This window comes from Hibiscus syriacus, unplaced genomic scaffold, assembly GCF_006381635.1.
Source record: "Hibiscus syriacus cultivar Baekdansim isolate YM2019G1 unplaced genomic scaffold, ASM638163v2 tig00110223_pilon, whole genome shotgun sequence".
In the NCBI taxonomy this organism is placed as follows: Eukaryota; Viridiplantae; Streptophyta; class Magnoliopsida; order Malvales; family Malvaceae; genus Hibiscus; species Hibiscus syriacus.
In genome coordinates this window covers 2,099,830-2,171,918 of record NW_024062636.1, presented here as the reverse complement: position 1 = coordinate 2,171,918, position 72,089 = coordinate 2,099,830, and the positions used below count along the sequence as shown (strand labels likewise).

General features: G+C 33.2%; 2 protein-coding genes and 2 pseudogenes across 2 annotated transcripts; all 4 read left to right on the top strand.

Annotated features, from left to right (window-relative positions):
• The first annotated feature begins 18,248 nt into the window (after positions 1 to 18,248).
• LOC120114449 lies at positions 18,249 to 22,282 on the top strand. The gene is made up of 5 exons (XM_039135366.1): positions 18,249 to 19,444; positions 19,565 to 20,591; positions 20,692 to 21,820; positions 21,927 to 22,070; positions 22,191 to 22,282. The coding sequence occupies exons 1-5, from the start codon at positions 18,249 to 18,251 to the stop codon at positions 22,280 to 22,282; spliced, it is 3,588 nt and encodes a 1,195-aa protein (XP_038991297.1).
• A 15,941-nt stretch (positions 22,283 to 38,223) lies between these two features.
• Positions 38,224 to 42,871, top strand: LOC120114404 (annotated as a pseudogene).
• Positions 42,872 to 44,185: 1,314 nt separating this feature from the next.
• LOC120114339 lies at positions 44,186 to 47,638 on the top strand (annotated as a pseudogene).
• A 2,106-nt stretch (positions 47,639 to 49,744) lies between these two features.
• Positions 49,745 to 52,054, top strand: LOC120114386 (eukaryotic translation initiation factor 2 subunit alpha homolog). Its single transcript, XM_039135324.1, has 7 exons — positions 49,745 to 50,214; positions 50,609 to 50,665; positions 50,740 to 50,826; positions 50,892 to 51,038; positions 51,108 to 51,212; positions 51,505 to 51,603; positions 51,705 to 52,054. The coding sequence occupies exons 1-7, from the start codon at positions 49,843 to 49,845 to the stop codon at positions 51,858 to 51,860; spliced, it is 1,023 nt and encodes a 340-aa protein (XP_038991255.1). The 5' UTR covers positions 49,745 to 49,842; the 3' UTR covers positions 51,861 to 52,054.
• Positions 52,055 to 72,089: the final 20,035 nt, after the last annotated feature.

The window sequence follows — 72,089 nt, the reverse complement described above, 5'->3', positions numbered from 1 at the left end:
ATAATTAAACTACATGACTTAACATGATCAAACTTGACAACAAGAATTACATTTACAGCTTACATGTAATATATATAAGAATTTAACTTCACATATTTAAAATATACTCTTTAGATCAAGTCTGAAATTTCAAATTTCGATAAGGATAAAGAAAATAAATGATCCTCTAACTATAGGATGTTGCTTTGTTGAGTCCCTTGACTATTAAAACTTACAATACAATCCCCTGGTCATAGGGCACTGCTATGTTGAGTCCATCGACTATTTAAAGTTATAAAACGATCACTTTACTATTCATATATTCTAAACTTGTCCTTTTTCGTTAAAAAATTGACAGTCGTCTGAGCCGAACATTAACATGCTGACTAGGATATGATAGTCATTTGAGATTCTGGGATCATATTTTGTTATATCTCAATCAACATATTAATATTCAACTCATACTACATTATTTTTAACAAAAAATGACAAATTGGAAACAGATGAATACTTGAGTGATCATTTTGTAACTTTTAATAACCTGGGGACTCAACAAAGCAATGCTTTATAGTAGGGGGATCATTTATAACTTTTAATAGTAGGGAGATCATTTTATAACTTTTAATAGTCAAGAGACATAACAAAACATCACCCTATAGTCGATGGACCATTTGTGTACTTTACCAAATTAAAAATGACTAGTGCATAGAAATTAAATCTACAATTTACACGTGGTACATGAACTAAAAGAAAATCTTGACCTTATTAAAATATAATTTTGATAAATAGTAAAGTTTTATTAAGTTGTTGAACTTAATTTTGATATGTATTTTTGTATAAATATATTTATATGTATGGTGTTGAGGTATACTTGCACTATATATGATATACAGGAAAATATTTTAGAAATAAAGGATAGATTTGAAATGATTTATTAAAATATAATTGTATCAATATGACCTTTACTAAAGAAAAGGAACGCATCCTTCGATATGGTATTAACCACAGATTATCAATTTGTTTGTCTATGCGTTACAATGATTATTCTGGTTGTGGTTATACAGATGTATTGATTGTAATTCACTTTTATACTTTGTTTTGATTAACTGTGAGTATAATCTCATTACGGAAAATTCATGACCCTATGTGTTGGGGTTTTTTCTGTGTCTTCTGCCGTTTTGGACATTATCTTTGAGATTTCTCAGTTTTTTAGTGTTGGCTTCGCTAGTTTCACCGGATTAGGAGTGTTCTGTGTGTGAGAAGTGGGAATGGGGGAGATAGAGAGGGATTTGGAAAATTTGCAATTGGGGGAAAAGGAAGAGGAGACTTTCTCGCTAGAAAATCCTAGTATTCTTTCCCAAATCTCTTTTGAATTTTGCTATGTGAGGTGGTTACTAACAACAGGGATGGTCAATTTCCAGGCGATGAGGGTCACGTTGGCTAATGTTTGGCATCCAATGAAGGGAATTGCAGTCACCGATTTGGGAGAGAGGCGCTTAATATTTAGGCTTTTCAACGAAATTGATGCGAACAGGTTAGTCTCTGAAGGTCCATGGTATTTTAATACTCATCTGCTGATTTTGCATAGACTGAAGAAAGGGGAGGATCCAATGACTGTTGATCTGGAGATGGTTGATTTTTGGGTTCTGGTTAATGATTTGCCAGTGGGATTTGTCTCGGAACAGGTAACAAAGTAGTTTAGTAATTTTCTAGGTGTTTTGTGGAATATGATGCGAGTGCAACGACGTTGGGATATAGAGGGTCAATTAGATTATGGGCTAGAATTGATACGCGAAAGCCGTTGAAGCGTAAGAAAAAGTTGGCATTGCCGAATGGTGCAGTTACATATGCAAGTTTCCAATATGAAAAATTGCACATTTTCTATTTCCTCTGTGCCAGACTTGGGCACGGTGAAAAGTTTTGCCCTCAGAGTATTGCAGGAGAATAGAAAATTGTTGCCCCAATGGGAAGTGTCAATGTGGGCGCCCTCAAGGCGAAAAAGGTTTCGTGTCATGTCCGTGGTTAATGGAAGAAGTTTCGGTAGTAGGGAAGAAGGATGACGATGGGGAGGTTAGAAAAAAGGCTGCAATGGTTTCAACAACCGGAAGCTAGATACCAAACAGTGGGTTGAATGCACTTTTGGTAATAGGGCACGATGGAAAAGGGGGGATGCAGATATGGTCATGGCAGGAACAAAGGAAGAGACTTTTTTGGATAAGGTAGAATCAGTGAAGCTCTTGAGGAGTGGTCCACTAGCTCCTTCAGATCGGATATGTACGAAAAGTGAAATTCAGAGATATCGGCAGGCCTGAGATCCCAGGCCAGTCAGACACAATGAAACTCCTAAGCTGGAATGACCGGGGCTTGGGGAAGCTTCGGACAGTTCTTCGTCTCCAGCATCTGTTGAGAGACGCTAACCCCTCTTTGGTTTTCTTCATGGAAATGAAACTGCAGAGTTCGCGAATGGCTAAGGTGCGTAGAGCTTATGGTTTTTTGAATGGTATAAAGGTAGATCCTCGTAGAACCTGTGTGGGTCTATGTTTAGCTTGGAAATAGGGTTTTGAGATTGACTTAAGGTCTTATTCAGGGTCTTATATTGATGTAGTTATATCCAAGGATATGGATGGATTTCATTGGCGCTGTACGGGTTTTTATGGTGCTCTGGAGGAAAGCAGACGTCATGAGCCTTGGGATTTGCTCCGCAGTCTGAATGATGATCCTTCTATTCCATGGTTGGTCATTGGGGATTTCAACGAGATTATGTACTCGTTTGAGAAGAGTGGAGGTTTAACTAGACCAACGAGAAAGATGTCAGCATTTTGTGGAGTGATTGAGGACTGTGGTCTCTCGGACATTGGGTACTCCGGGTCGTGGTATACCTGAGAGAGGGGAAAACATGCTGAAAATAATATTTGTGAGAGGTTTGATAGAGGTTTGGTGTGGGGATTGTCTCAGGAAAGGTGGGTTAATATACGGTTAATATACGGTAGTACCGGATATATTAAAATGTATTTAATAAATTCGGTTTAGCGGTACCTATTATGTTGAGAACTAATAATGTTTTAGATAGAAAATATGAAAAACTATTAAAAAATTTGGTAACCGGTAAACTTTGGTTATCGGTAAGTATCTATCATTTTTATAAAAGTGTCCATACTTTTAACATATCAAGTAAATTTTATCGGTTTTGTCATAATGAATCTGGTTTTGTCATATTTTTACCTGTTATATTGTAAAGTATCTATCCTTTTTATAAAAGTGTCCATACTTATTTCACTGTGTAAATATATTTATTATTATCTTTGGTTAATATTGTTAAATTTAAATTCTAAATAATATTTTATAAAATATCAAAATAATCAAATAATTTTGTGTGTAAATGAAATTATTAAATTAATATTGTAGGTGGAAAACATGAAACACTATTAAAAAAAATTAAAACATAAATTACATAACTTTAAAAAAAGTATATATCATTTTTATAAAAGTGTCTATACTTATTTCACTGTGGAAAACATATTTATTATTATATTTGGTTAATATTGTTAAATTTAAATTCTAAATAATATTTTATAAAATATCAAATAATCAAATAATTTTTTGTGTAAATGAAATTATTAAATTAATATTGTAGGTGGAAAACATGAAACACTATTAAAAAAATTAAAACATAAATTACATAACTTAAAAAAAAGTATATATCATTTTTATAAAAGTGTCCATCCGTATAAAAGTAGGTCTAAGTCATGAAGAAATATTAAAAAATTATGCTACCGGTTCGTGTCGATCCAAATAAAAAATGTGTCGATCCAAAACGATATAACAGGTAAAACTATGACAAAACCGGTATAGAAATGATAAAACCGGTAAAACGCTACCGGATACATTTAAAGTGTCGGTACTTTAATATAAGGATCGACACTTCGTGAATTTAAAAGAGAAGCAGTTTTAAATCCTATAAAGTGTCGATACTTTTAAAAAATGTATCGATCCAAAACGATATACCAGGTAAAAATATGATAAAACTGGTTACAAAAAGATAAAACCGGTAAAACGTTACCGGATATATTGAAAGTGTCGATACTTTATATAAGGATCGACACTTTGTGAATTTAAAAGAGAAGCAGTTTTAGCGCCTATAATGTGTCGATACTTTAAAAAAATATATCGATCCACAACGATATAACAGGTAAAAATATGATAAACCCGGTATCAAAATGATAAAACCGGTAAAATGATACCGGATATATTGAAAGTGTCGATACTTTCATAAGTACGTGTAATAAATTATCGACACTTTCAAAGAAATAGGTAATTATCCTTTCGATAGTATCGACACCTGACATAAAAGTATCGACACTTTTGTATTTGTATCGATTAAATATAAATAACATATCCGATCAAAATATAAGCTAAATTTCCTCTGAAAATAGATAGAACGGACGAGTTTTTGAAATCGAAGCGTAATTGTTGCTGCATTTCAGAAGGCGTTTCTAAAGCGAAGTTTGTTTGTTTGTTGCTGCAGTCGAATCGAAAAGTATGTTGTCGAAACTCTAATTTTTTATTATTACAGTAATCGTGATAGGGTTTTTATGTGTTGTTTGGGGTTTTGGAGTAAAGAAGCATTTGGGAACGATTGCAGGTAGAAAGTGATATTCAAGGAAAAATATAAATGTCGATACTTTTATTAAATATTATAGGTAGAAAATGATATTATAGGTTGTATAAATGTGCCGACACATTTTGGTGTGGCCATTCAAATTCTTTTGAAGAAAACCGTTTTACCACAAGAGTAGTTATCTATATTTGTATATTGAATAAAGTGTATGTAACAAAATAATTTGATTTGCGTAAACTGATATATGAAGGAAAAATGGAGTCAATGGGTTGGAAAATTGTTGGTGGAGCAGATGACTTTGAAATTGAGGCCGAGACTCGAAAGCAACCCAAGGGTGGATATATGTACTTCTAGTAAGTATCAATGTCTTTTTGTTATTATTGTTGAAATGGTAATTGGATTAAAGTATCGATAAACTTTAAATTGATTACAAATTTTAAATGTTGACAGTATGGCCGAATGCAAAAGGATGAAGGAAGATGGCACACAGAGCGGTTCGGTATGTAAAATGAAATTGACATTGAGTAGTATTTAGTGTTAATGTATTGATTAAGAAACGTTTATGTTTTATATTAGGTGACAAAAGATGTGAGGTCCAAATGGAATTCAATGAGTGATGCTGAAAAGGAACCTTACATCACACAGTCAAGGAATGATAGTAAAGAATACAAAGAACGGAGGAAAGCACATGAAAATAAGGTATTCATTAAACTTGTAAATACGTTGATACAAAATATATAAGAACTATAACATTATATATTGTTAAAAAATGTAGGAAGTGTCGACAAGATGCAGCATTAAAAGGGTGAATTTATTAATTAAACACCTTAAGGAGAAGGGTCAGTTGAATGTGCTGGGAGAAATAGGTTTTGGATCGTTGGTAGGAGTAAGGGATCGACCTATTCGGAGGGAATTGTGTCGATCCTTGATGGCGCAATTTGATGTCAGGCAATGTATTGCTAAATATGGTGATTTTTCATTTCCTCTCGGGATCCCATGTGCTGCAGCCGTATTGGGGGTAGAAAATGAAGGCAAAAGTGTTGTAGAAGTCTGTAAGAGTAAGGACTGGAAAGCACTTGCCTCCAAATATGGTTTGAAGCATAAGATGACATATGCTGAAATTGAAGAGGAAATAAAAAGTGGATCTTACGTTGGGGATGAGCTGAAGGCCAGAGTTCTATTATACCTTGTCGGTATCTTTCTTTGTCCAACGGGTAATACGTCAACGAACAAAGAACATATGAAGCTCATTTGTGATGAAGGCTTGAAGGGTGAATTCAATTGGGCTGAATATATCCATTCGAGATTGATTGAATCAATAATCACCTTTAAAAAGGGCAGCCAGAGATACCTCAAAGGGTGCATAGCAATCTTAGAGGTAAATGAGTTGAAGAACTTTTTTGTGTTTTTATATAAAAATATAAAGTTTATTATAAATGCAGGTTGCACTTTTCGATTTTTGGTCGGGCTGTGAGGCAGTGCCGGCTTATGAAAGAACCGGAGTGGCACGCATCCGTGCATGGGGGAAGGAAGAGGTGGTTAGAGTGATGGTGAAGTTGAAGTTGGATAGAGCGAAGAAGCAAAAAAGGGTAATAAATGTAATTAAATAATATTAAGAATATAATCAATGTCTTAATATTGTAATTTAATTTTGAAGGTTATTGGCAAGGATGTAGAGGAGGCAGTGGAGGCAGAGGAGAAGAAAGGAGGGATGGTTGTATTGGGGGATGACGGTGAGTGGGACGATGGTGAGGGAAAACGTAGTAACTTTGACATTTTGATGTCTGAATTGGCTGATATCAAAAAAATCCAATTTGAAATCATGCAAAGACAATCAAGAGTCGAAGAGAAACTTGAGAGAGTCGAAGATACACTTGAGAGGCATAAGGGGGTAGTGGAAGGAAAAATAGATGGAGTGGTGAAAGAAGTAGAGGTGTTGAGGGGTGAAGTGGTGAAAGAAGTTGGGGTGTTAAGGGGTGATATTAAGATGGTGACGGGTGAAAAATTTGAGGGAGTGGTGAAGGAGGTTGTGGAATTGAGGAGTGAACTTACGGGGGTGAAGGGGGTGGTTGATAAATACTTGGATGAAGGAGATCAATTGAAGGGTGAAATAAAAGAGATGAAGAGCTATGTAGAAAAAAAATACGATGAACTGAAAAAATATGAAGAAGAAAAGAGGGAGGAGGAAGAAGAAGAGATGGAAGAAATGAGGAGGAAGGAAGTCAATGTCATTTATACACCGGAGAGTGTTATAGCAGCAGATTTGGATTCGGAATGTCCTGCACCCCATAAGAAGAAGCAGAAGGTAAGTTGAATAAAAGAAAACTTAATTTGATTTTTATTATGTTGTTGTGACAAAAATTTGTATGCAAAATTGTAGGTTGAAAAAGCGGATATTCCAAGCGGAATTGATGACATCGAAGCTGCAATTTGTGATTATTTATGGAATAGCGAGTTAGAATCGGAGTAAGTGAAATATATTGTTTTGTGAGTGATATTTAAATATTTCATGACAACATATTAATCCTAATGATTCATACAGATATTCTGTAATCTCAATGGGAAATCAATTCGCTACTGTATACGACGTTGCAACGTTGAAGCCTATGGAATGGGTTGGCGGTGTGGTAAGTAGAAAGTAGGAAATGTTAAAACTTATTGAATATGTTCTGATTGTGTAATTAATTTTGTTAGGTTATCGATTTGCTCGCCTGGACAATATGCTACGATTCTCAAAAGTCACTCCGGAGGATTGGCTACCTTCTATACCTCTTAGCGGTGAGTTAAATTAATAAATGTTGAAAAGTAGTGTTATAGACGGTAAATTAATAATGTTTGTTGCGTAATTACAGCAACAGGCGTTGGATGCCAACAACAAAGAAAGTGTTGAGAGTATTTCTACCTTCTGGGGTCTCATATTGGATAACTATGTGAAATTCACCGACTGTGAGAAGGTAAGACACCATACCAATTGCAAATGATGTTTTCGGATATAGAATGTTGAATTTTGTCAAATTGGGTGTGAAATTTGTTGCAGATCATGATCACAATAAACTACCATAATTCACATTGGTATCTGTTGGTGTTGGATATGGTAGATCGTGTTGCAACAATATATGATAGTATGTTTACAACTGAAGCAGCTAAACAGAGAGTGAAGGATGCTAAGAGATTGGTATGTATGTATGTATGAAAGGACATTATGTAAATTATAATGCATAATTTTTTTGGTGCATAACTTCTTCTATTTTAATGCAGATTAAAATATTAGATTCTTATAATAAGAAACACATTTGGGTTGAATCCTGTGGATCTCTAGGAAAGTATCCCTTGAAAAATTTCAAATTTGTGGAGCATAAGAAGAATAAGCAATTGAATGGGTATGAGATGTTATCACAAATAGAAAGCTTAATTTATGCAGTATTCATCATAATTAACATATGTGGTTTTCAAATTTTGTAACAGACATGATTGCGGCATGTATGTGATGATGTGGATGGAATCGATCGGTTCTACAGGGGCAACTGGTGATTTTGTAAGTGGATAGAAAAATTCGTTTGTGGTAAAATTGTTAAAAGTCGTAGATTGAATGCTGTAGTTGACAATACTTAACGTTCTGACAATTTGAATATAGGTTGTTGGAGACTGGGATCGATCGCGAATATTAAACGATCTCGTAAGCCACAATCAAAATGAACGAAGACAGGAGATAACAAAAGCTGCCATATTACATAAGAATAACAAAAGGATGCAATGATGTAAATGTAGGGTTAATTTTGTATAAGATTTATAATTTTGTATACGATTTATATTTTTGTATGTGAATATAATTATGAATGAGATGAGAAAAGTTAGCAGTATGTTGTTGTACATGTTTCTTATACACATTAAGGGTCATGCTGATACTTTGAAGTAAAAGGCAAATTTACAATATGGCCAACAGGGTGCAACCATAAAGTGTCGATCCATATATAAAAAGTGTCGATCCCAAAAACATCGAAAACCAAAAGTATAATGTAATATGTAATTTTTCAATCTAACCGGTACAAGTATATCGGTTTTATGAGAGAATATGTCTAAATAATGTGTCGACACTATTTTAGTTTGTGTCGATATTTTTGTTCCAGAATGAATGGAAAACAGGGTGCAACCATAAAGTGTCGATTCATATATAAAAAGTGTCGATCCCAAAAACATCGAACCCAAAAGTATAATGTAATATGTAATTTTTCAATCTAACCGGTACAAGTATACCGGTTTTATGAGAGAATATGTCTAAATAATGTGTCGACACTATTTAGTTTGTGTCGATATTTTTGGTCCAGAATGAATGGAAAACAGGGTGCAACCATAAAGTGTCGATCCATATATAAAAAGTGTCGATCCCAAAAACATCGAACCCAAAAGTATAATGTAATATGTAATTTTTCAATCTAACCGGTACAAGTATACCGGTTTTATGAGAGAATATGTCTAAATAATGTGTCGACACTTTTTAGTTGGTGTCGATATTTTTGGTCCAGAATGAATGGAAAACAGGGTGCAACCATAAAGTGTCGATTCATATATAAAAAGTGTCGATCCCAAAAACATCGAACCCAAAAGTATAATGTAATATGTAATTTTTCAATCTAACCGGTACAAGTATACCGGTTTTATGAGAGAATATGTCTAAATATTGTTTTCGATGATATCCACAACAAAGTGTCGATTTAAAAAAGTGTCGACTGAAAAATTTAATAGACAATTTTGTAATATAACCGGTATAAATATACCGGTTTACTTATAAAATAGGTAAATATAAGCGCTACCTATTACATAATTTACATATTATTAAATTAAAAACAATAAACATATATATTACATATTTATTATTATCTTTGATTAATGTTGTTAAATTTAAATTCTAAATATTATTTTATAAAATATCAAAACAATCAAATAAGTTTTTGTGTAAATGAAATTATTAAATTAATATTGTAGGTGGAAAACATGAAACACTATTAAAAAAATTGAAACATAAATTACATAACTTTTAAAAAAAGTATCGATCCTTTTTATAAAAAGTATGGACACTTTCAATATAATAGGTAAAAATATGATGTAATAGGTAGCGCTTATATAATGTAATAGGTATCGTTTATATAATGTAATAGGTAGTGGTTATATTGTAAAGTATCTATCCTTTTTATAAAAGTGTCTATACTTTTTTCACTGTGAAAAAAATTAATTTAAGGTTATCTTTTGAGTGAGTTTTAAGATATTAATTTAGTAATTATAGGCGTCTAACGATTTATTTTTTACGTTACGATATATATTATTATTAAATTAAAAATTCTAAATATTATTTTATAAAATTTTAAAACAATCAAATAATTTTTTGTGCAAATGAAATTATTAAATTAATATTGTAGGTGGAAAACATGAAACATACTTAAAAAAAATTGAAACATAAATTACATATCTTTAAAAAAAGTATCGATCATTTTTATAAAAACTATGGACACTTTCAATATAATAGGTAAAAATATGATGTAATAGGTAGCGCTTATATAATGTAATAAGTATCGTTTATATAATGTAATAGGTTGTGGTTATATTGTAAAGTATCTATCCTTTTTATAAAAGTATCTATACTTTTTTCACTGTGGAAAACATTAATTTAAGGTTATCTTTTGAGTGAGTTTTAAGATATTAATTTAGTAATTATAGGCGTCTAATGATTTATTTTTTACGTTACGATATATATTATTATTAAATTAAAAATTCTTAATATTATTTTATAAAATATCAAAACAATCAAATAATTTTTTGTGCAAATGAAATTATTAAATTAATATTGTAGGTGGAAAACATGAAACATACTTAAAAAAATTGAAACATAAATTACATATCTTTAAAAAAAAGTATCGATCCTTTTTATAAAAAGTATGGACACTTTCAACATATTATAATAAAATAGGTAAATTTGCAATGCTATCGGTATAAATATACTGGTTTTATGCGCGAATAGGTCTACAACCTATATCGACACTTTTTAATATTGTGTCGGTACTTTATGTCCAGATTGGAAGAAAAATGTGTCGATACATTGTCCAAAAGTGTCGACATTTACACATCGGAACCCATAATTATAATGTAATAGATAATTTTGTAATATAACCGGTATAAATATACCGGTTTTATGAGCGAATAGGTCTACAACCTATATCGACACTTTCTAATATTGTGTCGGTACTTTATGTCCAGATTGGAAGAAAAATGTGTCGATACCATTTAAAAAAGTGTCGGTAATTTTAAGTAACGCGGTTTTTCTTCCTTCATTCAAAATATTTATATGTACATACAATAGGAGTCATGTTGATACTTACGATATATTATATGGAGATCGTTGTAATTCCATTCCGTCTTCGAAAAAATCAGTTGATGTAGGCTGTGTGCTTGTACTCAAACTGAGCTTGACTTGAGGACATGTTAGTTTGTTATGTCCCTCACCGTTGCAGTACCCACATCGCCTAATTTTCTTCTCGACCTTGTTCTTCGACACTTCTTTTCGCTTGCGTTGTTTTCGTTGAGGGTCACGAACATTGTTTACTACAATGCTCTGGTTGACTGAATGATTCAAATCAAACAAGTTTTCTAATTCTTCTATTAGTTTTTTCATCTCATCTCTTGCGGTTTTGAAAGACTCGTCTGTCTTTGATGCAATGTAGCATAACCTACTTGACGTTGAACGTAGAGCAGCGAACCTTGCCATTTGCATCACTTCTGGAGACACATTCAAATCAACATAGCTGGGTGCAAAAGCCTTCGCATCATTAGTCCACCTACTTTGAATCAAAGTCCTGGGCAAATATGTGTAGTCCAATTGCTTCAAAATGTGAAGTTGATGGCGATACGGAAGTCCAACGGTCTCGAATTTTTTGCAGGAGCAAATTAGAGTTTTCGTACGAGAATCAAAACTAATTTCAAATTTCCTATTTTTTTCTGCGTACTTTGACAAAATATAATGTTGACATTCATCTGATAAGGACTTAATCTCTGCCTCAATCCGGTACAATGTCTCCCGTATAAGTTCATCTTGGAACACACGAAAAGATTCGCGGGTAAAAATCGCAGCGGCATGGCTTTCAAGGTCGACCAGTTTTGTGATCTGGAAGGGCTTCGTATGGGAACTTAAGTAATCCGCTTTCAACTCGTTCATACGCATTCTACTAATTCCATCTTCAATTGCACGAAAAACATCTAAATATGTCTTCTTGTGTTTCAGTGCAATAGCTAGTGAAGCATTCATAGACTCGCACCTTTGTGTTGAGCGAATATTGGCAAAGAAATGACCGGTTAGATATGCTTGTTCCCATAAGTGTCGTGTATTTCCCTTCTCAATCACCCATGGATGCTTTTGGACGTTGAATTCTGAAACAACCGAACGCCATTGAATATCAAATTCCTTGGTTGTCCACCAGGAAGCCATGCATTTTGAGAATGCTGCTGTAAACTTTGGGTCACCAATGTTAGCTTGTGCATTGCGAGAAAGATGCCAAGAACATAATCTGTGCTTAGCATAAGGAATAACAGATTTGATAGCCCTCTGCATTGCCCTATCCCCATCGGTTACAACGGAAATAGGTGATTTATTCATCATGGCTTCTAAAAAATTCTGTAGCACCCACTCGAAAGATTGAGACGTCTCGTCAGCGATTATGGCAGTGGCAAACACAATTGTGTTATGGTGATGATTGACACCAACAATAGGCATAATTGGTCGACCATACAAATTATCTTTGTACGTTGTGTCGAACGCAATTACATCACCGAAGCATGTGTAATCCGATCTCGATGTAGAATCCGACCAAATAAGATTATACAATGCCCCCGATTCGTCTACCGAGTATGTCATAAAAACCCGGGATCATCATGTTTCTTATAATCAAAGTAGGCAATAAGCGCATTCACATCCCCATCGACGATTTCCTTTGCTTTACCTCTTTGAAGTGCATTGTAGAGGTCTTTATGTGTAAATCCAACATTATGATAGCCCCCTGCCTGCTGCGTTAAATAGTTCATTACTTGTGACGTGCCAACACCGACCTCTTTCAATGTTGTTGCCTCATCGATATCAGCCTTACTTACAGCTCTATTAGAACGCATAAATGGTGTCATAGCAGGTGTGCACAATGCATGATTATGTTTCTGATCAGACTTACTTATAACCCACTGATCGTTTGTATTTGTTGCTGTAACTACGACTCTAGCCTTACATCCTGTTCTTGTGACTGGCGTATGAGCACGTTGACGATCAACAGTATTGACTTTTGATACTCGAAACCCTTCTTTGGAACAACAAAATTCTTGTGTCTTCACATTCCCTTCCACGTCAAGCCGTGTTGTTCCCTTACGTGCACTAAACCCATGTTCCCGTGCGAATCCCTTGTAAAAGTGCCAAGCTTGATCATGTGAACAGAAGAGCTGACCAACCAATCTGTCAGATTCATCAACATTATGTACTTCATGGCATTCCTCGGTTGGCTTAACATTGTCTACATCAGTATTATCCATGGCAAAAATTTTGTTGTGCAAGTTCAGTGCTCCAGGAGTTGATGGAGATGTAAGCAAAGGTTCATTTTGAACATGTTTCAGTCGTGCTGCTTTCAATAGGATGTGGCATTGGTAGTGGTAGTTAAAGGGTGGGTACAACATTAAATTCGCAGTACATATTTAGGTATGTACAATAACTACAAGTATATATTATCATTAAATTTAGGTATGTACAATAACTACATATTTAGGTATGTTTGTTAACTACATATTTAGGTATATACATCTTTTGAGTGAGTTTTAAGATATTAATTTAGTAATTATAGGCGTCTAATGATTTATTTTTTACGTTACGGTATATATTATTATTAAATTAAAAACAATAAACATATATATTACATATTTATTATTATCTTTGGTTAATGTTGTTAAATTTAAATTCTAAATATTATTTTATAAAATATCAAAACAATCAAATAATTTTTTGTGTAAATGAAATTATTAAATTAATTTTGTAGGTGGAAAACATGAAACACTGTTAAAAAAATTGAAACATAAATTACATAACTTTTAAAAGAAGTATCGATCCTTTTTATAAAAAGTATGGACACTTTCAATATAATAGGTAAAAATATGATGTAATAGGTAGCGCTTATATAATGTAATAGGTATCGTTTATATAATGTAATAGGTAGTGGTTATATTGTAAAGTATCTATCCTTTTTATAAAAGTGTCCATACTTTTTTCACTGTGGAAAACATTAATTTAAGGTTATCTTTTGAGTGAGTTTTAAGATATTAATTTAGTAATTATAGGCGTCTAATGATTTATTTTTTACGTTACGATATATATTATTATTAAATTAAAAATTCTAAATAATATTTTATAAAATATCCAAACAATCAAATAATTTTTTGTGCAAATGAAATTATTAAATCAAATAATTCAAATTGAAAATTAAACAACAAATCAATTAAATATTGTTGTGGGTACATTATTTGAACATTGTTATGGGTACATTATTTGGAAAAATAATGTTCCGGACTTTGTTAGAAATAACTCTTTTTCATTGGATTAATTTCGTTTTTGTGGGTACATTATTTGAACATTGTTATATATAAATTTGTTGTGTATGTATGTTTTGGTTTGATTATATTGTATGTATATTTTCATTCAGTTGAGATGGGTTATGTATAACAAAAAAATTTATCTCTTCCATGTGATTACTTTATTCCAACCATGTGACAAGTGTGACAACTCTATCAACTCACAACTCAGCTTTGAACTCAATCAATATTGTCTTTTAGCTTGATGGTTCATAAAGCATGTTACTTGAACAGTATGAATCAATTATGCAATTTTCATGTTCAATTTAACACTGCATTTCAAATTCATTTCATATGTAATTGGAGTTTGAATTTAAATTTCAATTTGAGTTTGAATTTCAATATATATTTCGGCTCCACTATAAATATTAGCCCAAGCCAATATGCATGTTATCATTGATTATTCCTAATTTCCATTGTTTTTTTTCCAACGTTTAAACGCGAGGGAAATCCCGACCATTGTATTTTTTGGTCAACTTTAAAGCGTCAGAAACGTTTCAGGCGTATGATCTGGGTGGTATACAAGAAATGTAACAAATAGCAACTAAAATCATAAGTCCGAAATGCTTCTGAGTACCACCCAAATCATAAGTCTGAAATACTTCCGATGCTCATCAAAATCCAAAGCTCATATGGTGCCAAGCAAAAGGAAATCAAAATCCAAATCTCATATGATGCCAAGCAAAAGGAAATCAAAATCTACAACTTGAGTTTGAACATTGATATGATATGTTCAGTTGTTATCATGTTGGGATTTTCTCGTTTTTGATTGCTTGGATAGTTGTTCTCTTGCTTCTTCAAGTGTCCTTAGCTTGTAATTTATAGCTTGGAATGTGTTTGATGTTGTATATATTATTATTAAATTAAAAACAATAAACATATATATTACATATTTATTATTATCTTTGGTTAATGTTGTTAAATTTAAATTCTAAATATTATTTTATAAAATATCAAAACAATCAAATAATTTTTTGTGCAAATGAAATTATTAAATTAATATTATAGGTGGAAAACATGAAACACTGTTAAAAAAATTGAAACATAAATTACATAACTTTAAAAGAAGTATCGATCCTTTTTATAAAAAGTATGGACACTTTCAATATAATAGGTAAAAATATGATGTAATAGGTAGCGCTTATATAATGTAATAGGTATCATTTATATAATGTAATAGGTAGTGGTTATATTGTAAAGTATCTATCATTTTTATAAAAGTGTCCATATTTTTTTCACTGTGGAAAACATTAATTTAAGGTTATCCTTTGAGTGGGTTTTAAGATATTAATTTAGTAATTATAGGCGTCTAATGATTTATTTTTTACGTTACGATATATATTATTATTAAATTAAAAATTCTAAATAATATTTTATAAAATATCAAAACAATCAAATAATTTTTTGTACAAATGAAATTATTAAATTAATATTGTAGGTGGAAATCATGAAACACTATTAAAAAAAATTGAAACATAAATTACATAACTTTAAAAGAAGTATCGATCCTTTTTATAAAAAGTATGGACACTTTCAATATAATAGGTAAAAATATGATGTAATAGGTAGCGCTTATATAATGTAATAGGTATCGTTTATATAATGTAATAGGTAGTGGTTATATTGTAAAGTATCTATCATTTTTATAAATGTGTCTATACTTTTTTCACTGTGAAAAACATTAATTTAAGGTTATCTTTTGAGTGAGTTTTAAGATATTAATTTAGTAATTATAGGCGTCTAATGATTTATTTTTTACGTTACGATATATATTATTATTAAATTAAAAATTCTAAATAATATTTTATAAAATATCAAAACAATCAAATAATTTTTTGTGCAAATGAAATTATTAAATTAATATTGTAGGTGGAAAACATGAAACACTATTAAAAAAAATTGAAACATAAATTACATAACTTTAAAAGAAGTATCGATCTTTTTTATAAAAAGTATGAACACTTTCAATATAATAGGTAAAAATATGATGTAATAGGTAGCGCTTATATAATGTAATAGGTATCGTTTATATAATGTAATAGGTAGTGGTTATATTGTAAAGTATCTATCCTTTTTATAAAAGTGTCCATACTTTTTTCACTGTGGAAAACATTAATTTAAGGTTATCTTTTGAGTGAGTTTTAAGATATTAATTTAGTAATTATAGGCGTCTAATGATTTATTTTTTACGTTACGATATATATTATTATTAAATTAAAAATTCTAAATAATATTTTATAAAATATCCAAACAATCAAATAATTTTTTGTGCAAATAAAATTATTAAATTAATATTATAGGTGGAAAACATGAAATACTATTAAAAAAAATTGAAACATAAATTACATAACTTTAAAAGAAGTATCGATCCTTTTTATAAAAAGTATGGACACTTTCAATATAATATAATGTAATAGGTAAATTTGCAATGCTATCGGTATAAATATACCGGTTTACTTATAAAATAGGTAAATATAAACGCTACCTATTACATTATATAAGCGCTACCTAGTATGTTATTGTACTTTATAATATTTCCGGTTAAATAATATAACATAACCGATGTAAATTTTAACCGGTCACTTGTTTAACCGATCACGCCGTATATTAACCGTTTTTTAGACGCCGCACAGAACTACCCGTTTGGCGTGTGCTAGTTGGATGCACTTATTTCCAAAGTTTAACTTACGCCATTTATTGCACTCGTTTTCAGATCACTGTTCGTTGTTACTGAACACGATGACAAAGAAAGTACAGATTCAAAGATGGCATTTCAGATTTGAAGCTTCTTGGCTTCTTGAAAGTTCGTGTGAAGGAGAAGTGTCCCGGTTATAGGGTGAGGTAAGACGTTCGATTCCGTACAAGATTGGGTAGGTTTTGAGGGGGCAAGATGATTGGTTCAAACGCATTTGCCATGAAAAAAAGATATCTTCTTTTGATTTACAAAAACTATTAGTAGAGTTGATGAAAGCAACCCCGACGAACGATGTTTTGGGTAAAATAATTGAAACTAGATTGGCTCTTAATCTAGATGCGGACAAGAAAGAACTTTACTGGGAGCAACGAGCTCGGGCAAATTGGCTCAAGAATGGTGATAAAAATACAAGTTTTTTCGACAGGTTTACTACTCAAAGGAAATAGCTTAACAATATTTTGGCCCTGGAGGCAGAGGATGGAAGTCAGGTTGGAAAGTCTGGCTAGGGACTATTTCCAACAGTTGTTTTCATCCAGTTCTTCGCAGATAGAACAAGAGATTTTGGCTGGAATAATGACCTGTGTGGATGAGGAGACAAATCGAAATCTCTTGAAAGAATTTTCATTTGAGGAGGTAACAAGGGTTGTGAAATTTACGAGTCCTTTGAAACCAGCAAGGGAGGATAGGTTAGGTGCAATATTTTATCAGCGTTTCTGGCATCTATTTGGTCTCGAGATTTCTGATTTTTGTATTGGTGTTTTGAAAGGCAGATTTGATGAGAGACCAATAAATCATACGCACATTGTACTAATACCGAAAGTGGAAGGACCTACTCGTTTGATTCATTTCTGACTTTCACTTTCTCGTTTGACTCATTTCTTACCGATTAGTCTATGCAACGTCATTTTCAGAATTATTTCAAAAATGGTTGTTCATCGCATACATATTCACCTCCATCTTTGCATCGATAAATCACAAAGTGCGTTTGTCCCTGGTAGAATGATTACGGATAATATCATAGCAACATAAGAAATGCTTCATTCGTTTCAACAGAAACAGGTAGGAAAAAGGGGTATTCTGCGCTTAAACTAAATATGAGCAAAAAAATAAGCCCTAAATATACTAAATAACTACTAAAAGGAATTTTCTCTCGCGGCGCACGATAGCAATTTCTCTCTGGGTGCACGTTAGCAGGCCTAACGGACCTCGAGATCTCATCGTGTCTCCGGTGTCTCTTCTTCGCACGTTCTGGGTTACTTAGTAAAGGAGGTCTTCATCTTCTGTTGTCCTTTATCTGGCTCTAATCGATCGATGGACTGGAGAAAATTATTTGGGAGTTCCACAAGCAACAACCTCAATTTTTTCCCTTCGAAAATCAACGATGGAATTCCGATGATCATTCCACCAGCCGAGATACTGGAAGCTGGTAGCGCAGAGTGGAAGCTTTCCCTAGTAGGGCAATTCTTGGGTCCAACACCAAATTTCACAACAATGCAGCGTATTGTTAATAGTCTTTGGACAAAGGCGCTTCAAGGTTCTCGGGTCCAGGTCAGTCTTGCAGGCCCTAATCTCTATATTTTCTCTTTTGATTCTGAAGCTGCTAGAGAATGGGTCTTAGAAAATCTGTGGCACATACTTAATAAGACGTTGATCTTAAGGAAATGGGAACCTAGTTTAAAACGACTAGACTTTGATCTTTCAAAAATCTCAATATGGATTCATATTTATAATGTTCCACTCGAGTTATTCAACCAAGTAGGATTAAGCTACATAGCAAGCGGAATAGGGATTCTTATCTCAATGGATTATGTCACTGCTCTTAGAACAAGACTGCAATTTGCAAAAGTGTGTGTTGAGATTGATGTGAATGATGAAATCCCCAAACAAGTTGAAGTTGTTCTTCAAAATGGACAATCAACCTCTGTTTTTATTGAAATTCCTTGGCTTCCTCCTAGATGTAGGAAATGCAAGGTCTTTGGTCACAATGATAAAAATTGTTTGGTTAAACACAGTGTAATTCCAGCCTCTAATCAAGTCTGGAAAATCAAAGAATCATCAAATGCCAACTCCTCTCATGGAGAAGTTGTTCTTCCTTTAATTCCGTCCACTTCTGATACATCTCCTAAGGATTTTCCACCAAGTGTTTCTATTTCAGCTGAATCATCAAATCCTGAACAACCTGTTGTGCCTGTTCTATCAGATTTACCTTCCACTGATCCTTTCGACATGAATCTTGAGTCTGTTTCTGCCACCCATATCTGTCAAAATAAATATGATCTTCAAGCTAACCCAACTATTGAAATCCAACACAGTTCTGATCATTCTTCGTATCCTGAAAATAGCTCTGCAGTTCCTAAACGTGATAGGGAAAGACCCTCTAAGGAAAAGGTTGATTGTGCTGGTTCAAGTAATAGATTTAAGTTACTAAGTTCTATTGAAGAAGTCCCCCTAGTCAAGATGTCCCTCAAAGGAAAATTAGAATTGCTTCAAAAGGAGTGGCTGAACTTGTTAAAGATATTAAAAAGAAGAAGAAAGAAAAATTGAATAAGATTAAAAGTTCTACAGTTGGGGAGGGAAAAACCCCACTGAAAACCCTTTCTCAATGAATTAAGTTTCTGGAATATCAGAGGATTCAACCATCCTCTAAAGCAAGACAAAGTCCTTCTTAGGGCTTCTCAGAACAATGTTGATATTCTATGTTTACTAGAAACAAGAGTTAAGGTTGACAAATCTAAGGACATCTTTCACTCTAAATTAATCAACTGGAATGTTAGCTCCAATTATGATTTTGCTAACAATAGGAGAATTTGGATTCTTTGGAAAAAGAATATTGATCTCTCTACAATTCAAGTCTCTGACCAGATCATTTCTGTTAAAGGTCAGTTTCTAGGTCAATCTTTTGTTTTATCAGCTGTATACGGTAGCAATGATAATATAACCAGAAGACAGCTATGGCAGCATATTCAAGACCTGGAAAGAACTATTGGTCACCTCCCTTGGATCCTTGGAGGTGATTTTAACATCATTTTGCAGCCTAATGAAAGCTCTAACCATGAGCTCCTTTGTCCCTTTTCCACTACTGAAATGAAAGATTTTCAAGACCTATCTCAAGATCTTGACCTCCATGACCATCCTTTCATTGGACCTTTATTAACTTGGAGCAACAAGCAAACTGAAAACTACCTTGATAAAAAGCTTGACAGAGTTCTCATAAACTCTAACTGGGTCAACAACTTTCAAAATCCTTTTGTTGAATTTCTTCCCCCGGGTGTCTCAGATCATTGTATGGCATCGGTCCGGTTTTCTAAAGATAACCCCATAAATAAACCTAAGCCTTTCAAATTTTTTTATTTCTGGACTTCTCACCCGAATTATCTGACTGAGATTGAGAATTCCTGGCAGACTCTTTTTCAAGGTAACCCTATGCAGATTTTGTTCCATAAGCTAAAACACCTCAAATCCAGCCTCAAGAATCTTAATTCTTCCTGTTTTAGTGATATTTCTTCTCGGATTAAACTCAAAAGACTTGAGCTGGAAAATCAGCAATTGCTCTCTCTAAAGGGTGAAAATTTAATCGAAAAAGAATTGCAGATTCAGCATGAACTGCGAAACTTAGAAGAAGCTGAACTAACATTCTTGAAACAAAAAGCAAAGGTGAAATGGATTAAAGAAGGGGATCAATGCTCAATTTTTTCATTCGGCTGTGGCTGCTAAGAAAAAGAAGGAAACTATCAGGCTGCTTATTAATGACCAGGGAAATCGATTAGAATCCTTTGATACAATGTCTTCTGAAGTTCTTTATTTCTTTACCAAACTCCTTGAGGCTGCTGATCTCAAAGTTAATGTCCCTGGCCCTCAGTTTTTTACTGATTTTCTGAAATGCACTCTTCCCTCTACTATTTCTTCTTGTCTGACCAAAGATATCACCTCTCAAGAAATCAAAGAAGCCTTCTTTGGACAGGGTAATGATAAGGCCCCTGGCCCTGATGGTTATACTCCTCTGTTCTTCAAATCTGCTTGGCATATTATTGGTGAGGATATAGTGGCAGCTATCAAATACTTTTTCCATCATACTTTTTTGCTCCCTGCTTTTAATGCAACCACTTTGGCATTGATTCCTAAAATCCCCAATCCTTGCAAAGTCAAGGACTTCAGGTCAATTGCTTGTTGTACTGTTATTTATAAGGCTATCACAAAGATCTTAGTCCAGAGACTTTCTTGCTTCATTCCTGACTTAATTTCTCTTAATCAAACTGTTTTCATAAAAGGAATGAGTATTGTGGATAATACCCTTTTTGCTCAAGAACTGGTCAGAGGATATGGTAGGAAAGCTATCTCACCTAGATGCTCAATGAAGATTGATCTTCAAAAAGCTTTTGATACCCTCCATTGGGGATTCCTCTCGTATGTGCTAAGAGCTTTAAATATTCCCATAAAGTTCATTAACTGGGTTGAAGCTTGTTTTACTGAGGCTAGATTTTCAATTTCTTTCAATGGTACTTTGATTGGTTATTTCAAGGGAGCTAGAGGCATAAGACAAGGAGATCCCCTCTCTCCAATTCTCTATGTTATTTCTATGAATGTTCTTTCAAGAATTCTCAATCTTGCTGCTGAAAAAGGATTGTTTAGCTTTCACCCTAAATGCAAAATAATAGGTCTCACTCATTTATCATTTGCTGATGACCTATTAATCTTCTGCAAAGGCAATGTGGATTCTGTTATAGGAGTCATTTCTGTGTTGGATCAATTCTATGGAGTCTATGGTCTTAATCTTAATGCTTCGAAATGCTCTTTCTTCTGTGCTGGTATATCTCCTAATAATATTGATCACATTAAGAAAGCTATTGGTTTTCAACATGGATTACTGTCTGTTAAATATTTGGGTATTCCTCTTGTTACAAGAAAGCTCACTGAAAAATTGTGAACCCCTCATTCTCAGCATCAAATCCAAACTCAATCTCTGGTCTGGAAAGAATCTGAGTTACGCAGGAAGGCTGGAACTTATTAGAGCAGTGCTGTTCAGCATTGCTAATTATTGGTGCAGACAGCTGATGCTTCCTTACTCAATAATTAGCAAAATTGAACAGCTTTGCTCACGTTTTTTCTGGAAAGGTTCTGATAAATCAGCATCAGGTGCGAGAGTCAATTGGCAAAACATTTGCAAGATGAAATCTGAGGGAGGACTAGGGCTGAAAAATCTGAAAGAATGGAACAGAGCTTGTATGATTAACCTTATTGAAAATATTCTTGCAGGTGAAGGATCATTATGGGTTGCATGGATACACACTTATGTTCTAAAAGAATCTAATTTTAGGCTTATGGATGATTATGCAAACATAAGCTAGAGTCTTAGGAAAATTTTCAAACTCAGAACTGAAGCTCTTCCGTTATTATTGAATGGAACCCACTCTATTAGACAAATTTGGCAAGAGATTAGAAACAAGGAGGACAAAAAGACTTGGCACACCTTGATATGGTTCCCACATCATATTCCCAAGCATAGTCTAATTGGTTGGATGGCTATCTTAGATAGGTTTCCCACTAGAGACCGATTACAATGTATGGGAATCATTTTTTCTGGGACATGTGTTCTCTGTAACGGCATGCAGGAAAATCGAAATTACTTGTTCTTTGACTGCCATTTTGCTGTTCATTTAAGAGAGAATACTCTCCACCTTTGTGATTTGAAAAAGACAATTTGATCTTGGGAAGAAATGGTTGCTTGGGCAAGTAACTTGTGGAAAGGCAAGTCTCTCTTAACCACTATTCTAAAAATCGCTTGGAACGCCAACGTATATGCTCTGTGGGAGGAAAGAAATCGTAGAATCTTCAAAGGTTGCTCTCGAAATCCAGCTGACATCTTCAAAAACATTAAAGACCTAGTAGGTATTAAGTTGAGGGGGAAAACATCAATAGACTTGATCATGTCAATTCCAAACTTTGTATATCTTGGGGTATAGCTTAAATCGATTGATTTTGTATTTTTTTTAGAATGTAATTATCCCAGGTGATCGGATTTTGTTCTTGTAGCATTTTTGCTTCTTTAGGTAATAAAATTTAAATTATCCAAAAAAAAAATATGAGCAAAACATATGATAGGGTAAAGTGGCATTTTCTTTGGGGATTAATGGAAAAGATGGGATTTGCCAAGGAATGGATTGAAGTTATTAAAACCTTTGTGTGTTCGGTAACTTACTCGGTTATTATCAATGGAATATCAGTTGAGAGTTTTGTTCCTAGCTGTGGTTTGCGACATGGAGATCTTTTGAGCCCCTATTTGTTCTTCATATGCAGTGAAGGTTTATCTGCATTATTCAATCAATCCAATAGTTCTGGTGATCTTCCAGGTGTTAGAACTAATAGACATGTTCCTGCTATTTCCCATTTATTATTTGTTGATGACAGTTTAGTATTTGGAGAGGCAACAGTGACGACAACAATCAAGGTCAAGAACCTTTTGGCCAGGTATGGAAGTAGTTCGAGTCAGTTAATTAATTTTGATAAATCGAGAATTTTTCAGCTCCAATGTAATTGATAAAAATAGCGGGGATGTTAGACGTATTTTGGGCATTGACAATGAGACATGTCCGGAGAAATATCTTGGTCTTCCGGTGATTGTAGGTCAGAATAAGCGTGGGGCGTTCGCTTACATGGCAGATAAATTTAGACAGAGAATCAAAAGTTGGGCGATGCGGGTTCTTTCTCAAGGAGGTGAAGAGATATTCATTGTCTATTTTTGCAAGCTCTTCCTTTGTTCGCAATGAGCTATTTTCTGTTACCTATGGGGTTATGTCGAGAATTTGAGAGGACTATGGCTAGGTTTTGGTGGCGAAAGGCGGAGGATAAACAGGGAATCCATTGGTGTTGTTGGGATAAATTGTGCCAATTGAAGAAAAATGAGGGTATGGGTTTCAGAGACATGGCAAAATTTAATGTTGCTTTGCTGGCTAAACAAGGGTGGCGTTTGTTCACTAGGGCGAATTCTTTGGTGGCAAGGTTGTTGAGAGAGAAGTATTATCATTCCTCGAATTTCATAAACTCTAGCTTAGGAAGCAACCCATCATATATTTGGTGTATTGTTTAGAGTGCAAAGGGGTTGTTACTTAAGGGCTTGCGATGGAAGGTTGGGAGTGGTAATTCTATCTCAGTATGGAATGATTTTTGGCTCCCTCTGAATATCCTAAGGGTGATCGAATCAACTAAAAGTAATTTGGTGAGATGAGTTAGTGATTTAATCGAATCTTCTACCAAGTCTTGGGACATTGATTTGGTTAAGTCAATTTTTATTGAAGAAGAGTCTATTCTGATTTTGAGCATACCCTTATCAAGGTATTTACAAGATGACTGTCATGTTTGGAGTGGTTAGAAAACGGGGGAGTATAATGTGCACATCGGCTATCGTTTATTACAGATGAGTACGGAGATCTCTGTGGAGGATAAATTTGTTTTTAAGATGCTATGGGCACGTGCGTGTCAGCGTAAAATAAAAACACAGGTTTGGAGCCTCGTTCAGAATTATGTCCCATCAATCATAATTTATTTATTAAAAGATTGTTACTGAACCTGTTTTCTAAGTGGTGTACAAATGAAACTGAAACAGCGTTGAATATTGTTCGTAATTGTCATTTAACTCGTTTAGTGTGGATGCGTATGAGATATTCTTGGCCGATTCCTTTTATAGGAGATTTATTGCAGTGGTTACGTTGGTTATTTACTAATAATAATATTGCAGTGCATGTGGAAATTATGATAACCATTTAGGCCTTATGGTTTGCCTGGAACAAATTTCTACATGAAGAAATTCAGTTAAAAGTGGTGGATATTGTTACCTTAGTTCAGTCCGAGTGCAGTGACTACTCTGCAGCCAACATCAGACCATCTTATCCGAACATTCATGAGTCCTCTGTTTCGAAACCTCCAGGTTCATCGGAGGTAAAAGTTAACTTTGATGCTTATTATTTGTAGAACTAAGAAAAAGGGTAGTCAGGGTGGTGATTAGAGATAGAGAAGGTTTTATTGTGGTCGTAGAGAAATTGTTGAGCCATGTTTTATAATATTTTGAGATAACAAATTAAGGCAAAATATTTTTAAACTTAATTTAATTTTTTTAAAGTTTTCAAAAATAATTCAAAGTTAAATAAACTAGAATTTGAGCAAAAACAAGTTTTTCACGTATAAAGTATCGATGTTGTTCTTACAATATCGATACTATATGAACAATATTGATAATGTTCATATGGTATTAATACCATAGGTAAGAGAAGTATCGATACTCTCAAGGAAGTATCGATACTCTCAAGGTAGTACCGATACTACCAGTTTGTTCAAATTCCAGAATGCAAAATAGGTGCCGATACCCAAAGGGGTACCAATATTACTTAACATAGTAGTATCAATACCATTAGGCCCAGCGGCTAGTAATGACTAGTTTTATTTAAATATTACAAAGGTAGTACTGATACTCCCTATAGGAACACCTCAACGGCTTCAAATTACTCCCAACGGCTAGAAACGGTCACAAACACATTCCAACATATAAATACAAGTTCAAGACACTTGAAGAAGGGATATAACACCTATCCAAGCAATCATACACAAGATATTTGTGTTTTTCACTCTTTATTTTCATTCTCTTGTAAATATTTGTGTTTTTGTGAGCTTTAACTTGTAAACACCTACCATTAAGAGGTTTTCTTGTTTATTTATTTTTACCTTTTGTAAAGGGATTTTGGTTCTTTCTTAGCCAATTGAAAAGATAGGGGGTTGTAAAGGTTACTTTTGATCCTTGAAAAAAAAGAGAACAAATTAGTGAATTTCTTGAAAACTCCTAAATTAGGAGCTTAGGTAGTGGATGTAGACTCTATTGATGGAGTTGAACCACTATAAATCCTTGTGCATAATATTTCTTATCATTTAAATCTCCTTACTCCCTAAAATTCTCAAAAACCCAATTTCCCCTCTTAGCAAAGTATTCCCGATGCAACCGAAAAGATGGCTTCGACCTCTGGCTCTTACTACATTGAAGATTCTCAACCAATCAACAAGGAACCTTATTTCAACAAAACTAAGTATGCCTATTGGAAGAATAGAGTGATGCTCTTCATTCAAGCTAATGATCTAGGAGCTTGGAACTCTATCATGAGATGATACTCCATTCCAACCAGTGAGATGGATGATTGGAGTGATGTAGATAAGAAGAAGTTTCAACTCAATGTTAAGGCTACGAACATCCTCTTTTGTGCATTAGGCCCGGATGAATATGGAAGAGTCTCCTATTGTTCTAATGCCAAAGAGATTTGAGACAAGCTCCAAGTCACTCATGAAGGAACCAATGAAGTGATAGAAACCAAAATCAGTCTTCTCAACCATAATTATGAAAATTTCAAGATGAAATCGGATGAAGACATCAAAGCTATGACAGATAGATTTTCCATGATTGTTAACGGTTTCAAGGGATTTGGAGAAGTAATCCCTAATGAGAAGCTAGTAAAGAATATGATATACTCCTTTCCAAAGAATTTTCAATCAAAGAGGATGATGATTATCGAAGCTAAGAACCTCAAGTCACTCACTCTTGATGAGCTTATCGATTCTATTCTCACTCATGAGTTGATGGTAAAAGAAGATGATGATGATGAAAAAAAGAAGAACGAGAAGAATAAGGTAGACATTGCCTTCAAATCCACCAATGAAAGCAATCAAGATACAAATAAAGAGGTGGATGAAGATGGTAATGAAGAAGAAGAGATAGTCAAGCTATTCAAAAGATTCAAGAGATTCATGACTTCTTAGAAAGTGAAGCATGAATCGATCAAAAAGAAGAGTCCAATGGTGTGCTTCAATTGTCAAAGAACCGGGCATGTCAAGTATGATTGTCCTCTCCTAAAGAAGAAGGGATATAGTAAGAATAAGACATTTATGGCATCTTAGAGTGATGAAGATGAAGTAGCCAACCTATGCCTTATGGCCATTAATGAAGATTCAATGGTAACTTCGAATTCTAGTGAATTAAATTCTTATTCGTTTGATGAGTTACAAGTTGCCTATGATGATTGAGACCATGAATTTCAAATATAAGAAATTAATTTCAAAACTTAAAGTTGGAAATGATTTGCTTTTGAAAGCAAAAGTTGATTTTAAAAAACAAAATGAATCTTTGAAAAATGATTTAGAGCTTTCAAAAATCAAAATCAATGATTTAGAAAAAGAAAATTTTGATTTGAAAGTTAAGCGTGATAGCTTAACAAAAGAAAAATAATTGATTTCTAAAAATAACTCATTATGTTTAAAAATGGCAAAATGCTCACATTGCCATTTTCATGGTCATTTGGAACATACTTGTACCATAAAGAAAATAAAATCTTTTAAAATAAGACAAATATGGGTTCCTAAAGGTACAAGGGGTATCGAAACTAACGTCCAAGGATCCAAAGCAATTTGGATACCAAAATCCAAACGAATGTCTCTTGTAGGTGTATGGGAGCAATGGTGATGAAAATGAAGATGTTCAAATGCTCTAGCCACACTTGAAAAGGAATGGGTAAACTTTAAGCTTAATGCTTTTATTTTGATTAATTGGTTGTTCATTTAGTTTTATGCATGCATGAGTTTTGATCTTAAATGATTATGCATTGTTTTTCATCTCATGTATGTTGAAAAATGAGTTATGATGAACATTTTAAAGCTTTAATGATTTTTCATAATTTTTAGTTTATCATAATGAATTTTGGTCAAAATTGGTTATTAATGCAAAAGATATCTCTCTAACAATTTATATCAATTTTTCAAATGCTTTGTTTTTTCAAAATTTTAATTTTTGACCTTAATTTTAAATGTTTATGCATGTGACTTATTTCAAATGATATCTCTCTAACAATTGATATCAATTTTTTAATGCATAACATTTTTTGGATAACTTTATGCATATGCACTTAAATTCAACAATTGGTATTGGATAAAGTTTATTAGACTTGGATATAATGAATTTCATATGCTACTAACATGTTTGTTCATCTTTGTTGAAATTCAATTTTTTTTAAGTGTCATGCTTTTAAAGTCAAATTTTGTTTGGAATGCTTTTATTGAGAGGGAGCTTTGATTTTTCAAAAGATTTTACTGTTAAATTTACCACTTACTCTCCATTGTTATTTTTGAACTTTAAAAATGAATTGTTTTTATATAACAAAAAGAGGGAGAAATATGGTTTGAAAATTTCAATTTCTCAATAAAAAAGGGGGGAGCTTTTAACATTTTTCTAAAATATGTCTCTTTTTCATTAAATGTTTTATTAAAGGGGAGTTTTGCCAAAAACAATTTTTCAAATGTTTTATTATATCAAAAATGGGGAGATTGTTGAACCATGTTTTTTAATATTTTGATATAACAAATTAAGGAAAATGTTTTTTGGACTTAATTGAATTTGTTTAAAGTTTTAAAAATAATTCAAAGACCAATAAACTAGAATTTGAGCAAAAACAAGTTTTTTACGTACAAAGTACCAATATTGTTCTTACAATATCGATATTATATGAACAATACCAATATTGTTTATGTGGTATCGATGCCCTAGGTAAGAGAAGTATTGATACTCTCAAGGCAGTACCGATACTATCAGCTTGCTCAAATTCCAGAATGCAAAATAGGTACTGTAACACCCCAACCCATATCCGACTCAGATCCGAGTCTGAGGTGTCACATTGACTTTTCAAACGTTTTTCTTTACAAATTGATTAAAATGTAAATTCATAATTTAAGAAAATGAATACTTTAAGTCTATCAGAGCATATACAATACAAATCTTTTATTACATGCCAACAACAATTAATAAAACAACATACATAAAATTTAATATTATTTTCTGATCTGATCTTCGTAAAGGAGATGCTAACCTGTCTTTCTCCTCTTAGCTTCTCTTCTCGCTTTCCGGAACCTACGTGTGAAACACTCACACGCTAAGTCGATGACTTAGTGAGGCATAAATAAACTTATTATAACATATCATTACTAATTTCTACTATGCACAATTCATGTAATCATAATAAATTATAAAATGCATTATGTATCAAAACATAAATATCTACGTATACATATCATTTCATTATTCTTATTATAACTCTTATCAATAATATCAATCATATCTCTCAGCTATAATCTCTTGTACTTAACATTATTAACCAAACAATATACATATCATCATACAATTTCTATAACACATTTCATATCACAAAAGCATTTACATCACACATACTATGTTTATTGTTATCTCTTTGTTAGCCCATGTACACATGTGAGAACTAAAGATATGTGAGTACATAGAGGTTGTGCACGTATGCTGTCACCGCATGTCGTATAATTCCTTCTAGGGGCACTTAGAATTTGTCCCGAATGACCACTATGTCCCGAAGGACCACATATCACATATGTTTCAAAGGACCGCTCCTTAAAAACCATTTACATATTCCAATTGATCAAATAAGTGTACCGAAGTACCGCATATATGTTCCAAAGGATTACATATATGTCCCAAAGGACCACGTAGAACCCTCGACTCTTGGCATGCCAGCTATACCCCTAGCTCTCATAACACATAACATGGGCATTATTATTTATGTCATATCACATATTCTCATAGACTCATAGTTCACTTACACATAGCACATTTCCTTATAAATCACATATCACATGTCTCATGTCATATTTTTATATGATCACATAGTTCATGTCACTTAATTTCTTATGTTCATAAATCACATGTTCATATCATTCCTTATGTCAATATCATATAATTTATATAATTACATAGATCACTTATATCGGTTCATATGTCTTACCACACTAGCATACATGCATACAAAACATGTAACACATGCAACAACATATAACACATATACTCATATCAACATTTTCTTACATTCATGAATTCATGCATTCTAATATAGGAAATAGACTCGTCGCAAGTCTTATTTCCCTTAAACATTATATATTAACTAATATGCACTCACCTGGCCTAACTAGTCAATGTCGATCTTTTATCTCTTCCTCAAGGACTATTATTTGATCGATTTGTCCGAATGTTGCTCTCGATCATTATCTACACGAATATAATCTAATGAATATCTGAATTTGAATTAATCGATAATATTCAAACCAAAGCAAACTACATAAAACACTAATTTCCACTTTCTAACTTAAGTAATATCGGTATTATCCTCACAGTACCGATACTTCTATGCTAGGGTAGCGATACCCTACCCCGGTATCGATACCAAAATTAGCTTCGATATTCCCTAGTATCGATACCCTCTACATTGGTATAAATATCCCTTCTTATGGTATCAATATTGTTCATGCAATATCGATACCCCATGCATAAATTCCTAATAAATTGCCTTGTAGTATCGGTGCCTACTCAACTAGTATCTACCAACCCATAATTCATTTCTTAAACCCGAAAATTCCCCAAAACTTTTCTTTATATTTCCCTTTTTACACTTCCATAAAGCCTTTAAACTCAACTATACACTCCTAAACTAACTTACTTCACTTAAACACACTTTAACATCTCATATATAACTATTATACTTGAATTCAAGAATCATACCCAATAATCAACATGTTAAAAATTCACTTATATTGTTTCTAACTTCTTAATTAGACCCTTGACAAGTCAAAATTCACTTCAAAACTTATTTACCAACTCTTTCTCAATATTTTACTTAGAAACTTCTTATCTTTAATCCTTCCTGACTTCTTCATCTTTTAGTTTTAAGACAACTTAAGCTTTCCTTAAGCTTAAGTATCATCTAAAGAACATAAACCAACTTAAAATTTAATGAATAATCACTTAACAAGGAATTCACCTTTTCCACTTAGCTTCCACGCCTGAATGAAGAATAAGAAGGAGAATTCTCTGGAAAATTTTTCTTTTTGCCTTCCCTAATTCCACGTGGTTAATTCCTTTATAAAGGAATAATAAAAATATTTCTTATGAAATGACTATTATACCCTTACTTCATTAAATATTTAATGAATAATCCTTCACAAAATATTCACAATTTAGTCCTTGAACTTTTTAATCTTTTGAAATCATACCTCAAAGTTTCAAAACTTTCATTTTAGTTACTAGCCCTGATTTTGGAATATTACAAATCTCCCTTCCTTTTAAGAAAATTTGTCCTCGAATTTTCACTGCACACATTAATAAGAACATATCTTCTAATGTTCTCATGTTGCTTCCTTTACTTAATCTTTCCTATCACCGTCAGAAATCTTGCCTTTTAATTCTTTAGTTCTTCAATCACCTTTCTCCTTTATACCTCCTTCTACTGTCACTTATCCTCTAAACAATAACCAGTAACTTCAATCATTTCCATTCAAAATCACGAGTCAAATTGCTTTACTTATTAATCTTTAATTACCTTAACATAATAATCAACCTTTTGTTCTTGTACCATCTTCATCCCAATTACAATACTCATATTCTTTTATCATCTAAAAGATAACATTCTTATCTTTAACAATTTAATCAAAGAGAAATACAATCCTTCAATTGTATTGAAACCTTCTTTATACTTATAAACAAATTTTTATCTCTTTGATTACACTTATATGACTAAAAAACACATCCTTAAACTAATACAGGTTACGCTTAACTAACTATTTATCTATGCATGAAGATAAACGTTACAACAAATTCAACTTCTTAATCCTGTAAACTCCACCCTTTTCATTTCTTTGTCCATTTATCATTTCATAATCAAGATCTCCTTATAATATAACTAAACCATATATTTCCTCCATGCTCTCGTACTCTTTTCATATCACTTATACTTATCTTTGATTACCCATCTTTATCACATCTTCATAACTCTTATAATCCACATGAATTTCACAAAAATCTTGTTCTTATACAAAATCCTTATTATATTTACAATATGCATATTTTACTACAATCTTTAGCTTCCTTTGTATACACAAATCCTTATCTTCTTAACTATATCACATTTACATAATCAGAAAACACCACCATATCCAAATCCACATCATACTTGATTAACTTAACCTTATAACCTTTTTAAATCTTACAACTCTATCACCTTTACCATTATAGTTAGTCAGTAGCAACTTTTCAATCTAGGACACAAGCCCTAATCAAACCAATCATATATATCCTTTCGAATAAGAATTATCTCAACAATAGTTTACTTAACTTATCAAATCCACATTCTTCCTCATACACCATGCAATTTCTTTTGTTCAAACTTAACATTCCAACTTCCTTTGTGTTATAAACTAATCACCGATGTACCCATTCTTAAACTCTTCCGAAACAATATCCACGTCACTGAATCTTCTATTATCCTCATGATAACATATGTTCACTATACTTTAGCTCAACCGCATAGTAACTAAACTACTTTATCCAACTTCTCCACTTTAAAATAGTGAAGATCCTCTAACACTATTCGAATATGTTTTCAATCTTCTGAAAACAATACTTAACTTTTACAAATGCGCCCTCTAAGTTGTTCATTATTCATCCTGCCTGGCCAGGGCAGGTAAATTACTACCACCATCAGGTCTATCACATTCTCACTTCATTTCAAAACTCTCATTATCATACTTATATTATAACGTAATAATCTAATTTTATTAGCAAGACATCACACTCCTTACACTATCAGATAAAAAAATTCACTTTATGTTGGCATGTACACATTTTAAAACTCCTTTAACTTCGGTTTAAGCCTAGAACCGACTAAACCTTAGCTCTGATACCATTAAATATAACACCCCCAACCCGTATCCGATATGGATCTGAGTCTGATGTGTCACATTGACTTTTCAAACGTTTTTCTTTATAAATTGATTAAAATGTAAATTCATAATTTAAGAAAATAAATACTTTACATTAATTAAAGATATTTGGTTTTACAAAGTCTATCAGAGCATATCCAATACAAATATTTTATTACATGCCAACTATAATTAATAAAACAATATACATAAAATTTAATATTCTTTTCTGATTTGATCTTCGTAAAGGAGATGCTAACCTGTCTTGCTCCTCTTAGCTTCTCTTCTCGCTTTCCGGAACCTACGTGTGAAACACTCACACGCTAAGTCGATGACTTAGTGAGGCATAAATAAACTTATTATAACATATCATTACTAATTTCTACTATGCACAATTCATGTAATCATAATAAATTATAAAATGCATTATGTATCAAAACATAAATATCTACGTATACATATCATTTCATTATTCTTATTATAACTCTTATCAATAATATCAATCATATCTCTCAGCTATAATCTCTTGTACTTAACATTATTAACCAAACAATATACATATCATCATACAATTTCTATAACATATTTCATATCACAAAAGCATTTACATTACATGTACTATGTTTATTGTTATCTCTTTGTTAGCCCATGTACACATGTGAGAACTAAAGATATGCGAGTACATAGAGGTTGTGCACATATGTTGTCACCGCAGCTCGTATAATTCCTACTAGGGGCACTTAGAATTTGTCCTGAATGACCACTATGTCCCGAAGGACCGCTCCTTAAGAACCATATACATATTCCAATGGACCAAATAAGTGTACCGAAGTACCGTATATATATTCCAAAGGATTACATATATGTCCCGAATGACCACGTAAAACCCTCGACTCTTGGCATGCCAACTATACCCCTAGATCTCACAACACATAACATGGGCATTATTATTTATGTCATATCACATATTCTCATAGACACGTAGTTCACTTACACATAACACATTTCCTTATAATTCACATATCACATGTCTCATGTCATATTTTCATATGATTACATAGCTCATGTCACTTAATTTCTTATGTTCATAAATCACATGTCCAGATCATTCCTTATGTCAATATCATATAACTTATATAATTACATAGATCACTTATAATGGTTCATATGTCTTACCATACTAGCATACATGCATACAAAACATGTAACACATGCAACAACATATAACACATATACTCATATCAACATATGCTTAAATTCATGAGTTCATGCATTCTAATATAGGAAATAGACTCATCACAATTCTTATTTCCCTTAAACATTATATACTAACTAATATGCACTCACCTGGCCTCACTAGTTAATGCTGATCTCTTACCTCTTCCTCAAGGACTATTATTTGATCGATTTGTCCGGACGTTGCTCTCGATCGTTATCTACACGAATATAATATAATGAATATATGGATTTAAATTAATTGATAATATTCAAACCAAAGAAAACTACATAAAACACTAATATCCACTTTTCAACTTATGTAGTATCGGTACTATCCTCACAGTACCGATACTTCTATGCTAGGGTACCGATACCCTACCCCGGTATCGATACCAAAATTAGCTTCAATAATCCCTGGTATCGATACCCTCCACATTGGTGTCGATACCCCTTCCTTATGGTATCGATTATGTTCATGCAATATCGATACCCCATGCATAAATTCCTCATAAATTGCCTTGTAGTATTGGTACCTACTCAATCAGTACTGATACTACCAACCTAGAATTCTTTTCTTAAACCCAAAAATTCCCCAAAATTTTACTATATTTCCCTTTTTACACTTCCATAAAGCCTTTAAACTCAACTATACACTTCTAGACTGATTTACTTCACTTAAACACACTTTAACATCTCATATATAACTATTATACTTGAATTCAAGAACCATACCCAATAATCAACATGTTCCAAATTCACTTCTATTGTTTCTAACTTCTTAATTAGACCCTTGACAAGTCAAATTTCACTTCAAAACTTATTTACTAACTCTTTCTCAATATTTCACTTAGAAACTTCTTAACTCTAATCCTTCCTAACTTCTTCATCTTTTAGTTTTAAGACAACTTAAGCTTTCCTTAAGCTTAAATATCATCTAAAGAACATAAACCAAATTAAAATTTAATGAATAAACCAAATTAAAATTTAATGAATAATCACTTAACAAGGAACTCACCTTTTCCACTTAGCTTCCACGCCTGAAGGAAGAAGAAGAAGGAGAATTCTCTGGAAAATTTTGCTTTTTGCCTTCCCCAATTCCACGTGGTTAATTCCTTTATAAAGGAATAATAAAAATCTTTCTTATGAAATGATTATTATACCCTTACTTCATTAAATATTTATTGAATAATCCTTCACAAAATATTCCTAATTTAGTCCCTAAACTTTTTAATCTTTCAAAATCAAATCTTAAAGTTTCAAAACTTCCATTTTAGTCACTAGCCCTGATTTTGGAGTGTTACAGGTATCGATATCCTAAGTGGTATCGATACCCAAAGTGGTATCGATACTACTTTACATAGTAGAATCGATACCATAAATGATAGTATCGATACCGTCAGGCCCAACGGCTAGTAACGACTAATTTTATTTAAATATTACAAAGGTAGTACCGGTACTCCCTATAGGAGTATCGTTACCCTCTGTCCTGGGCAATTTTATTTTGCAAAGAAAATATTTCCAACTGCTCCAAATCACTCCCAACGGCTAAAAATAGACATAAACACATTCCAACATATAATACAAGTTTAAGACAGTTGAAGAAGGGTTAGAACACCTATCCAAACAATCATACACAAGAGAAGAGCTTTTCACTCTTTATTTTCATTCTCTTGTAAATATTTGTGATTTTCTAAGCTTTAACTTGTAAACACCTACCTTTAAGAGGTTTTCTTGTTTACTTTTTTTTACCTTTTGTAAAGGGGTTTTGGTTCTATCTTAGCCAATTGAAAAGATAAGGAGTTGTAAAGGTTACTCTTGATCCTCTAAAAAGAAAGAACAAATTAGTGGATTTGTTGAAAAATCCTAAGTGAGGAGCTTAAGTAGTGGATGTAGACTTCATTGAGGGAGTTGAACCACTATAAATCTTTGTGCATCATTTTTTTATCCATTTAAATCTCTTTATTCCCTAAAATTATCAAAAAGTCAATTCACCCCCTCTTGACAAATTATTTCGGTTGTTCATTTGAGCTTCGTAAATCCTAACAGAAATGAATCATATTATCACCGTATTTCAGGCCGAGGCCATGGCGATTGTGCATATAGTTCAGCTTGCGTCCAATTTGGGTTTCTCAAATATCACCGTTTAAGGGGATTCAAGAGCAGTGATAGAGTGGATCAAGTCACCGACAGTGGATTTCTCCGTGATAATCGCACTGATCTTGGAAGTGAAACAGAGAGCTTTCGATTTCCATGCATGTACTTTTAGTTTTATCTTGAGAGGGGGTAACAAGGTGGCTTACCTGTTAGCAACTAATCGACGATGGGATTCTTCTAACAGATTTTGGGTTGAAGAGGCACCTAATGCGGTGGAGGCTCGTGTGGCTGAGGATAGACGATGTATAGACCCACCATAGCTACTAGTTTTTCCCTTCGATGTTGAGAAAAGTCTTTTTCTCTCAAACCATGCTTGATGTTCGATTTGAATGGGTTTTCCTTTGTTGAAGCTTTTCATTTATTTTACTCAGTGGAGAAAAGGAAACGAAGGGCCAACATTTAGGAATTTTTTTCCTCATTTTCTTTTCTTTGAGTTTCTATCGTTTTTTATATATCAGGTTAATTGTTTCTTCTTTGATTTTATTTAGCCGACGACGACATTAGTTTTGATGTCAGTTTTCGAGCATCAATTCTCTTTTCTTATTATATTTTTTAATTTTTTAATAAGAATAATTTTGTATTTGTGACACATTTTTCTATACCTTTTTGTCACATTTTTTTTATCATTTAACTGTTATTTTATTTATATTTTTTCAGCGTTTGATTTGATAACGTCACTACTAATCAAGATGACACTTATTTGTAATCTTGTTGATCTTCTATGCTATGGACCCTCATATTAAATTTGGATGTGGGATTTTACGCTCGTTGATAGTTTCTCACGACTTTTGGCTCTGATTTACGATTCTCGGTGGTCTTTTAATAACTTACTTTTCTTTTGTGCTTCGTTTTTTGATGCAATCAAATTTGTTCGTATCTATTTTTTGTTCGAATCTTTTGATTCTTTTTCATGGATGGTTCTTATATGATCTAAAGTAACTAGTTTCAATATTATAAGAAAATATCCAAATTATATAAATGAAATATCATGGTTATATATATTTTTTTGTTTAATCTCTTACATTCATTTAATAATCATAATAAGTATCTTTATAAATTTTTAAAAATATATATTTATTATATTCATTAAATGAACTTAATAATAAAAGAATTATTGTATAAAAAATAAAATAATAATTTTTTTTTAAAAAATAAGATTCAAACAAATATGTTTGCTCGATGAGTATCCATTATCAATAATTAAAAAAAGTAAAATAAATATAATCTTATAATTATTTTAAATTATTAAAAATTACATTTATTTTTCTTTAATTGCCCAAATTAATTAGTTAAAATCCACATTATTTGATAAACGAAGCATCGAATTTTTTAAATATTAAAAAGGAAAATGCCTCTATATTTAGCTTCCAATCTGTATTTCTATTAAATATTTAAATTAAGCCATATTTTCTCGCTTTCTTTTGTACTTCTTTGTTCATCGTAGAGCGCTTCTGATTTGTTTTTCAGGTAATGCTTTCCTTTCTTATTATTTTCCCTTCTTTTGTTCCTACCTCTGTTTGTTTTCCAAGAAAACAACCATGATAAACTTATTCATTGAAGACAAACCTGGATTTATTCTTCCATTCCTTTCAGTTCCGCATCCTTGCATTTCGTCAGAATGTTCGGAGTTTATATAAGTTTTCGTTTTCTTGAGGCTTCCGGTTATAAACCAGAAATCGTTATGAATGAATCTCTAGAATTTGCAACCGTTATAATTTCATTGAATGATTTCAACGTCTCTTTTGAATTTTTTTCTTTTAATTCTAATTACAGTATATCATTAGAAGAGTTCTTTTGTTAATTGTTGCATTTATATATAACTGTTACAACCAGAAAACTCGCCTTTAAACTCAGTGATTATAAAGTTGCCTTTAGGTGATTGATTCAGCTTTTGTTTTTCAGTTAGTAAAAATTAAGAACCAGAAACACATGATTTCACTGGCCAAATCAATTAGCGTGGCTTTTCCTCTCGTGTTTGATACAGTGATTGTTCAATTAATTCTGTTCTATGATATGTAATGGCAATTTTTATCTGTCTGGCGTCAAGTTTCAAACATTTTTCTCCTGTTCCCTACTTTTTAATGCAAAGGTTGCATATTTTTATACTTTTTTTTTTCTTTCATCATTCTTTTAATAGTTGTTTTATTAATATGCAGTGAGATATGGTTGCCTTTGGGAAGAGGTTGAAGGAAAGACAAATTCAGGAATGGCAAGAGTATGTTTGATATATACTTATTTCTGTGTGTATTGCTATTATACTATTTCCTATGTAGTGTTATATACTTCTCTGCTGTGTCAATTCTATGATTTTTTTGCTTGTCCAACGTGCAGCTAGTTGCAGTTTAATATAACTTATTATTGCGTTTTTCAATAAATATAATGTGGTTACAACTACAATTGCCTTTACCAGTATATGGTGCTTGATTTGCTACTATCAATCTTGTGTGAGCATGAAGAGTTTACATGTTTATTTATATGATATTTAGCATTTTTTTTGTCTTTAGTCAAGATTAATCTAAAAAAAATTATCTTTCCTGGTACAGAACAAACCATAGATTTATGACGTGAAAAAGAGAGAGAGAGAGAGAGAGAGACAGGCTGTTGTGCATGTTGACAAACTTGAATCTTATCAGCAGCAAGACAAAGATCATATGATGTGATCATATTTCATTTCTGTTACAGATATTACATAAACTACAAGTTAATGAAGAAGAAAGTCAAACAGTATGCTCATCAAATTGAAATCGGGACACTAGATCGTCGACAGGTTCTCAAAGATTTTTCAAGAATGCTGGATAATCAGGCATGTTGAAAACTGAACTTCAGATTATCTGCATGTACTTATTCATGGAAAACTGAGACCAAAAGCTTGAATAGCATGGAGCCAGGGACTCCGTTATGAACATACTGATATTATGCTTTGGTCCTTTTGCAGTCTATTTTAGCATCACTCCTTTTCCCATTTTTTCCCAATATTTATGTATTGTTAGGGGAAAAGAGTATGTTTAATGGTATAGAGGGTAGGATATCAGTACATTTATGGGAATTTCTGTAATTCATCCTTTATTTTGTTTGTCTTGTTCTGCATGCTTGTTGTATCACATCTTAAAGCCTCTTTTAGCAGGTAAAGATCTATTTAAAATGCTCCATGTGAGCAATGTGATGTTTCATGACCCTGTGGAATTAGAATGCCTTTGTATAGATTTTAAATCTAATGAGAAATTTTGCAACCAATCTTAAAAGTATTTTTGTTTCCATACACCTTATATGCTTTATGAAAAATGTCTTTCCCAAGGTTGAATCTGATGTCTTTCATGCTTTATTATAATTAAAATTTCAGATTGAGAAGATTGTCCTTTTTCTATTGGAGCAGCAAGGCCTACTCGCAAGCAAGTTAACAAAGCTTAGAGAACAGCACGATGCTCTTGAAGAGCATCCACAAATATCCAAAATAACTGAATTAAGAGAAACTTATAGAGGAGTGGGATACGATCTTTTGAAGCTTCTCTATTTTGTTGAAATGAATGCTATTGGTCTACGAAAGATATTGAAAAAGTTTGATAAACGCTTTCACTATAGATTCACTGATTACTATGTCAAAACACGTGCTAATCATCCTTACTCTCAGCTGCAGCAAGTGTTCAAGCACGTGGTAATGTGCCGAACTCAGAAAGACTTTGCCTTTCTTTCAATTGGTCTTATTTCTGTCTTTAACATCCAGCTCTTGTTCATTTCTAGATTATATTGTGAAAAATGTAACAATAGGGCACGCAGAAGTAGTTTTAGCAGTATCCATAAGCTTATTTTCTAAATGTATATTTTCAGGGTTTAGGTGCTGTTGTTGGGGCAGTATCTCGTAATCTTCATGAACTTCAAGACCGTCAAGGAAGCTATTTATCAATTTATGATTCGCCCTCCCTTCCTCTCCAGGTTTCTGCTATATATATTTGTTATAAATATTCATCTTATTCCCTTTGCAGATGTTATATAGTAATAAAGATATGGTTATGCTATTTTACTTACTCAGATCATCTGCAGGATCCTGTGGTTGATTCATTAAAAGCTGCTGTTGATAGGTTAACTCACTCAACAAACTTCCTAAACTTCATGGCACAACATGCTCTAATTATGCAAGAAGAGCTACCTGCTCCCGTCGAGCAACGCATTGATGAAGAGAAATACCATTTTATGTCACTCCTCCTGAACTTAGCAAACACATTCCTTTATATGGTTAATACATATATTATTGTCCCTACAGCAGATAACTACTCCATGAGCCTTGGAGCTGCTGCAACAGTCTGTGGTATTGTTATTGGGGCAATGGCTGTAGCACAGGTGTTTTCTTCAGTGTACTTTAGTGCATGGTCTAACAGGTCATACTTCAGACCTCTCATATTTAGCAGTATTGTCCTTTTTGTGGGAAATACCATGTATGCGTTGGCTTATGACCTGAACTCATTAACAGTTCTTCTACTGGGTCGACTTTTTTGTGGGTAAGTGTTTGTCCTCTTTATCTTCTTTTCTTTTTGTGGGATTTTGTTTTTATTTTGTCGCTTGATTTTGTCAGGGTTTGATCCCTGTTTACTGATACTAAAAGTCTTAACACACCACCGACATACCATATGGCTGTTAGCAGCATGGTCATTATTGAGAGATAACCAAGGCTCAACATAGTCATTGTACTTTGCAGTATGGTAGGACTTCTTAGTGTATAATAACTCTAACCTAACCATTCCAGATTTTCTCTTATTGGATTAGTTATCACTTCTATTATATGTATGGCAAACCTGGGCCTTATTGGAACTAGAAGTGGTAATGGATTGGAGATTAAAATATGGTTTCAAGACTCAAATTGAACTCGCCTATGAAAATTTTTAGTTTGAGAGACTAGGAGCTATGTTTCATTTTTACTTTTTCCATCTAGCTTCATAAAGTTAATTGTCATTGCAGATTTGGTTCTGCTAGAGCTGTTAACCGCCGGTATATCAGTGATTGTGTACCACTAAAAATCCGAATGCAGGCATCTGCTGGATTTGTTAGTGCCAGTGCTTTGGGAATGGCATGTGGTCCTGCTCTTGCTGGCATACTTCAGACAAATTTCAAAATTTACAAGTTAACATTTAATGCAGTCACTTTGCCAGGATGGGTTATGGCTGTTGCTTGGCTCGTATATCTGGTATGGTTGTGGTTCTCATTTAAAGAACCATCTCGTGATTTTGAAGAGAATAATTCTCCTTCTGCATCTAATTGTGGTATGTTTTCTTCTATCAATTATCTTTTGGCTTGATAGGTATATGCATATATACGTTTATGTCTTTATCACTGATCAAGGTCTTTCCAGTCTATTTAATTTAAAACCCAATAATTGGTTTGACAGCTCTTCCGTTTCAATTCTGCTTCTTTGATTGTTTTATTTAGTTGCTGGATATCTTATATAATGCATTAAAATTATTGATATGCATGTTCTACCATGTAGATACAGAAAAGGCAGAAAAAAATAAACTTGAGAAAGGTCTTAAACAACCATTGCTGATTACTTCGGAAGAGAAGAAAGAAGATGACGAAGACCCAGAAGCTGATGAGAGTGAAGAAGATCTTGAGGAATCTCGTCGACCCGCTACATCAATGGTTTCAGCCTATAGACTGCTTACACCCTCAGTCAAGGTATATGATTAAACAATAACTGTCTTGAGTTTCAAAAGTAATATTAGATTAGTCAAGTGTTCATCTTAAGTCATTTGCAATAAAAAAGTCGTTAGCAGACTTAAATGGGAAAAAGTGGACAAGCATGATGCTTATATTTATCAACTTATTTTTACTTGTATCATTTTAGCTATAAAGAAAATGGCCTTAGTTGTTGATATATTTGGATTTTCTCTAAACTGAGTTCTAATAATATCTTCAGGTTCAGTTGTTGATATTTCATGCTCAAGTATGCAATGGAAATTCTACTTTCGGAGTCTAGTGTGGTCACCACATACTACTTCAGCTGGTCAACAAGCACAGTTGCCATCTTTCTTGCATGTCTCGGCTTAACAGTTCTTCCTGTAAACATTGTTGTTGGGAGCTACATTAGCAACATGTTTGAAGACAGGTATTTTTGAGGGATTTACCCTTTTAATTAATTTATTTATTTAACACAAATCGGTATTCATATCTTTGTTGATCTTTGCTTCGGAATTGTGTGTCTAATGCATCCGTTTTCGTTGGTTCGTTGCAGGCAAATTTTGTTGGCATCTGAAATTGTGGTTTGCATGGGCATACTGTTAAGCTTCCATATAATAATACCATACTCCGTGCCCCAGTATGTATTCTCTGGGCTCATCATGTTTGTTTCCGCTGAAGTACTCGAAGGTAGATATTATATAATTTGGCTTATGCCTGCAAAGGGCACCTGATGTTTTCGTAATAAGAACCGAAGATGAAGCATTCCTCCCTCCCTGTTTTCAAGTTTTAATTGTTCAAAATTTTCTTGACCTCTGCAGGTGTCAACTTGTCGCTTCTATCTCGTGTAATGTCATCTCGGCTTTCACGTGGAACCTACAATGGGGGACTACTCTCGACGGAAGCTGGGACTATTGCTCGAGTGATTGCAGATGCCACAATAACAATAGCCGGCTTCTTTGGTCGGAGTCAGCTTTTGAATATCACTCTACTTCCTTCACTAGTGATATGTATCGTCTCTATCATTGCTACATGCTGTACCTATAACTCATTATTTTGATCAATTCCATAAGAACAAGAATAAAAAGAAATCAGCATCTCTACAAAATAACATGATGATCCTCAACAGTTTTTAGCGGTTCAAATTAATCTTTCATCATTGTGTTATCGGTGATATATATTGTGAGAAACTTGGGGGCGTTGATTATACTTTATAATTGTATCTTGATAAAATTTTGTTTCCATTCATTTGAGCTCTCAAGAAAGAGCTGATAAGTTCTTGACCTATAGAATGCTTCTATTTGTTTTACTTATGGTCTTTGTTATCTAGGCTTATTAAATGGCTGTCTAGCATATGAATATGTGTTATATAACTTCATATCACCCTAGGGGCTAAGTGCATCCCCATTATTTAAAAAAAATGAAATCTAGTATAATATGTTAAAGAAAAATGGAAAAAATAAAAAAATTTGTACCCTCGTTATTTTAAGAAGAAAAAATTAAAATTTTGAACCCCGTTATTAAATTTCTAGGTCCGCCACTGATTGTATCTAAGTCATCTCAAATATAGTCTCATTCTTTAGTAGTATTACTTAAGAAGTCACTTAAAGCTGAAGTAGCGGTAATGATGTTGGTGAGGGTAAAAAATTAGAATGTAAGATTTGATCGTTAGATATTCTCACTTACCTATCATGCAAGTTTAATTCGGATTTAATTGGTTATGGTTCGTATACTTCAAATATATAAAATTTTGGAAACTCGGTACTAGTTTACTGAATACAAATAACTAATCTTAATTCAGCGACTAACTATATAAAATATCAATTAAAATGCTACATCATGCATTATACACTCAAGGCTCCTCCATTATTTAAGGCAAGCCTTGGAAAGCAAGCTATCAGCACTTCGGCAAGAACTAGGCTAGGATTTTGTTCGTAGCGCCCGCCTATTTTGCCTAGTCCTCCTTAGGCTCATGCACTCTTCGTATTTTACACATAATTAGTAAATTTTTGGAAGTTCACAATTTCATAAACAAAATAAAAAAAATTAACAACTATTAAGTTATGCACGTGCAGTATTTGAAAATCACCAAACTTGGACTTCATTGAGTGTCCTACGGTTCTAGGCCCAAGGCTTCTCTTTTTTCGGGTGGAAAAAGAGGCAGTTTAACTCTCCTGCAAATATGTTTGCTTCATGGAGAATCACATATTGTGCATTTCTTGAACACTTCCTGAAGCTTCTTTTTCCCTACAAGATTGGGCAATTTAACATGGTTTGGGTTTTGTGGCCGATAAACACAACTCAAGAATCTTTGTTCCCTTAACCTATCTCCCGTAGAGTTTGTTGCTGGGTTTGCCTTGTTATCTCATATATAAGACGCAACACCAAGTTTTGGTTTTTGTTGGTATAACTACACATATATCCATAGCAATATCTCAACCATTTTGATAAAACAATTTATCTGGTGTTTCTTTTGGGACGATGAGTCTTGGGTGGTGGAGATTTGTTAACGCTGCCTTTGCTGTATTTCTCTTCCTACATGGCTTTTGTGCCTCTCAAACAGGTATTCGCAATCGAATGTTAAAGTAAATATGAATATGAAGTTTACTTTTGGCATAAGGACAAAATTACCTTCAAAACGTTTGTATAAATAGTCCATTTTGATATTTGTTCTCCTTTTTTAGTACATTTTAGCTCTAACGTTTCAATTTTTGGTCAAAATACCCTCTGTTGGAAGAACTTTTAGTTGACTGACGGTCAACACATGTTACTGGCATTTCATTTTCACATGTGCTTAATTGCTGACATGTCATAATTTTAGGTAACGTAGTACATATCATGTTATCACTGTGGTTTACGTGACACAATATCATTTTAATAATCAAACACATGTGAAAATAACATGTTAGTAATATGTGATGATCGTTAGTCAACTAACAATTTCCTTCTAACATGGGGTATTTTGATAAAAATTGAAATGATAGAGACTTAAATACTCCCAAAAAAGAACAAGATCAAAATAATCATTTTAATAAACATTATAGACTAATTTTAACACGAGGTCTTTATCTTTAGAATTAAGCTATCATTTTCATGCAAAAACTCGGGCTTAATGCATCAATGTTTCTATCCCAACAGCACCAAACTACTCGTTCATGCACAATGCAACATCAGCACCAAACTTGTCATTTTACGACTACATAGTTGTCGGCGATGGGACTGCCGGCTGCCCCTTAGCTCCCACACTATCTCGAAAGGCCAACGTCTTGCTCCTTGAACGCCGTGGACACCCCTATGGTGACCCCAACATCACTAAATTGGCCAACTTCCGTGCTTCCCTCTCTGACCTTTCCCAGCGGTCCCCATCGCAGCGGTTTATTTCCACGGACGGCGTCATTAATGCACGAGCGCGCGTGTTGGGCGGCGGAAGTTGTCTGAATGCAGGGTTTTACACACGTGCCGCCCCCCGAATATGTCAGGTACTGAGTTTGCACCGATTAGCATTATTTACCATTGTTTTTGCAGCGAATGCATGTGTTATGTTGTTATCTTTAGGCAAGTAGGGTGGAATGGACGACTAGTGAATGAGTCATACTAATGGGTCGAAAACTTAAGTGGCGTTTGAGCCACCGATGGGGGAATGGCAGTCAGCAGTGAGAGATGGTCTGATAGAGGTCGGGGTGATGCCATTCAATGGCTTCACCTTTGACCATATTAATGGAACCAAAGTTGGTGGAACAATATTTGATGAACAAGGGAACCGGCACACGGCAGCTGATTTATTGATGTATGCTAACCCTGGGGCTCTTACTGTCCTCTTGTATGTAACTGTGCACAGAATTTTGTTCAGAAGCAAAGGTAACATTATCTCATAGCCACCACCACAAATTCTCTCCATCATCAGATATGTAACTTGAGTTTGGTTTCTAATAACAGGTAAAAGCAGGCCAATGGCTCATGGATTGATTTTCTGAGACGAAACAGGGGCTCAACATAAAGCTTGTCTTAAACGTGGGTCTAAAAATGAAATCATTTTATCTGCCGGAGCACTGGGAAGCTCGCAGTTGTTGATGCTGAGTGGGATCGGACCAGCAGCTCATCTTCGGTCGCATAATATCAGGGTGGTGTTAGACCAACCAATGGTCGGCCAAGGCATGTCTGATAACCACATGAACGCCGTCTTTGTCCCGTCCCCTCTTCCAGTTGAGGTTTCACTTATCCAAGTAGTTGGCATTACAAATTTTGGAAGCTACATTGAAGCTGCTAGTGGTGAAAGCTTTACTACTTCTAGCCTTGCTTCCTCTTCAAGATTTTATGGCATGTTCTCACCTAAGGTATAATAAGTTTTGTAAGCCACTCATTTAAAGCATATTTTTGGTCCTTAGGGTGCGTATAGATGGGGGATTGTGAGATTACTGGGGGGAAGGTTTTTTCCAGAACATGATACCCATGTTTGGATCGCAAAGATTCTCATAAGGGGTAATAAGTCATTCCCAACAGTGTCATTTTGGGGATTATTACCGGAAATATCATTCCTCTCAATCTCTTAGGTATTATTCTTTTCTTATGACTTTGGACTAAAATGCCCTTAAAACAATTTTTTTTTTTAAAATATCCTTCAACTAACCGTTGAATAAAAATAATTACGAATGGTAAATTGCAAATTTATCCTTAAACTATTTTAGATTTACAAAAAAATCCACAATTAGAATTTTATATGAAGTTTAGGGGTTAAAATAAAATTAAACTCTTTCATTAAACTAATTTATCTTTTAAATTTTGTAGAAAAAAATTATATAAATTTTATGAATTTAAAATTTTTAAAGAAAATATATAAATTAAAAATAATAAAATTATATATTTTCTATGATCTTTTATACAAATATTTTCTTTTGAATATTAGAATTCAACTTGTTTAAAAAACAAATATATAACGAGGATAATTTGATAAAATATATATTACAGTAATCTTTTATTCTTTTAACCAAACATTGTAATCTTATATTTCTGCTAAACAAACCAAACACAACAATGCAACATTCTCAGTAATGTGTTAGGTAATGTTATATTCCGATAATCTTATTCCCGATAATAATGTTATATTTCATGAACTAAACGCACCTAAGTTTAAAATATTAAACTTCAATACTTTGCCCTCAATTTGCTATGCAGATTGGCCGGTTATCTACAGTGCCACCTAAACAAAGGACCCCAGAAGCTATTGCCGAAGCTATTGAATACATGAACAGTCTTGACCAAATAGCTTTACAAGGTGGATTCATCTTGGAAAAAATCATGGATCCAATTTCAACAGGCCATTTGGAGCTTCAAACCCGAGATCCGAACGACAACCCGTCTGTCACCTTCAATTATTTCAAGGATCCTCTAGACCTTTAAAGATGTGTTCAAGGGATTGAAACTATAAGGGAAATCATTGAATCAGAGTCTTTCTCTAGATTCAGACAGGATTCTGTGTCTTGGCAAGAACTTCTCAATATGACCGAATTTTCCCCCATAAATTTGTTGCCTAAACATTACAACCCCTCAATGCCACTGGACGTGTTTTGCAGAGACACAGTGATGACTATATGGCACTATCATGGAGGCTGCCAAGTTGGTAGGGTTGTTGATCTTGATTACAGGGTTTTCGGTGTCGATGCTCCAAGGGTTATCGATGGATCCACCTACAACTACACGCCTGGGACTAATCCTCAAGCCACTGTCATGATGCTTGGAAGGTACTATTACTTGGCATAAAAAGGCAGGATTATGTTGGGTTTTTAATTGACGTTTTCTGTTTCATGTGATGCAGGTACATGGGTGTGAAGATATTGAGTGAGAGATGAGCCAATTAAGAATCCAAGTGATTCATTGTGGTTTATATTTATTTCTTTTGATTAAGACATGATGTTCTTGGCTTGTTATTAAGCATTAAGTGGTCCAAATGTTGAGGTCTTTAAGTTAAACCATTTGTCAGAAGTTTCATTTATGGATATTTGGCGTTGAGACTTGAGAAATATTTTTGTTGTTCAATTGTTTTGCCTTATGATAAACTGGTCCAATGATCCATAACAGATCAAAATGTAGAAGAACAATAAATCAAAACATAATTTGATCATCCAAAAATTTTAATACTCTTTTTTTAATATAATGGGTATGCAAAAAAAAAATCCCTTCTTCCTTTAATGTATATATTTCATATCTAATCTAAAATAATGGTTATGTATTTGGCCACCTACGGGGTTATATGCATCCACCCCTGCTTGTGATAGTGTAAGAATGATAATAACGAATGTAAAACAATTGTAAAATAAAAAACATCAAGATTTACGTAGAAAAACCTTTTCAAAAGAAGAAAAAAAAATCTTGAAAAGAAAGAAAATCAATATTCAGAATTTGTTGTTACTTCTTCATCTTCTCATCCTCCTCCATTGCACTCACTTTCCTTGGAATCTGCATTTTTGACATATCCCCACAAGCCAGTAAACCTGAATTCTCAGCTATTATATGGTGGTGAAGAGTCGAAATTTCGATCCAGTATCAGTAAACGGAGTATGGCATTCATGGATATCTCAGAAGCTGATTACAGCATGGTTTACTTTTCAAATCAATCCGCTGTTTTCAATCACCTAGCAGAGTCTTATCCATTTTTGTCCAGTCGAAATCTTCTGACGGTTTATGGCCATCAAAATGAGGTCTTAGAGGTGATGATTGAGAGCTCAAAGAAGTGAGGAGAAAATGTTATGTCGGCTAGTTTTTCGTGACTTAATCGACAAATACATGCAGAAAACTTGAGAAAGAAGATAGTGAGTACAACTGTACAAGCAAGCGCAAGAAGAAAGCCAAAGGCCTTACCTTTTTTTTCCACTGCGATCAAGGGTTACAGGGCCAATATATCCATATCTGTGGATGAGCCTGGCTTAGGAGAACGGGAGACGTGTTGCTTGATGGATCTGCATTGGGAGCTAAGGATATGGACACCTTGGGGCTTTTTATCTTTTACCCCGGCTTCCTAATTTGTTCATTTTCAAGGTTTTTGGAGAAAACCCATTAGGATTCTGTTGCTTGTATGTCAAGAAATCCAATGCTCCAGTTCTGAACGATTCAGCCATTGAATACAAGCTTGGGGGTAGTGAATCTTGACCCATACTCCGAGTATCATGGCCAACTGGAATCCCTGAAAAACCAGCTATAATTTCCAGCACTGAAACCAAAAAGGTGGATGAATCTCCGATTCAAGCTTCATTCTCATGCCCCATATCTGAAACAGGTGGTGAAGTACAAAAACCTGAAGGAACCAAATCAGCAAAGAAGACATCATTTTCTGAAATTAAAAAAAAAAAGTAATTGGTGCATCATTTGAATGTGGTAGAACCAACAATACCATTCAAAGCAAAAACCCGATACCCCGAATGTAGAATCTTGGATCATGCAGATACATTAGACGTTATAAAAAATAAAGAGCAGGACAATGAGCCACATCAACTGGTTGGTTAATGCATTTATGAGCCTTCAATATCCACGTTCAGAAAATGAAGTTTCTGTTGTGAGAATCTATGGACCCAAAGTAGACTTCGACCGAGCACCCACTATTCCATTTAATGTGTTCGACGGGAAATGAGAGAAGATCGATCTTGCATTGCCACAAAAGCTGGCCGATAGAAACAAATTTCATTTAAAGGAATTTTGCAGCACATTTGGATCTCGGATAAGCATGAAGAAGAGGAAGTAAAAATTAAGTTTGTATAAAATGTCAGGGAATAATTCATCATTGGTTTCTGTCTAGCACAGTCTTTAGGGAGGAAGGCTATTAACCTTGCTTTCGTTGGTTCGAGATGAGCCCCACGGTTGGTGCTTTTGATTTTTACTTAATTATTGGTCGTTTCGTTTCAAATTGAATATTGTACGACGTCGTTCTATACACATAAAAAACATCTTGTTATTTTTGTCTTCGCTTTCTCAAGTCTCAGCAGTCCTCTGCCAATCTTCTTAAAACCCTAACCCTAAAGATAAATCCCTCAAAACAAATCAAATCCAAAAGAACAAAGAAAAGGAAGTTAAAACTTGAACGAAGATGCCGAACCTTGAATGTCGTATGTACGAAGCGAAGTACCCTGAGGTGGATATGGCGGTGATGATACAAGTGAAGAATATTGCCGACATGGGTGCCTATGTTTCTCTCCTCGAGTACAACAACATCGAAGGTATGATCTTGTTCTCGGAGCTCTCCCGCCGTCGGATTCGTAGCGTTAGCAGTCTAATCAAAGTGGGCAGAACAGAGCCCGTGATGGTCCTACGTGTCGATAAGGAAAAGGGTTACATTGATTTGAGTAAAAGGAGAGTTAGCGAAGAAGATATTCAGGTTTGCGAAGAAAGGTATAACAAGAGTAAGCTTGTTCACTCTATTATGCGACATGTGGCCGAGACGTTGGATATTGATTTGGAGGTAATTTATCTATTTTTTCTTTGTTTCATTTTTAAATTCGAGAATATTTTTTAGTGATCTATGGTCTATGGTACTTATAGTTTTCTAAATTTGGATAATATGCATATTTTTTCTCATGCTGTGCGGATTGTGATTTGAAAGTAATTTTGGGGTTTTCTTGGTTGATTGAGGGGATTTTGATCATTGTTTTTTGGGTTTTTTCTTAGAAAATTTGGTTCGGTTGACGTCATCTGAGAATAATGGTACTTGCCAATTGTTTTCTGACTTAATGTCTATGAGGAGAATGCGTGTTTTCCTTACATAAACATGATAATCAGAAAGTAAATTGGCTGGTTTCCAAATTTTTTGTAATTTTGTAATTTTTTGTAACATGATGCGAATTATTTTTTCACAGGAGTTGTACATTAAAATCGGTTGGCCACTATACCGGAAATATGGGCATGCTTTTGAAGTAAGAATCTGCCGTTTTCGAAGTGTTTTATTGTTTACACATTGGTATCATGGCCCTAATATTTATGTTTGCAGGCATTCAAAATCATTGTGACTGATCCTGATTCAGTCTTGAACGCCCTCACCTGCGAAGTCAAAAAATCTGGCCCAGATGGACAGGAGGTAGTTTTTATTTGTAAGATTCATGCATTCAGTTGGATTGAATCTTCAACCATTTCTTTCTTTAGGTGACTGAGGTGGTTCCTGCCGTAACTGAGGAAGTCAAAGATGCTTTGGTAAAAAACATTAGGAGAAGAATGACTCCACAACCTCTGAAGATTCGGGCTGACATTGAAATGAAATGTTTCCAGTTTGATGGTGTTCTTCACATTAAGGTATTATTTTTTAGAAATTCTCTCTGCTTTTTTTGTTGGTAACTGATGTTATTTCTTTTGAATTTGCAGGAGGCCATGCGCAAAGCTGAGGCAGCTGGGAATGAAGATTGCCCTATTAAAATCAAGCTTGTTGCTCCTCCACTTTATGTTCTTACCACTCAAACCCTTGACAAGGTTAGCTTAATGTCTCTTTTCATCTTTGTTTTACCTGCCTTGGAAGTTTCTGCCTACAGCTTTAGTTCTGAAATCTGAAAGCATTTGCATGAACATACTATACTTGTACGGTATTATCTTCTGTTAATCATCGTGATTCCCGTCCAAGATTGTTTCCCCTGTTGGAGTTTCCATTTTTGCTACCCCGTGCCAAATTCATCTGCTGATATTGCCGTTACAACGGTTACATGCATGTCTGTCTAGCATTTTCCCCCTTTCTGAGTTATGTAATTCTTTATTGTGTGTTGCTCAGGATCAAGGTATAGCTACTCTCACTAAAGCAATTACAGTTTGCACCGAAGCTATAGAGTATCACAAGGGAAAACTTATTGTCAAGGAACAACCTAGAGCAGTGAGTGTCCATCTCATTTCAGATTTGTCGCTAGTCTTTGTTGCTTGGTTGAAAATTTTATTCTTTCTCCGGATTGTCTCACATGTTGGATTGATATTTAGGTGAGCGAACGAGATGATAAATTGCTTGCCGAGCACATGGCTAAGTTGCGTAATGATAATGAAGAGGTAAGTGGTGATGAAGATAGCGAAGAAGAGGAAGACACGGGCATGGGCGAAGTTGATGTTGAAAATTCAGGTCAGGGAATAATGGAATGATGCTGCAGCGGCGGCGATAATGAACATGATTGGTTCACCCTTTTCTTACCAAAACCCCTTTTTTTGTCCCCTTTTTCCAGGAAGTTGAAAACCTCTTTAAAAGTATGGTCATGTTGAGTTATTTTGCTAATATTGGATTTTAATGGAGAGTATACAGATGTATTCAAAATCTTTGAAGGTGGGCTTGTTCAATTAGTTGCTTACCGTGAATGTTGCAATATGGTTAGCGTCCCTGGTAAACAAAATCGACAGTTGCAGGGTTTTAATTTAACCTTCTCTTTGATTTATTGTATCATTAACTAAACAACTAATGTTGGTTAACAGTGAGGGTCAACTTGTCCACTTAAACAAAGGACATACAAAATTTGATTTGATTCGATTCGGAATAAAAAATTAAATTATTTTATTTGATTAATTTAAGTTGTTTAATTTTTTCAATTCAAGTTGGATTAAATTTTACAATTCCAATTAGTCATAGAATAATATGTCATGATTGAAAGTATATTATGTTAAACTTCATAATCTAGTGGTGTATTGTTTACAGTATATTACATTTTATATACGTTTCGACTCCCTTAACTTTACGAAGATTACTTGAACTATAACTTGGTCTATTAACTTGAATTTTACTCTCTCGTTAAGGTTCCAATAATTTATTGATCTCTAAGACATATAATCATAAAATAAAGACATATCGATACATCAAATTAAAATCAAATACATGGAATGAACATGCATAGATCTTAACCTTGTTTTAGGATTTGAAGATTTGTTGCCAAAGTTGGAAACTAAGAATGGATGGTACCAGTTGATAGATTAAGCCTTGGAACTAAGGATGGGGCTTAAACGAATGGAGCAGAAGCTGGTAAGATTAAGCCCGTAGGGCATACGGAACATGTTGTTGGGTCATTTTCACTGTTCATTCGGGTACGACTGAAGACCATGTTTCCCATTTCTCCCGCATCCTATAAACATGCAGAGTCGAATTGATTACTCAACTCTGGAAAGCTTGAGCTTACAATAACGGACTTAGGAGACATAGGCAGAGGCATAACCTGCCAGGGATGGACAGAGGGGCAGAAGCGAAATTGAAAATTTATGATAGTGAGAGTTAAAATATTTTTTATTTTTCATAAATATATTTTTTTAATCGATAGGCCTAATAAATTTTATTATTATTTTTTAAATATATATTTTTCTATATCGATTAATAATTAAAAATACAAATGGCGAGGCCAAGGTTCCCTTACCCTCCCCTGGTTCTGCCCATATCGAGGGGATAGGTAGGATAATCATTCCCTAAAAATTTAAAATTATCATATATATATATATATATTATAATTTTTTTATATATACTTTCTATTAAAAATATATCTTTACCAATAAAATTTTAATTCATTCCCCTAATTTTAAATTCACCTTTCAACATAAAATCTTATATTCCTACCTTACAACCTACCATTGTCCCATTTGTTTTTAGAAATTCGGTTCAGCAGCTTACACACATCTCAACCACAAATGCATTGCACTAATTGATTTCCAAGTCAACGAATCATTCATTAAATTAGTTGCTTTCCACCCCTCCTCCCCGGCTGTCAAAATCATAGAGTTCTTATTAGCCCCGAGCAAAAACTACAGGTGAATGTCTCAGGAAAGGCGGGTTAATATACGGTTAATATACAGCATTACCGGATACATTAAAATGTATTTAATAAATTCGGTTTAGCGGTACCTATTATGTTGACAACTAATAATGTTTTAGGTAAAAAAATATGAAAAACTATTAAAAAATTTGGTAACCGGTAAACTTTGGTTATCGGTAAGTATCTATCCTTTTTATAAAAGTGTCCATACTTTTAACATATCAAGTAAATTTTACCGGTTTTGTCATAATGAATCTAGTTTTGTCATATTTTTTACCTGTTATATTGTAAATTATCTATCCTTTTTATAAAAGTGTCCATACTTATTTCACTGTGAAAATATATTTATTATTATCTTTAGTTAATATTGTTAAATTTAAAATCTAAATAATATTTTATAAAATATCAAAACAATCAAATAATTTTTTGTGTAAATGAAATTATTAAATTAATATTGTAGGTGGAAAACATGAAACACTATTAAAAAAATTGAAACATAAATTACATAACTTTCAAAAAAGTATATATCATTTTTATAAAAGTGTCCATACTTATAAAAGTAGGTCTAAGTCATGAAGAAATATTAAAAAATTGTGCTACCGGTTCGTGTCGATCCAAATTAAAAATGTGTCGATCCAAAACGATATAACAAGTAAAACTATGACAAAACCGGTATAGAAATGATAAAACTGGTCAAGCGCTACCGGATACATTTAAAGTGTCGGTACTTTAATATAAGGATCGACACTTCGTGAATTTAAAAGAGAAGCAGTTTTAAATCCTATAAGTGTCGATACTTTTAAAAATGTATCGATCCAAAACGATATACCAGGTAAAAATATGATAAAACCGGTAACAAAATGATAAAACCGTAAAACGTTACCAGATATATTAAAAGTGTCGATACTTTATATAAGGATCGACACTTTGTGAATTTAAAAGAGAAGCAGTTATAGCGCCTATAATGTGTCGATACTTTAAAAAAATATATCGATCCACAACGATATAACAGGTAAAAATATGATAAAACCGGTATCAAAATGATAAAACCGGTAAAATGATACCGGATATATTGAAAGTGTCGATACTTTCGTAAGTACGTGTAATAAATTATCGACACTTTCAAGAAATAGGTAATTATCCTTTCGAAAGTATCGACACCTGACATAAAGTATCGACACTTTTGTATTTGTATCGATTAAATATAAATAACATATCCGATGAAAATATAAAGGCCATAGCTAAATATCCTCTGAAAAAAGATAGAACGGACGAGTTTTTGAAATCGAAGCGTAATTGTTGCTGCATTTCAGAAGGCGTTTCTAAAGCGAAGTTTGTTTGTTTGTTGCTGCAGTCGAATCGAAAAGTATGTTGTCGAAACCCTAATTTTTTATTATTACAGTAATCGCGATAGGGTTTTTTATGTGTTGTTTGGGGTTTTGGAGTAAGGAAGCATTTGAGACCGATTGCAGGTAGAAATAGATATTCAAGGAAAAATATAAATGTCGATACTTTTATTAAATATTATAGGTAGAAAATGATATTATAGGTTGTATAAATGTGCCGACACATTTTGGTGTGGTCATTCAAATTCTTTGAAGAAAACCGTTTTACCACAAGAGTAGTTATCTATATTTGTATATTGAATAAAGTGTATGTAACAAATAATTTGATTTGCGTAAACTGATATATGAAGGAAAAATGGAGTCAATGGGTTGGAAAATTGTTGGTGGAGCATATGACTTTGAAATTGAGGCCGAGACTCGAAAGCAACCAAAGGGTGGATATATGTACTTCTAGTAAGTATCAATGTCTTTTTGTTATTATTGTTGAAATGGTAATTGGATTAAAGTATCGATAAACTTTAAATTGATTACAAATTTTAAATGTTAACAGTATGGCCGAATGCAAAAGGATGAAGGGAGATGGCACACAGAGTGGTTCGGTATGTAAAATGAAATTGACATTGAGTAGTATTAGTATTTAGTGTTAATGTATTGATTAAGAAACGTTTATGTTTAATATTAGGTGAAAAAAGATGTGAGGTCCAAATGGAATTCAATGAGTGATGCTGAAAAGGAACCTTACATCACACAGTCAAGGAATGATAGTAAAGAATACAAAGAACGGAGGAAAGCACATGAAAATAAGGTATTCATTAAACTTGTAAATACGTTGATACAAAAATATAAGAACTATAACATTATATATTGTTAAAAAATGTAGGAAGTGTCGACAAGATGCAGCACTAAAAGGGTGAATTTATTAATTAAACACCTTAAGGAGAAGGGTCAGTTGAATGTGCTGGGAGAAATAGGTTTTGGATCGTTGATCGGAGTAAGGGATCGACCTATTCGGAGGGAATTGTGTCGATCCTTGATGGCACAATTTGACGTCAGTCAATGTATGGCTAAGTATGGTGATTATTCATTCCCTCTGGGGTATCGACTGCTGCAGCCGTCTTGGGGGTACAAAACAAAGGCAAAAGTGTTATAGAAGTCTGTAGGAGTAAGAACTGGAAAGCACTTGCCTCCAATATGGTTTGAATCATAAGGTGACATATGCTGAAGTTGAAGAGGATATCAAAAGTGGATCTTACTGGGGGGATGAGCTGAAGGCCCGAGTTCTATTGTACCTTGTCGGGATATTTCTTTGTCCAACGGGTGATACGTCAACGAACAAGGAATATATGAAGCTCATTTGCGATGAAGGCTTGAAGGGTGAATTCAATTGGGTTGAATATATCCATTCGAGATTGATTGAATCAATAATCACCTTTAAAAAGGGCAGCCATAGATACCTCAAAGGGTGCATAGCAATCTTAGAGGTAAATGAGTTGAATCACTTTTTTGTGTTTTTATATAAAAATATAAATTTTATTATAAATGCAGGTTGCACTGTTCGATTTTTGGTCGGGCTGTGAGGCAGTGCCGGCTTATGAAAGAACCGGAGTGGCACGCATCCGTGCATGGGGGAAGGAAGAGGTGGTTAGAGTGATGGTGAAGTTGAAGTTGGATAGAGGGAAGAAGCAAGAAATGGTAATAAATGTAATTAAATAATATTAAGAATATAATCAATGTCTCAATATTGTAATTTAATTTTGAAGGTTATTGGCAAGGATGTAGAGGAGGCAGAGGAGAAGAAAGGAGGGATGGTTGTATTGGGGGGATGACGGTGAGTAGGACGACGGTGAGGGAAAACATAGTAACTTCGACATTTTAATGTCTGAATTGGCTGATATCAAAAAAATCCAATTTGAAATCATGCAAAGACAATCAAGAGTCGAAGAGAAACTTGATCGAGTCGTAGAGAAACTCGAGAGAGTCGAAGATACACTTGAGAGGCATAAGGGGGTAGTGGAAGGAAAAATAGATGGAGTGGTGAAAGAAGTAGAGGTGTTGAGGGGTGAAGTGGTGAAAGAAGTTGGGGTGATATTAAGATGGTGACGGGAGAAAAATTTGAGGGAGTGGTGAAGGAGGTTGTGGATTTGAGGAGTGAACTTACGGGGGTGAAGGGGGTGGTTGATAAATACTCGGATGAATGAGCTCAATTGAAGGGTGAAATAAAAGAGATGAAGAGCTATGTAGAAAAAAGTACGATGAACTGAAAAAATATGAAGAAGAAAAGAGGGAGGGGGAAGAAGAAGAGATGGAAGAAATGAGGAGGAAGGAAGTTGATGTCATTTATACACCGGAGAGTGTTATAGCAGCAGTTTTGGATTCGGAATGTCCTGCACCCCAGAAGAAGAAGCAGAAGGTAAGTTTAATAAAAGAATACTTAATTTGATTTTTATTATGTTGTTGTGACAAAAATTTGTATGCAAAATTGTAGGTTGAAAAAGCGGATATTCCAAGCGGAATTGATGACATCGAAGCTGCAATTTGTGATTATTTATGGAATAGCGAGTTAGAATCGGGGTAAGTGAAATATATTGTTTTGTGAGTGATATTTAAATATTTCATGACAACATATTAATCCTAATGATTCATACAGATATTCTGTAATCTCAATAGGAAATCAATTCGCTACTGTATACGACGTTGCAACGTTGAAGCCTACGGAATGGTTGGCGGTGTGGTAAGTAGAAAGTAGAAAATGTTAAAACTTATTGAATATGTTCTGATTGTGTAATTAATTTTGTTAGGTTATCGATTTGCTCGCCTGGACCATATGCTATGATTCTCAAAAGTCACTCCGGAGGATTGGCTACCTTCCATACCTCTTAGTGGTGAGTTAAATTAATAAATATTGAAAAGTAGTGTTATAGACGGTAAATTAATAATGTTTGTTGCGTAATTACAGCAACAGGCGTTGGATGCCAACAACAAAGAAAGTGTTGAGAGTATTTCTACCTTCTGGGGTGTCATATTGGATAACTATGTGAAATTCACCGACTGTGAGAAGGTAAGACACCATACCAATTGCAAATGATGTTTTCGGATATAGAATGTTGAATTTTGTCAAATTGGGTGTGAAATTTGTTGCAGATCATGATCACAATAAACTACCATAATTCACATTGGTATCTGTTGGTGTTGGATATGGTAGATCGTGTTGTAACAATATATGATAGTATGTTTACAACTGAAGCAGCTAAACAGAGAGTGAAGGATGCTAAGAGATTGGTATGTATGTATGTATGTATGAAAGGACATTATGTAAATTATAATGCATAATTTTTTGGTGCATAACTTCTTCTATTTTAATGCAGATTAAAATATAGATTCTTATAATAAGAAACGCATTTGGGTTGAGTCCTGTGGATCTCTAGGAAAGTATCCCTTGAAAAATTTCAAATTTGTGGAGCATAAGAAGAATAAGCAATTGAATGGGTATGAGATGTTATCACAAATAGAAAGCTTAATTTATGCAGTATTCATCATAATTGACATGTGTGGTTTTCAAATTTTGTAACAGACATGATTGCGGCATGTATGTGATGATGTGGATGGAATCGATCGGTTCTACAGGGGCAACTGGTGATTTTGTAAGTGGATAGAAAAAATCGTTTGTGGTAAAATTGTTAAAAGTCGTAGATTGAATGCTGTAGTTGACAATACTTAACGTTCTGACAATTTGAATATAGGTTGTTGGAGACTGGGATCGATCGCGAATATTAACGATCTCGTAAGCCACAATCAAAATGAACGAAGACAGGAGATAACAAAAGCTGCAATATTACATAAGAATAACAAAAGGATGCAATGATGTAAATGTAGGGTTAATTTTGTATAAGATTTATAATTTTGTATACGATTTATATTTTTGTATGTGAATATAATTATGAATGAGATGAGAAAAGTTAGCAGTATGTTGTTGTACATGTTTCTTATACACATTAAGGGTCATGTTGATACTTTGAAGTAAAAGGCAAATTTACAATATGGCCAACAGGGTGCACCCATAAAGTGTCGATCCATATATAAAAAGTGTCAATCCCAAAAACATCGAAAACCAAAAGTATAATGTAATATGTAATTTTTCAATCTAACCGGTACAAGTCTACCGGTTTTATGAGAGAATGTGTCTAAATAATGTGTCGACACTAATATAGTTTGTGTCGATATTTTTTCCCAGAATGAATGGAAACAGGGTGCACCCATAAAGTGTCGATCCATATATAAAAAGTGTCGATCCCAAAATCATCGAACCCAAAAGTATAATGTAATATGTAATTTTTCAATCTAACCGGTACAATTATACCGGTTTTATGAGATAATATGTATAAATAATGTGTCGACAATAATATAGTTTGTGTCGATATTTTTTTCCAGAATGAATGGAAAACAGGGTGCACCCATAAAGTGTCGATCCATATATAAAAAGTGTCGATCCCAAAATCATCGAACCCAAAAGTATAATGTAATATGTAATTTTTCAATCTAACCGGTACAATTATACCGGTTTTATGAGAGAATATGTCTAAATAATGTGTCGACACTAATATAGTTTGTGTCGATATTTTTTTTCCCAGAATGAATGGAAACAGGGTGCACCTATAAAGTGTTGATCCATATATAAAAAGTGTCGATCCCAAAATCATCGAACCCAAAAGTATAATGTAATATGTAATTTTTCAATCTAACCGGTACAATTATACCGGTTTTATGAGAGAATATGTCTAAATAATGTGTCGACACTAATATAGCTTGTGTCGATATTTTTTTCCAGAATGAATGGAAAACAGGGTGCACCCATAAAGTACCGATCCATACATAAAAAGTGTCGATCCCAAAATCATCGAACCCAAAAGTATAATGTAATATGTAATTTTTCAATCTAACCGGTACAATTATACCGGTTTTATGAGATAATATGTATAATAATGTGTCGACACTAATAGTTTGTGTCGATATTTTTTTTCCAGAATGAATGGAAACAGGGTGCACCCATAAAGTGTCGATCCATATATAAAAGTGTCGATCCCAAAATCATCGAACCCAAAAGTATAATGTAATATGTAATTTTTCAATCTAACCGGTACAATTATACCGGTTTTATGAGAGAATATGTCTAAATAATGTGTCGACACTAATATAGTTTGTGTCGATATTTTTTTTCCAGAATGAATGGAAAACAGGGTGCACCCATAAAGTGTCGATCCATATATAAAAAGTGTCGATCCCAAAATCATCGAACCCAAAGTATAATGTAATATGTAATTTTTCAATCTAACCGGTACAATTATACCGGTTTTATGAGATAATATGTATAAATAATGTGTCGACACTAATATGGTTTGTGTCGATATTTTTTTCCAGAATGAATGGAAAACAGGGTGCACCCATAAAGTGTCGATCCATATATAAAAAGTGTCGATCCCAAATCATCGAACCCAAAAGTATAATGTAATATGTAATTTTTCAATCTAACCGGTACAATTATACCGGTTTTATGAGATAATATGTATAAATAATGTGTCGACACTAATATAGTTTGTGTCGATATTTTTTTCCAGAATGAATGGAAAACAGGGTGCACCCATAAAGTGTCGATCCATATATAAAAGTGTCGATCCCAAAATCATCGAACCCAAAAGTATAATGTAATATGTAATTTTTCAATCTAACCGGTACAATATACCGGTTTTATGAGAGAATATGTCTAAATAATGTGTCGACACTAATATAGTTTGTGTCGATATTTTTTTTCCAGAATGAATGGAAACAGGGTGCACCCATAAAGTGTCGATCCATATATAAAAAGTGTCGATCCCAAAATCATCGAACCCAAAATTATAATGTAATATGTAATTTTTCAATCTAACCGGTACAATTATACCGGTTTTATGAGAGAATATGTCTAAATAATGTGTCGACACTAATATAGTTTGTGTCGATATTTTTTTCCAGAATGAATGGAAAACAGGGTGCACCCATAAAGTACCGATCCATATGTAAAAAGTGTCGATCCCAAAATCATCGAACCCAAAAGTATAATGTAATATGTAATTTTTCAATCTAACCGGTACAATTATACCGGTTTTATGAGATAATATGTATAAATAATGTGTCGACACTAATATAGTTTGTGTCGATATTTTTTTTCCAGAATGAATGGAAACAGGGTGCACCCATAAAGTGTCGATCCATATATAAAAAGTGTCGATCCCAAAATCATCGAACCCAAAAGTATAATGTAATATGTAATTTTTCAATCTAACTGGTACAATTATACCGGTTTTAGAGAGATATGTCTAAATAATGTGTCGACACTAATATAGTTTGTGTCGATATTTTTTTCCAGAATGAATAGAAAACAGGGTGCACCCATAAAGTGTCGATCCATATATAAAAAGTGTCGATCCCAAATCATCGAACCCAAAAGTATAATATGTAATTTTTCAATCTAACCGTACAATTATACCTGTTTTATGAGATAATATGTATAAATAATGTGTCGACACTAATATAGTTTGTGTCGATATTTTTTTCCAGAATGAATGGAAAACAGGGTGCACCCATAAAGTGTCGATCCATATATAAAAAGTGTCGATCCCAAAATCATCGAACCCAAAGTATAATGTAATATGTAATTTTTCAATCTAACCGGTACAATTATACCGGTTTTATGAGAGAATATGTCTAAATAATGTGTCGACACTAATATAGTTTGTGTCGATATTTTTTTTCCAGAATGAATGGAAACAGGGTGCACCCATAAAGTGTCGATCCATATATAAAAAGTGTCGATCCCAAAATCATCGAACCCAAAAGTATAATGTAATATGTAATTTTTCAATCTAACCGGTACAAGTATACCAATTTTATGAGATAATATGTCTAAATAATGTGTCGACACGTTATAGTTAGGTATGTACAATAACTACAAGTATACCGGTAAAACATTAAATTCGCAGTACATATTTAGGTATGTACAATAACTACAAGTATATATTATCATTAAATTTAGGTATGTACAATAACTACATATTTAGGTATGTTTGTTAACTACATATTTAGGTATATACATCTTTTGAGTGAGTTTTAAGATATTAATTTAGTAATTATAGGCGTCTAATGATTTATTTTTTACGTTACGGTATATATTATTATTAAATTAAAAACAATAAACATATATATTACATATTTATTATTATCTTTGGTTAATGTTGTTAAATTAAAAATTCTAAATAATATTTTATAAAATATCAAAAAATCAAATAATTTTTTGTGCAAATGAAATTATTAAATTAATATTGTAGGTGGAAAACATGAAACACTATTAAAAAAATTGAAACATAAATTACATAACTTTAAAAGAAGTATCGATCCTTTTTATAAAAAGTATGGACACTTTCAATATAATAGGTAAAAATATGATGTAATATGTAGCGCTTATATAATGTAATGGGTATCGTTTATATAATGTAATAGGTAGTGGTTATATTGTAAAGTGTCTATCCTTTTTATAAAAGTGTCCATACTTTTTTCACTGTGGAAAACATTAATTTAAGGTTATCTTTTGAGTGAGTTTTAAGATATTAATTTAGTAATTATAGGCGTCTAATGATTTATTTTTTACGTTACGATATATATTATTATTAAATTAAAAATTCTAAATAATATTTTATAAAATATCAAATAATCAAATAATTTTTTGTGCAAATGAAATTATTAAATTAATATTGTAGGTGGAAAACATGAAACACTATTAAAAAAAATTGAAACATAAATTACATAACTTTAAAAGAAGTATCGATCATTTTTATAAAAAGTATGGACACTTTCAATATAATATAATGTAATAGTTAAATTTACAATACTATCGGTATAAATATACCGGTTTACTTATAAAATAAGTAAATATAAGTGCTACCTATTACATTATATAAGCGCTACCTAGTATGTTATTGTATTTTATAATATTTCCGGTTAAATAATATAACATAACCGGTATAAATTTTAACGGGTCACTTATTTAACCGATCACGCCATATATTAACCATTTTTTAAGCGCCGCACCGCAGAACTACCCAAACTACAGCCTCCAAGTAAAACAGTTCGTAATTTATTAGGACATAAATAATTGTAAAATAATAATGTCAATTCTATCTCAAAATGTAGACTACAATCTTTGCAATCGACCTAGACTAGACTAGGTTCATCAAATTAGTTGTCCTCGTCGTATAGAGTTGTTAATGGATGATTAATCATATCGTTTAACTTAAACGATCGGTTAACTGTTATAAAGATTATGAAATTTTTTTAACTGTAACATAATTGTTAAGAAATAATTAATAGCTAACGGTTAAATATTATTAACGGTTTGGTTATAAGTTAACCTATTATAATTATTTATCAAATGTTTTCATAATTCATACTACAAAAATATATATAAGTTAACACATACTTACACCGATGTAAATAAATATAAAAAATATAACACTTCACGCATACTTACATTGGTGTAATTATATACATCTCCAAATATCTTAGTACTTAACAATAAACACATAATTATATTGGTGTAAGAATATTTCTATATTTTCAAAGAAATAAAAATTAAAAATGATATATATATATATATATAAAATTATTTGTATACAATTTTTATTAAATATATATATAAATTATAAATAATAAAAAACTATATTAAGTTATTTGTGTAAAGATATAATAAATTAGAAATATAATTATAAATTAAACTTCTTAATGATTAACCATTGATTAACCGTTTATTAAAATTTGTAACAGTAACATTAATCGTTAATCATCATTTTTAGCATTCGATAAACCAAAACCTTTAATATTAACGATTCGTTTAATTAATCTATTAAATATAACAATTATATCGATTAACGATTACGATTAACGTTTCCGAATTTTTTTTGAACACTCCTAATCGTCATAATCTCAAAAGTTGAAGGGCTAATGTCCCTAGTGTTGGGTTTTTACATAATTATTGTACTTATCTAAGAAAATAGTATCCAAAATAAATTATTTAAGAAAATAACACTCATGTCCTCATACATCGTAGTGTTACCTAAGATACAAGTACGCACTTTTATTCTATGTGATATATTTTTTAAGATCAATTGGAAAAGAATTTAAAAGTACATGAACTAAAACATGAATTTTCAGAAATCAACCATTTTAGTGAAAACTATGAGTTTTGAAAAAAATAAATTCGTGTTTTAAATATAAGTATATTGTAAGACTGTGAAAGATGATAATTTTGTACTCCAATATCCGATTAAGACATATTTTTTTTTCTTTTTTTAATAATGGCAATTGAATTTATTAATAAAAATAGATAAATCAAAATTTAAGATAATGGTCAATAAAAACTCATACATAAAATAAAAATATTAAACTTAAAAATACAAAGAGAATTAAATTTTTCAAACATCAAAACAATTCAATAACCTTCATAAAACTCATTGTCTCTATCGAATGAGACACTTTACAATATGTTAAAAGAGTGGTGAGTGAACCAAACAATTTAGCTACACAATTCTTATTATATCAGCAAACAATCATTTACAAAAGAGGAGATCTGATAATACGTTCCCACCAACAAGTCAATTAGAAAACAATTGCCACGAGGATCTTTGTGGAAGCACCAACGCGATAGCAGAAGTATACGAAAAACTTACCAAATATCATAAGGAACGTGTCATAATAGCAGAGAAAAAGTATATCACAAGAGTAAAGAAAAACTTGTCACAAGGACGAAAATTCTTATTTAAAAATAAAAAATAAAAAAAAAAGATATAATATAAGAAAATAACAAAAAATAATAATACTGAACAATGGTGTTATTTTCATCTTAGAAAACATCATTTTATCATCTGAATTTTTATCACAAATTTTAAATCTATGACTTCGTCCTTTTTAATCCGACGAATTTAAATTTTTATTTTATTTTCATAAAAATATCTCATTATTTACAAGACAAGTAAAGAAAAAAAGAACAATTCTTTTTTTTTCTGTAAAATCATACAAATATCATTATTTTCAATTTGATCATTTTGGTTCGAGAAAAGAATTTAAAAAAATCCATTAAAAATACACATATTAAATCTTTATAAATAATGATATACTTATGCTTAGAAAAATTAAATTTAATGGGTTAAGAGGAACAAAATCAGAGATTTAAAATTAAAGGTTAAAAAAAAATATTTTGGGGATGGAAACAATAAGGTGGTGTTTGGTTCGCTGGAATGTTTATGAGGGAATTGGAATCTGTGAAGGAATTGGAATCTGTCAGGAATTGGAATTTGTCAGGAATTGAAATCCAATTCCATATTATGTTTAGTTGGCAGGAAATTGAATTGGAATCCAATTTCATATTCTGTTTGGTTTGCAGACATGTCAGATGAATTTGATTTCAGTAATGTAAAATGAAAAGACTGCCCTTCTTGTTGTTTTTTTTTTGCTTAGTTTTAATTTGTTTTATAAATTACATGTAGCAATATATTATAAAATTTTAAAAACAAATTAAATTTTAATTTTATTGATTGATTATTCATTTTAATAAATTATAAAAATCATGCTAATAAATATCATAAGTTAAAATCATCCCAATTAGGGATGGTTTCGGGTTTTTGGTCCACCCGACCCGACCCGAGAACAAGGGAACCTCCATTCGAGACCCGACCCGACCCGACCCGAATATATGAATTAGAAACCCGACCCGACCTGAAATAATAAAAAAGTTATTTTTATTCAATAAAAATAGTAACTTAATTGGAAAAAATATAGAGAGAGAGGGGTATTATTGTAATTATTCCTAAATATATAAGGTAAAATTAGATATTTTTGGTTCGGGTCGGATCGAGTATTTTTCACCCTAAAACCAAACCTTACCTGACCCGACCAAAATAAAGTTTCACCCGACCCAACCCAAATATATGAATTAGAAATCTGACCCGACACGACCCGAAATAATAAAAAATATATTTTTATTCAATAAAAACAGTGACTTAATTGAAAAAAAATAATATATAGACGGGTATTATTGTAATTATTCCTAAATATATAAGGTAAAATTATATATATTTTCGGGTCGGGTATTTTTCACCCTAAACCCGAACTCGACCCGACCCGAATATCACACTTAAAAAAACCGACCCGACTTGACCAAAATAAAGTTTCACCCGACCTGACCCGAATGTATAAATTAGAAACCCGACCCGACCCGAAATAATAAAAAAAAATATTTTTATTCAATATATGAATAAGTTACTAAAAGATTGATGAGGGTGGTATGGTCAAATTTCAATTCCCTCCAACAAGGGAATTGAATTCCATCATAGAATGGATGGAATTTACTTTCCCTCATTTGCTGGAAAGTTGAAGCCATGAGAGATTCCAATTCCCTTAGAAAACTTGAATCAAACATGGGAAAAAAGTGGAATTGGATTTTAATTCCCCCTAATTTCAAGGGATGCATGCTAACCAAACCTCACCTAAGCTTAGATATCTTGTAAGTGTGTAGATCTCAAAAAATTTATATAGATTTTTAAAAATATCTTTATTAAACATCAAATCACAAAATTATGACATTTTAAAATTTCACCATTTACCTTGAAAGAGTAATTTATGGAAAATGTTATTTTAATTCAAATATTTTTATTCATACAAATTTGATCTTAAAAATAAAAAAAAAGTATTAGTATTATGTAATTATCTAGTTAAACGTGCCTCTAACAAATTAAGACTAATAGTCACTTTCTTCCTCCTCTTCTTCTTTTTTTATAATTTGTGTGTATTTTATTGATAAATTTATTTTTTTTTATTTTTTTATTTTTTTATTTTTTATTTTTTTTTTTTATTTTTTTATTTTTTTATTTTTTTATTTTTTTATTTTTGTTTAACCAGCGATAACACCTAATTTGATGCTATTTATCGTCAGTCGGTTTTTTTCCTTTTTTTTTGTTTTTTAATAAGAATATTTATGTCTTTGTGACATGTTATCTGTTTTTATGATACGTTTTTCTCTACCTTTTGGTAGCTTATATTTTTTTATCGTTGTTCTCGTTTATCTTTTTTCTCATGGTTGGATCTAACATTGACACCACTGATCAAGATGACGCTTATTTGTTACCATGTTGATTTTCCCTACTTTGGACCCTCGGATTGATTTAGATACGCGTTTTGCATTCATAAATAGTTTTCTCATGCCGCTTAACATTGATTTACAATTTGTCGATGGTCTTTAGTAGCTTCATCCCCTTTTGTGGTTTGTTTGCCGATGTAATCAGATTTGTTCGTTACTTTATTTTGTTCGAGTATTGGTTAGATTTTTTAATCTTTTTTTTATCATTGATTGATCTAAGTGACTAATTTTTGTGTCAATGATTATAAAAATTTATCTTAATTATAATTTAATTTAATTTTACGGTTATACTTATAAATCATCATTGTACTTTTAGATATTTTCTATTTTTAATACAACTAACTTATTTCTATTAAAAAAATAAAGTAAGACTAATAAAGAACGTTTTTATCTTACGTAACTCTTTATGTTCAAAAATAAATGTAATTTCTTTAAATAGTTTATTTTAAGTATTATTTCCTAAAATGATAAGGATATTATCTATATAAAATTGGGGGAATTGGGCAAATAATCTAGGCGGGTAGATTATTTGGCCCAATAGGGCAACAGGAAGATTATTTTGGGATCTACGGTAAATGCTACAGTATCGATGGAACTCGTCATGCCGACGTGACGAGTTCCATGGGATATATTTTGTAATGAGAAAATAACCTCAGTGACCAAAAATCCCAAATAATATACGATTTTAACCAACTTTTTCCAGATTTGCCAAAATGACAAACAAAATCGCAATGCGATCGCTAATTCGCAACGCGATCTCCATTATCGCAAATCAGTTTCCAGATTCGCAACGTGATTATGACTATCGCAATGCGATTTTCCAATTTCGCGTTGCGATTTTCCCAATTCGCAATGCGATTTTCCCAATTCGCAATGCGAATAAGTAAATCGCAACGATAATTGGGAAAATCGCAATGTGATACTGACTATCGCAACGCGATAATACAAAATCGCAACGCGATACTGACTTTCGCAACGCGATACTTACTTTCGCAACGCGATACTGACTTTCGCAACGAGATAATACATAATCGCAATGCGATTTTCAAAGCGCCATTAGTATCACAACGCGTTTTTATTTTCAAATTCCAAACACGAATATTAATATATTGGAACACTGAACCGTCTACAGTATATCCCGTAATCGCAACTCATAACCTAAAACCTAAAATCACAACTCAGTCCCATCTCCATCTCTCACTCTCTCACCCATCTCCGACGAAATCCGTCCCCATCTCCGGCGAAATCCGTCTATCTCCATCTCTCAGAGCCACCCTCACAATCAGAAATGGAAAATCAACCAAATCAACCACCGAGGGTTAGTTTTTTTTAATTATTTTCTTTTTGAAATTTTTGCATTATTATTAGGTTTTTCATATTGAAATTGATGATAAGTTTACTGGTAATTTCAATAATAGATTAACCATTTCACTTAGATTGCTTATTAAATCAACCGAGAATCGCAACGCGAAATGAAAATCGCAACGACAAAATCGCAACGCGATTTTATTCTCTTGTTGCGATAGTCATATTCGCGTTGCGATTGTCATTTTCGTGTTGCGATTTTCATTTTCAGAAACTATTCTTCTTCGGCAAATTGAAACTTGAATGAATTGCATTACTTCAACCAAAAAACAAAGACAAATAAGAAATTCACAGTGTTGCAAATTTAAGTTTGAAGAATAAACTACTACTCTTTATGTTTATTATTGTTTTGGTATATCTTCACAGTGTAGTTTTTGGTATATAACTTAGTATGTTTATTGTTTTTGTAGAACTTTTATTCGGCTCAATTGACCTTAAGAAATAAAGTCAGCCTGGCCAAAACAATTGCGTCGAAGCTTTCACCTGCACAAAGAAAAATGTTTGAGGATACTTGCTTCGGGCCATGGCTGAAAGTACAACATCCCGGTGGAGATGCGATGTTGACACACCTGTTTCTTTAAACCATGACTAGCGATCTACCAGATACTATACAACGTCGTGATGAAGAGATATGGTTTGATTTTCCACCGGCGTATATGTGTTTTGGGCGGGAGAAGTTTTGTTTAATCACTGGTCTACGCTTTGTACACGATGATGTAGGTCGGTACACTAGACACATTACCCGCCCATCATGGTTATCCCGGGTTTTTCCTGAGCTGGAGAGGCCGAATCTACACGTGGAAGACCTGACGAGATTATTGAATAAGAAAGATGGTTTTACTCGGATGGATGACGTCGATGTTGTCCGAGTATGCCTTCTAATACTTTTGCATGCCGGCTTTTTAGGCAGAGAGGCCAGACAACCTATTCCGAATGATCTAATCAAATTGGTAGAAGACCTAAATGCGTGGAACCTGTTTCCGTGGGGCTCGTATTTATGGAAAGATACATGGAATAAGTTATCGTCTGCCTTGGATGATCGAAAAAGTTTACATGGCGATGGTTCCAAATACACTTTGACAGGCTTTATTTGGGCCTTTAAGGTAAGAATTTTTATATAATGTTTCCAAAATTATAAGTAATTATTTAACAATTACTAATGTTTGTTATTATATTGTTTGTAGATTTGGATATTTGAGGCCTTTCCCACAATGAAGACACATGAAATAAAAACTTCAAATGATATTCCCAGGGCTATTTCCTAGAAGAGGAAACGGAACTTGCAATGGGAAGATTTACTATGGTATACGACAATAAATAATGTAAGTTAACATAAATACTACCATATGTTTATAAACAAGTTATTACTAGTACACGTTTAACTTTGTTTGAGCTTTTATATTGTTAGGAGGCCAACACTCCATTACAGAGGCTGACACCCACGGAAGCTGAGCTTGCCAGTGATTGGTGGCAAGCTAGTAAGCATTTTTTTGATGGCACGGATGATGAGCAGCCTCCACTTCGGGAGCCATCACCTCACCCAGAGCTATCACCTCACCCAGAGCCATCACCTGATCGACCCGACTATACACCTCCACAACGACAGCCATCACCTATTCTGTCACATCATCGAGCCTCTTCTCCACCATCACCGCAAGATAGGCGACCGGCAAAGATGCCACGACGTTTATCTCCCTGTTCTCCACCTCCACGGGATGAGTTAGGGGAGTTACGTGATGAGGTCAATGCCTTGCGTGAGGAGGTCGGTACTTTACGCAAAGACGATGGTGCATGGCGTGTTGAGGTGTCTACTTTACGCGGTGAGGTAGCCGCTCTACGTGAGATGGTAGCATCGTTACAGAATGAGGTTCATACTTTACGCAACGAGGTAAGTTTAAGATTTTTCATATTTAACTTGATGATAAATTTACTCGTAATTTCACTTAGATTAACCATTTCACTTAGATTGCTTAATAAATTCATTCGGTTGCTGCCAATACTGCTAAACTGTTTTTGTTAGTATTTGTTTTTGGTTTTGTTTTTGTCTTTTGGTTGAAGTAATGCAATCCATTCAAGTTTCAATTTGCAGAAGAAGAATAGTTTACTTTCGCAACACGAAAATGACTATCGCAACGCGGAAATGACTATTGCAATGCGAAATGAAAATCGCAACGACAAAATCGCAACGCGAAATGAAAATCGCAATGCGATTTGTGTTTCGCGTTGCGATTTTGTCGTTGTGATTTTCATTTCGCATTGCTATTTTGTCGTTTCGATTTTCATTTCGCATTGCTATTTTCATTTCGCGTTGCGATAGCCATTTCCGCATTGCGATAGTCATTTTCGCATTGCGAAAGTAAGTTTCGTGTTGCGAAAGTAAACTATTCTTCTTCTGGAATGTTTATATATGTTGTCCTTTTAAATGTTTATATAAGTGCTTACTTCTGGAATGTTATCTGATGCATTTTGTGAACTATGATAGAATAATGGCTTGGGTGAATACAATGCAAGTTTGAAACATATTTGTCTTTGTTTAATATCATGTATGTTTATTTACTGATTTATGTATTAATTTTTTTTAGCGGCCCGATAAGGTGGATGCTTTACGTCGGGTTTTCCTTGCACGACGGAGTTCACGCATCAGACGGCGTGCACATGCTATTACGTCTCCGTTCACCCCAATGGTGCGAAGACTCCGCAAGAAGAAGCCCGACTCACCTGTCATCCCTCAAGAGTCCCCTCCAATCGTTCAAGAGGCCCCTATCATCCCTCAAGAGTCCCCCCCGCCGTTCAAGAGGCCACTGTCATCGTTGAAGAGGTCCCTCCCACCATTCCAGAGCCCGATTCACATGGGGTAATATATCGAATTATTGAGAAACCCCCACCGTTGCCGGACATGATGGATGAGAGTTGGCTCTCGTATGAGTTATCGGCTAGTACCCTTCCATTATCTGAAGTGGAGAGGAGACAACTACCGGAAACAATTCTAGATAATACCCTTTGGGCTAAGACCGTAGTTGATTTTTATCTACATGAGCGGAGCCAAAGGTGTTACACTGACATAAGCAAACTCGACGATGAGATGTATTTGTTGCTTAATCGGTCTTGGTGGGGTGTGTTATTAGGGGTTGAAGACAGTGGCTATTTCAATGGGGAGGTAAGTCTTATATTTGTCTTATATATGATTTTGATTAATTTTTTTTAAAAATTAATGTAATTCACTAATATATGTCTTTTTTTGTAAAACAACATATCGATGTGTGGGTGTCACGTCTTCTAATAATAAGGAAGCTTAGGAAAAATAAAAAAAATTCGCGATATACAATAATGCCGGTGGCTTTTCACGCAGTTCACTAGAAGAATCAACGAGATGAATCATTTTCGTTGGGCAATGGACAAGCTAAACTTTATCCTGCATGGTGGGAGGTCGATAAGGTTAGTGTTTATTTTTTAAATTTTTTAAAGGTGTTCATAAATAAGTGCGTAAATAAATTAATTATTACTTATGATTGCAGGTGTTTATCTCTATTTTGGAACGTCGTCATTGGCTTTTCGTCCAACTTCAGCTCCCATCCCTGAAGATAATAGTATATGACAGCATGATAAATTACATATCACTGTCTGATTTGAGAGATTTATCAAGGGATGGAGCTCTCAT

What these genes read in the sequence shown, in the direction of transcription:
- LOC120114449 (XM_039135366.1), top strand. Translation starts at nt 18,249, where the DNA reads ATGGACTGGAGAAAATTATTTGGGAGTTCCACAAGCAACAACCTCAAT. An exon ending in ACTGTCTGTTAAATATTTGG is followed by an intron (nt 21,821 to 21,926) that starts GTATTCCTCTTG and finishes TGAGTTACGCAG; the next exon opens with GAAGGCTGGAACTTATTAGA. An exon ending in TTCTGATAAATCAGCATCAG is followed by an intron (nt 22,071 to 22,190) that starts GTGCGAGAGTCA and finishes ATATTCTTGCAG; the next exon opens with GTGAAGGATCATTATGGGTT.
- LOC120114386 (XM_039135324.1), top strand. Translation starts at nt 49,843, where the DNA reads ATGCCGAACCTTGAATGTCGTATGTACGAAGCGAAGTACCCTGAGGTG. An exon ending in CGTTGGATATTGATTTGGAG is followed by an intron (nt 50,215 to 50,608) that starts GTAATTTATCTA and finishes ATTTTTTCACAG; the next exon opens with GAGTTGTACATTAAAATCGG. An exon ending in CCACTCAAACCCTTGACAAG is followed by an intron (nt 51,213 to 51,504) that starts GTTAGCTTAATG and finishes TGTGTTGCTCAG; the next exon opens with GATCAAGGTATAGCTACTCT.